The sequence below is a fragment of the Nuphar pumila genome, chromosome 8 (assembly GCF_984573655.1).
Source record: "Nuphar pumila chromosome 8, dmNupPumi1.hap1.1, whole genome shotgun sequence".
NCBI lineage: Eukaryota > Viridiplantae > Streptophyta > Magnoliopsida > Nymphaeales > Nymphaeaceae > Nuphar > Nuphar pumila.
In genome coordinates, this window is record NC_143256.1 from 101,597,719 (window position 1) to 101,669,807 (window position 72,089).

Here is a 72,089-nt window from a genome sequence, read left to right on the forward strand (position 1 = left end):
TGTGTTAATTTATATTAATCTTTGTATCAATTCTTGCAGGTCTAGATATGGGAGTACATATCCATTGGAAGGACCTTAAGATGTGATATTTTTCCTGAATTTTCTCATATTGTAATGTGAAGACAATCACATAACAATGATTGTATGAATGATCGAAGAGGATTGGTTTCTCATATCAGTAGGAAAGCTTGCATTGCAAAATTGCACAAGATGACCATGACACAAGTAAGTATTTTTTAAACAATTTCTTAGATTTTTTGCTATAATACAATATAGGACCAACCATGAATGAATGTTATTGTAGGTAATGTAATGCCCCTATATAGACGTAGTGGATGAGGATAATCAGAATGTGGTTGTGGTAGTGAAGGGATTCACAAGGAGGGATATTTGGTTGCATAACATGAATAAAGTGGAGCACCAACTAGCCAGTCGAGTGGTCCAGCAATTTCATTTTGTTTAACAACTACCTCGTCACCTTGGTATAGTAAGCAAACTGTACATGGCACATTCAAGGATCAAAAGAAGAATTACCTGACGTTATTTGAATTCGAACTTGAATATTGGTATGTCGACGAGGAATGCATTGATAGCTTATCCATGGAGGAGGAAGTTAGGGCAAGGAGTCTGAAGCACGCATGAAAAAGTGCTATCGGAAGACATAGAGGTATCCCTTTTAAGGGAAAAAGTTGGCATGTTAAGGGAGTTGCTTAAAGCAAAAAATGTCATGCTACAAAGTTAAGATGACTTTATCGAAAACATGGATATTGTTAACAAGGAGTTACTATCATGCCTTAAGTAATATAAGTAGTGATTGCATATTTTTGGAATGTTTTGTAAAATAGAACTAACATTAAGCTTTGTTATACATATTATTGTAAATGAAGTTGTAATTTAATTATTGTTTAACATTATTTAACTAGTTTGAATTGTATATGCATGTGTGTTTGTAATGTATTTAAAATATGTTTGGAATAAAGTTTGATATGTGTATATAACATGTGGCATTGTGTTGAATTGAAGTTTGAAATGTATTTGAAATAAAAATTGAATTGTATATATAACATGTGACTATGTTGAAATAAAGTTTAAAATGTATTTAAAATGAAGATTGATTTTTTTTTTATATATATAAACATGTGGCACTATGTTAAAACAAAGTTTAAAATGTGTTTGAATTGAAGACTAAATTATGTATAACAGGTGACACTTTGTTGAAATAAAGTTTGAATTGAAGACTGAATTATGTATATAACAGGTGGTTGTGTTATGTAAAAGTTTGAAATAAAGATTAAATTGTATATATAATAGGTGACTGTGTTGAAATTAAGTTTGAATTTTATATATAACATGTGACACTTTGTTAAAATGTTTAAAATGTGTTTCAATTGTATATGTAACAAGCGACACTTTATTAAATTGAAGTTTGAAATGTGTTTGAATTAAAGATTGAATTGCATATATAACATGTGACTGTTTATGTAGAAGTTTGAAATAAAGATTAAATTGTATATATAATAGGTGATTGTGTTGAAATGAAGTTTGAATTATGTATATAACAAGTGGTAGTTTGTTAAATAGTTTGAAATGTGTTTGAATTGAAGATTGAATTGCATATATAACATGTGACTGTTTATGTAGAAGTTTGAAATAAAGATTAAATTGTATATATAACAGGTGATTGTGTTGAAATGAAGTTTGAATTTTGTATATAATAAGAAAATTCTTAGTTAAAGTTTGAAGTGTGTTTGAATTGTATAATAACAAAAAAATTATCAGTTCAAAATGAAGTTTGAAAAGTGTTTGAATTGAAGATTAAATTGTGTGAATTTTCTCTAAATATATGAAATTTTCATGCAAATTCTCACATATACATGTGAGTTTCCTTTAAAATAAGTGATTTTTTTCCTTATGTGTGAAATTTCGTAAAAGGATGAAAAATTCGCATGTATACAAAATATGTGAATTTCACCTAAATTTATGAATTTCTAACTAAATATGCAGAATTTATATGGAAATTTGCATGTAAGTGAATTTTTTCCTTATCTGCAAAATTTTGCAAAATGATGGAAAATCCGTACGTATACAGAATAGATCACATATATACAAAACATGCAATTTTTTCCTAAATTTGTAAATTTTCAACTAAATATGAGAATTTCTTATGCAAATTCATGTGTGTGTATATATATATATATATATGTGTGTGTGTGTGTGTGTGTGCGAATTTCCTATTTATATGCGAAATTTTATCATATATGCAACAATTTTGCTTTAAATTTCACTATTGCAGAACAGATCTACTTGTTTAACAATTTAACAATATATACAAAAAGAATTAAATTTTACAACTAAAATTCATCTATAAACATAACAGAACAACTACAAATTTTGTCAACTTAACATGCAAAATTACAATCAAGTTTTTAAATACAACTATAAATGAACTTTATATCCAAATGGCATCCAAGTTTTTATTTATTCTGCAAAATTACATTCACATTTTTATTGTCAAAATAGAATATATATAACCACCAATGTATACTTCCCAAGACTGTCCATAGCTCAACTAATTTTTTTCGGCATCTGGAATGTCATAGTCTAATGCCCTCCCTTCCTCTCTTTGGGCCATCTCTTTGGCCCACTACAAACAAACCTTCACGTTTATACAATTTCATCATACGCTTTTCATAAATAGATATATCATTATAAAAAAAAGTTATTAGTAAACAACTAACAATAGATAAACAAATAAAATATATACCTATAATAAAACATGACATACAACATAATACAGACCATTTTTTGCTCAAGGTTTAATCTGCCTTAGTATTGGATCCGTCCAATCCAGGATCCACACTAGAGGAGCCCCCCCCCCAACCCGGAGTCCTACACATGCTGGACTATGGTGAGATGCTCCCCTAAAATCTCATACAGGGTAGGATTGTGCATGTACCCTTACCCTTCTATATTTCTATAAATAAGCATGTATAACTATTTAGTTTTTAATGAAGATTATTGAGTGATTCCTCTTTTTTTGTTCGTGTTCATGTAAGTGTTTGCTTTTGAGAGAACGATTCTTCTCCCTCACTCATCCACCATTGTCGGCTGGTAAGGAACATATTTCTCCCTTTTGGTCATCATCTTCGTTCTTTGCCTCATAACCCGCACCAGCTAGGAGACACACACCTCTCTTACTCAATTGGTTTCCTCTCTGGTTGTGTCCCTGCTCAACAACATGCCTCACCCCCACGCATGCCCGCCACTTCCTCCTTGGACGTGTCTCTGCTCTGTGACATGCCCAGTCTACTGCACGCTTGCCTAAATGTGTTCTCCTCCCTACCACACATGGTTAGTCGGTCCTTGCTCAACTGCAGCATGTCTGACACCTACCCGAACATGCTTTCTCCCCCGTCATCGCAGTTGCAGTTGCCACGCCTCTGTCGTTGTTGCCATGCCTCTGTCGCTATTGCCACACCCCCCTATTATTGCTGCAACAACCCTGCCATGGCCTTAGACCTCGCTCGACCCTTAGCCATCCGGGTGCAACTTCTTCCTGAGCCTTGATCGGCAATCCACGAGCCTGAGCCGCAGGACTGACCCCAGTGGAGAATTAGGTTTTGACATTTGCTATCAAAGCACTGTTCTGAGACCTATGTCAACCAAGTTCACTGCATTTGATGACAGAGCAAGGGCCTGTGCCCTTCTCGATTTTCATACAGGTTCGATTTGATACCCAAATTTATCTTTTAAACTATATTTTATTTAGTTTTTTATTGTGAGTCATATTTGAGTCACATTAGAACTATCTCAACACTAATCTAAGTAAGCCTAGACCACCAAATAGGTTTGTCCGATATGAATATTTTTTTCTAAACTATAAGACATGTCTTTTAACAATTTACTCATATCATAAGTTATCCAACTATAGAGAAGTACAAACTCTTGTTTGCATAGATCTAGCCACCAAATGGTAAATCCAACCATACAGATGTGTTAAGCATGATTTATATGGTAGCAAGTTTTATCCTGTTTAATACACCATAAGATCTCATTTTTAGACTGTAAAAACCAACAGCTCATAATTCATGAGAATAAAAGTGGTTTAAAAATGGTATAAAACATCATATTTGAGTCAACTTTAACACATGAAAATAATAAATAGAATATGAGAAACATGATCCAAGGATTAAATTTTGCTTTTGGAGCTTAAATCTATGTAAATCATCATAAGCTATGGTGTACAATACCACCACAGAAGCACCCTATATTTGGTTCGGGCCAAGCCGGACCGTGTCGGCCCAGTTCAGGCTAGGGTTGGGTCTAAGATCAAAACCAAAGCCCTGCCCATAGCGCATAACCATTGGCTGATGCCCACCATTAGCTAAAATGGACTCCACCAGGTCCCGGTCAACCTGGGTCACATCTCAAGCTGCAGCTTGGAAACATAAGCATCAATGGGAAACATCAGCAAAGGCATGCCAAGGCAATGGCTAACCAGTTTGTCTTTGGCCTGTGATTGTGTCGTGGACGCAGGCTGCATGAAGGAATTATCTCCAGTATGCAAAAGCTGGAACTCCCATCATCCGCCTTTTGCTTCCCATACTTCAGGGATAAAATGCATCAATGGAACGTGTTTTGTCCCTGAAACACTGAGCACCACATTTGAATTAACTCGTGGGCCAGAGTGGACAAGCGCATCCCACCAATCAAACGGCCCCTAAATATCCACCATGAGCGTGTCCTAGATAAGCCACTCACCAACCACTGTCGAGGGCGCGGCATTTAGCTATTTCACAACCATATAAAATCACAAGAAACGGTATATCCTTGCTGTTTTCAAAAAGTCTGGCTTCCTAAATTTAAGCCAGTCTACAACATCCTTTAAACTCTTACACGTTAAAAACTATTTTTCACCAATCTTTTTTTTCAACTTAACCTAGAGACAAGGTTATCATTATTAAAATAAAGAAAAAACGATAAAATCTGTCTCACAGACGAGGTCATCACCGATGGTAACATGCTAGCACCCTGGACTGACATGGTGGGGCAGGTGCCATTGAGAATGAGAACGTAGTTACAAGTAGCTGGTAAGTGAAAAGAATGAATGTAAGCTGAACACGCCCAAGGTCATTGCTTGAACGGAACATGTTGACAATCACATTGTATGTGCATAAAAAAAGCCTATCACCATCCTATTTAGTGGAGGCTACTGAACATGAACATGCTTCACTTAAGAAACGCAGCTCCATAAAAATTGCTTGGATTTCCGAAAATAAAGATAAAAATACATCAGTGTTTTTTTTTGTGTCAACCACTGAGGACCTATGTTGAAGAGGACATCTTTGGGGATGCTGCATGAAGAGGAGATCTTTGGGGATGCTGCATGAAGAGGTGCTTTTACATTTATATCACCTAAGCAAGTGTAAAGGCATGGCTGCATCATGACATTGCGGAACATCTCACAATCTTCTTCAATGGAAGCTAAATGCAGATCCTCAGATGACATTCTCAAGAAGCACGCTCTATATTAAACTGCGCACACCGACAAAAAAAATACATGTAACCTACACAAATCATAAAATAAGTAAACAAGTAAAAAGGATTTTTTCCAAAATTTAATACCCTTTCATATTTTATCTATTCTACCAAAATTGAGAAAAAAAGCTCTGAGATCAATAAGGAACTTTCAAGATCTTAAACAACAAATATCTTCTTAAATTTCACAGAAATCATAGCTTAAGACAACTTTTCCACCAAGTTGCCTTTTATTTACACTTGTTACAAATATGCACACTGCTTGATCAACCTTGATGTCCATCTGCGAGATGTATGGCAGTTATCATCATTATGCAACCAATTGACATAAGAGAAGCCCCTAGATCAAAACAAAAACAGCATTTAAGAGTGATGACTGAAAAAATGAAAAACATGCAACTTTCCATTTGGAAATGAAAGAATCAGAAAACACATCTGCATCTAATATTTACCCCGCTAGTACTAGTTCCATTGAAACGACAATTAGCGATATCCATAACCAACAACCATACATGATTTCATTAATCGACCAAAAAATTCAGCAACTTTCTCTTATAAACTGCAATAAATCCTAAAATACAGGTTTTTTGATCATTTCTGACAGGGGACCACATGGACAAGACCCCCATGCATCACCAAGAGGCCTTGTACTGTCAGGTTTGATAACAGCACCCAGATATACAGTTTGACCAGCTTTTATCAAGATACATGGTTCCAAAAAGGTAATCAGGCATATCAGATGTTACCACCTTGATAGTTCACACTATGGAGGACTCAGAACATTTATATGAACATTGATGCTCCTGCAACTACTGTGTTCCCATCTCAGACAAATTTCTAAAGACTGTTTTCATCATTGGGATGGCTTCAAACCAGAGTTATTGGAAGCTTTTTAGATAAGGGAGAAGTGTTAAAATGTAAAACTGTACATATATGTATATATAATAATATTATATTATTATATATATAAATACATTTTTAATTTCTTTCTTTTCTGTATTTTTTTTCCTTTATTTTTATTTTTTGTCTTTATGCCATCTAGTTCAGTTTGAACTAGAATGACTGTTGCTAGTCAAGTCCTGTCCAGACTTGACTAGCAATAGAGCTGTTGGACTGACACATTCCAACAGCTCTAAATAGAGCTGTTGGACTGTGCCCAACAGCTCTATTGAGTCCTCTTTCAGCTGTGTATATAAAGGGGTGCAGCCCCTCTTGTATTTCACTCCAATGCTTCTTAAGCAATTGGTTTTTCATATCAATAAAGAATACATTTTTATTTTTATTTTGTTTCCAGTTATACCCTTTTTAAGGGTTATGCTTTAGTGTCATTCTTGACACTTGCTCTTGTTAATCAAAGCTCGTGTTTCGAAGATCCCCATTTCATTTCATGGTATCAGAGCCGCGGAAGTACTAAATCTTGAGGAAAAGCTGCCTCGGTTTCCGTGCCCGTTTGCAAAAGTGTTCGCCACTTAAAGAGAAGTGTTTTATCACTTCATTGGAGAAGATTTCACATCTTGTTGTATTGTTTTTTTTTTTCTTTCTTTCTCATTTTCCTTCTTGTTTCTCTTCTATCCCTATTCTTTCTCTCCTTGTAATCGATGGATGACAATGATAAAGTCACCATCATGCCTATGAAACTAAGCGATACGAACTATGTAACATGGGCTTCAATCATGAAGCACCATATATGGGGAAAAGGCTTATGGGGGATTGTGGATGGTTCCGATTCGGAACCTAAGCTATCTCTTACTAAAAAGGAGGGAGATAAAGACGTCCCTCTATCGGAAGAAGAGAAAATCAAGGCTATTGCCTCATACGAGAAGAAATGGAAAGAATGGAGAATATCTCATGCGAAGATAATGTCATGGCTTATCAATAGCGTTGACATTAAAAAATGCTCAAGTCTTGCCAAATTTGATCATGCCGATAAGGCATGGGAATACCTTAAGAATATGTATTCCCTTAAAGATATTGCACACGTGTGCAACCTCCAAGAAAAAGTTCGAATGATGACACAAGGAGACAAAACTATTCGTGAATATTACAATGGGTTGTCCGAACTTTGGGAAGAACTTTCCCTTTTAGAACCAAAGTGGCATTGTGCCGAAGACATCGAGCTTCGTCAGAAACAACTCGATGTTGAACATTTTTACCAGTTTATCACTGGATTAAGGCCGAAATTTGAAACCACTAAATCGGCCCTACTTCACCGGGGAAAAATTCCTTCTATTGTGGAAACTATTGAAGAGTTAACAATGGAAGAAAATCGTCTCCGGAAAGGTTCTTTAAAAATTGAAGATGATTCCGTTTTAGCCGTGTCTAGACCAGGGAATCATGTTCGATCATATAGGCCTCCTCACTTTAACCGACAAAATGGTGACTATGATAAGAAGAAAGTTATTTGTCATCACTGTCATGAACCGGGACACTACAGGCCACAATGTCCCAAACTTAAGGAGCTGAGAGAAAAAAGAGCTGCAATTGCTGGATCGGAGCCTAAAGATCAGGATGCACCAGTTTCCCTGGCCCAACTAATGGAGATCCTTCAGGCTCTCATCAAAGGCGCCTCTTCCTCATCTGAAGCTTCAACCGGCGCAGCAACCTCATCTTTTTCTGATTTAGGTAAAATTTCTTGGCTTCTTGACTCTGGTGCATCTTTTCATATGACCCCAAATAATCAAAGTCTATCCAAATGTGTTAAAAATAAAACAAGTGTGTCAAAGGTCTTTACTGCTGATGGGACTTCTCTTGAAATAGAAGGAATAGGAGATTTTGAAAAAATTTATAAAACAAAATTTTTTTTTATTCCAGAAATTAGACATGTTCCCAAATTAAATTTAAATCTTTTATCTGTATCTCAAATTTCTGATTATGGGTGTAATATTTCTTTTTCTTCTCATGGTTGTTGGGTACAGGATCGCCAGTCAGGCAAGCTGATTGGGGAAGGCCATAGAGAAGGAGGACTCTATTACATGGATTTTTTGGAAATGCCGAAGAAAGCTTTTTGTTATAATATTCAAAAAATAGAGTTGGAACTGTGGCATAAGAGACTTGGTCACCCACATATAGCCAAAATCCAACATTTTCCAAATCTAGGGAAATTTTGTAACTCTGAATCATTTGATTGTAAAGATTGTATTCTCGGCAAAATGAAAAGATTACCATTTCAGAACAGAACCTTTTTCTCTTCAAGACCACTTGAATTAATACACTCGGATGTTTGGGGTCCTGCACCAGTAATTTCTAAAGGAGGATTTGTTTACTATGTTATTTTTGTCGATGATTTCTCCCGACATACGTGGATATACTTTCTCAAACATAAGACTGAAGTATTTCCATACTTTCAAACTTTTCATAATATGGTTAAAAACAAATTTCAAAATGATATTACTATTTTTCGCACAGATTCAGGGGGAGAGTTTTTATCCACAGATTTTCAAAATTATCTTGAATTGCATGGCATCACACATCAAAGATCTTGTCCTTATACACCTCAACAAAATGGACTGGCAGAACGAAAACATCGCCATATTATAGAAACCACTAGAACTTTATTAATAGCAAATCAAGTCCCTAAAAACTTTTGGGCAGAAGCTGCCTTAACTGCCACCTATCTCATTAATAGGATGCCATCTTCTTCGTTACAAAATATCACTCCCATTGAAAAACTTATGAACATTTCTCCAGACTACTCTAGATTAAGAATATTTGGGTGCAAATGTTTCATATTTACTGACAAAAATGATAAACTTTCCCCTCGTGCGATTCCCTGTGCCTTTTTAGGATATGCTGAAAACCAGAAAGGTTATAGATGTTTTGACTTCAAAAATAATAAACTATATGTGTCTAGAAATGTTTCCTTTCTTGAAAAGGAGAGCTTCTTTGATTTTAGAAAATTAAAAGACGTCACTGAGTACTCCTTTTTGCTAGATCTAACATCAACATCTGATGAATATGACCTTGATTGTAACTTTGATGATGATCCAAGAATTATTGATCTAATGTTGAAAATGAAGTTCATAGAGATACTAGTATTCAATATTCCAGGCGACAAGAGTCTAATACTCCATGTGCACTTGAGAAATATTCTAACATTCCAACTAGACAATCATCCTGAATCTCGAGGCCTCCAGAAAAGTTTGTATCATACGAGTCTTTCTCACCCACATATAGGGCAGTTATTGCATTAATTCACTCATATGAAGAACCATCCACATATTTTCAAGCAAAAAATGATATCAAATGGATAGAAGCCATGAAAGTTGAATTAGATGCACTTGAAAAGGCTTCTACATGGAATATTCAAGATCTTCCTCCAGGGAAGAAAACTATAGGATGTCGATGGGTTTATAAAATTAAAACCAAGAGTGATGGTACTCTTGAAAGATATAAAGCCCGTTTAGTAGCCAAAGGTTATGCCCAAGAATATGAGATTGATTATGAAGAAACCTTTGCTCCGGTGGCTCGTATGACTACTGTCCGAACCTTAATTGCCTTAGCTTCTATCAAAAAATGGTCTATTTTTCAAATGGATGTCAAAAATGCTTTTTTAAATGTAAAGCTAGTTGAAGAAGTATATATGGAACCCCCTCCTGGTCTAAGTATTCCTAAGGGTAAAGTCCTTCGCTTAGAAAAAGCTCTTTATGGACTTAAACAAGCACCAAAAGCTTGGTATGATAGGTTTAGTCGTGTTATGATTGATATTGGTTTTCAATTCTGTTTAACTGACACTGCTTTGTTTATTAAGAATTCTGATGCAGGAATCATTGTGCTTCTTCTTTATGTGAATGATATGATCATCACCGGAAGCGATAAACAGGGAGTTGAAACAATCAAAACACTTCTTAAATCTCATTTTGAAATGACTGATTTGGGTTTGTTGAGATATTTTTTAGGCATTGAAGTTGCTTATTCTCCTAAAGGATATTTATTATCTCAGACTAAATTTGCTTTTGATATTGTTTTCAGGTCTGGTATTACTGATGATAAGAAAGTTGACACTCCAGAAGTTGTTAATGTTAAAATGAAGATTGATGATGGAGAACTTCTTGCAGACCCTACTCCTTACAGACAGCTTGTCGGGGCACTTTCCTATCTATCCATTATCAGACCAGATATAGCACATGCTGTTCATACAGCAAGTCAATTTCAACATGCTCCTACTTCTGTTCATATGAGAGCAGTCATGCGTATTATCAGATACATCAAGTCCTCTCTTTCACGAGGACTTTTCTTATCTTCCTCCTCTTCTCTTGATTTAATTGCATATACTGATGCTGATTGGGGAGGTGATCCCAATAACAGACACTCAACCACTGGCTTTTGTGTCTTTTTAGGGGAATCATTAATCTCGTGGAGGTGTAAAAAGCAGCAGAAGGTATCTCTCTCATCCACCGAAGCTGAATACAGAGCCATGGCAACCACGACCATAGAAGTAGTTTGGCTCCGACGACTGCTTGCTGACATGGGAGTTGAAGCAACAAAGGCTTCACAAATGTGTTGTGACAACAAAAGTGCGATCTACATTGCCAGTAACAGAACATTCCACGAACGCACCAAACACATCGAAATGGATTGTCACTACGTCAGAGAGGAATATCTACACGGGATAATTGATCTGCCATATGTCACTTCAGAATATCAGTTAGCAGACCTCTTTACAAAGCCTCTCGCTGCTCCCCGATTTCACTTTCTCTTAGACAAACTTTCGCTCATTGTACTGTAAGTTTGAGGGGGAGTGTTAAAATGTAAAACTGTACATATATGTATATATAATAATATTATATTATTATATATATAAATACATTTTTAATTTCTTTCTTTTCTGTATTTTTTTTCCTTTATTTTTATTTTTTGTCTTTATGTCATCTAGTTCAGTTTGAACTAGAATGACTGTTGCTAGTCAAGTCCTGTCCAGACTTGACTAGCAATAGAGCTGTTGGACTGACACATTCCAACAGCTCTAAATAGAGCTGTTGGACTGTGCCCAACAACTCTATTGAGTCCTCTTTCAGCTGTGTATATAAAGGGGTGCAGCCCCTCTTGTATTTCACTCCAATGCTTCTTAAGCAATTGGTTTTTCATATCAATAAAGAATACATTTTTATTTTTATTTTGTTTCCAGTTATACCCTTTTTAAGGGTTATGCTTTAGTGTCATTCTTGACACTTGCTCTTGTTAATCAAAGCTCGTGTTTCGAAGATCCCCATTTCATTTCAAGAAGCACGCTTCCTTGAAACTCCCTTCAGAAGCACAATATTCCTCGCTTCTAAAATTTGATGAGAATCTTGATTCCCCCATGCTTCTCCTATGCTTTCTACATGCTTCGTCCATGCTTTTATGTTCTCTCACATTTCATTTTTGTGTGCTCTCTCTCATGCTTCCCACTCAATTCTCATATACTTTCTAATTGGTAGTCATCTTTTTTAGATTTCAATAAAAACTTAATTCCTAAATTAAAAAACATGAAATTTAAGAAGTCATTTTTATTTTAGTTATTATTTGTGTTCCATTTTTATTCTCATTTAATTTTCATATCACTTTCTTTTTATTCCTCGCTTATCACTTCTTATAAATTTTAAAATGCCTCGCTTCTCACTTCCGCTTCCTAGTCTAGCAACCTTGCTTCGAACAGCTTTTGAATATTTTAGAGGCCGGAATCAACCAAACATCAAATAAAAAGAAAACACTTACCAGTATTCAACCTTCAATAGAGATCCGATGGCTGAACTTGCAAATTCCACGTCGGTTGTGATGGAAAGAATCCCGAATTGATTGCATCATTGACTTCACAACCTGTATACTATACAATTCTTCATTTTGTTCCTGAAAATTTAAGCAATAGCATTTAGTACACTAGACATCTCTTAATTCGGCTTCCACAAATTTAAGAACAAACACCAAATAGAAAACCAGATGTACTGAATGAACTGCAAAAGATATCTAAGCATACCACATTCAGCATCCGATCTTCAAAGCTGCCTGAATCAACATCTACAGGCATGAATATTTTTTGGTAAGCTCCTCTCAAGCTTTTGATCTTAAATTTCATGGAAATGCAAAATATCAGTAGTTTAAAAAACCATACAAAATAAAATAAATAATACAGTTTTATTTGCAGTTTCAGGATCTCTTTCATTCCATATTTCCTTGAGCACACAAAGGAATAAGGATTTTCAGGCAAGCATCCAAATCATCATTTTGCATGTGATTTTATAATCCAACTTATTGACATGCACCATCCATCGGCAAATTGGTCTGCATAACATTCATAGTATAACATATCAGATCATCATCACTGTGTATCATACCTGCTATGTATGATGTGTTAAGATATCAATTAGAACCCCAAGGAGTTGCAGTCTTGTCATGTTGACAGGTGCAGGAGCAGTTTAGGTATATCATGGGTCTCGTGAATTTTGGAAAGAAGTGTTACTGCACATTAGAAATGCCTCATGTGCATGTTAATGGCACTTCTGAATTTGTGTAATTAAAAGTTCGTGGGTATTTCTGTGAATCAATCTGTGCACCCTAAATATAAGTTTTATATAGAAGAGACATCGTATAGACTGGGTGGTCTCCTTTGTTCGGCTGCCTATGCTGATTCCCCATCTCTAAAATGAATTTCTTCATAATATTCTATCATACACTAGGGAATGTAAATATCCTTCTTTTAATCTTCACATTTGCTCTTAAGTCAAACATAAAGGGTGATCTATAACTACAAGTGGTTTCAGATGGCATTCCAGTAAATGATCGCTAGCATGTGCTGCTCATCAATGGAGAAATTAGTTTTTGACTTCTTAATAACAGAAAAATGTCAAATTTGTCCTCACAAAGCACAAACTCCAGTATATATGTCTATTATCATCCGAGTACCTACTTGAAGTTGTATGTCCTCTGAAGAGTTTAAAATTCTGTGTGATTAGTCACAGAAGTAACTCTCCATTAATAATCTTTGAATTTCTGATTTAAATTTAACAAAAGAAACTACCTTAAGTGAACTGTAACATGTTTCCAGCGTATGTTTATTTCAGTAATAATTAACCACTATAAAAGATCTCCAATGAATTTTCAAAGTATGCAAACCTCAATATTTGAGAACCCATGACGTCGAAGACCCTCCAAATTCAAGCCACGAAGTTCTGCTCTATCTCCAGCTACCATAATGTACCTTGGAACATCTTGGGAAACCTGCAATTGCCAAATGGAACAAATCAAAGATCATATCATGAGAAAATGATAAGGAAATCAAGAACCCCATATATTCACAGGAATCAAAACATCTTGACATACCACAGATCCCCCACTGACAAAAGCAAATGATCCAATGTGGCAAAATTGATGAACAACAGCAGCCCCTGAAGTATGAACAAAGTCCTAGTCCAAAAGCAGGTAGTCAAATCATCTTTTCAGCCGCATCAACATTAAAAGGTAAACTTTAAAACAATTAGGAGGAGAAGAATAAGAGGCATGTTTGCAATGCCCTGTGATACTTGGATCCTGTGATTGTAAATCACAATCACGATACTTTCTCAAGGTTAGTGGAACAAGAAAAAGTACAAGTTGTGATTTTGATTTCCAGCTGTGATTGTTTTTTCTGTTTCTGTTTTTGCCTTGAATCTTGTGAAAGTTGGTCACAAGGTTGACCTTGTGACCCAGCTTTTACTTTCTCAAGCTTCTACTTCTCACCTGTGACCAAAGCAAACATGACAAAAGAGACAAGACTTACTTCCACCACCACATGTCCAGCTAAAAGAGAATTATTGGCAAAGATATTGCCTGCACCCACTTTGCAATCATGAGCAATATGACAACAACCCATGATAAGATTGTTGTCACCAATAACCTGCTTGTGACGATAACTCTTGATTAGAACTTCAATCAAATCAACACCTAATAATGAAAAGGCACCACACATGGGCAATAATGTCACCAATGAAGTATCTAGTGAAAAGCCGCACAGTTTTGTCAGTAGATTTGGAAGATCGATGAATAGATGCAAACTCTCTGACATCATTGTTGTTCCCCATGTAGAGAAAGCATTCATCCCCTTCCTGAAATATCATATTTTCAAAAAGTCACCACCAATTTGACATTTTTTGTAAGTTTCCATAAGGACTGATTCTTAAGTATTACTATTATACTAATACATTAGCAGGCGTCTAATATATGAATATGTATGAAGTAACTATGTTTGATAACCTGATAATTCAACTTGGGCAGCCAATCAGGTGGACAGAACTAGATAAGAACTTGAGTGAGCTTTACCCAAGTAATAGAGACCGTAGAACAGGCTTAGGTAAAACTGGGTGAGTCTTAGCAAAAGCCTTAGCCACTGTATGTTGGAAAACATTGTCAATAGGAAAGCCAACAAAAAGAAAAATATGCATTAGTCTAGTAGTTTATATAAGGCCCAATAAGAGTCTTAGCACAAGTACACTACATTTGAACAATTAGAAGAGTAATCAGACATCATCTCATATACATCATTGGACCAGCACACCTGAATAACAGACTAGAGTCACTAGACGTATTGATTTATAACTCAATATTGGTTTAAATGATTGGAAACCCCATACTCTCTAGTGCAGTCTGTCATGTGTGATGAATACATGCATCCTGTGATATCTTTCATAGGACCTGCACACTAAATTCTACTTGTTGGTTCTGTAATGCATGAGTTTATAGAGAAAGCAGTTTTCTGAAAATAATTCAAACATTGGCTTCAACAATCAAAAGCTCTCTCTCCCCTTTTGCCTCTTCTTCTTGTCCTCTCTCTCCCTCTGCCATTGACCCACCCCACTAGGAGGGGTTAGAAGAGGATGTCAGAAATATTGTGAGGTTGAGTAAGGGGTATGATAACCGAAAGTTTGCCAAGTGAAACCTAGGTGCAGGGAGTGGTTTAGTAAAAAAGTCCGCCAATTGGTACTCAGATGTGACACAGGACAGATCAATGGTTCTTTGAAGATATTCTTCTCGAACATGATGGCAGTCTATCTTGATGTGCTTTGTACTTTCGTGAAAAGTATTGTTTCTGGCAGTGTAGATAGCACTCTTGTTGTTGTAACACATCTTTGAAGCTCTTAGAATCTTGATTCTTATATCAGCCAACAATCTCCTCAGCCATATTACCTTCATTGTGGTAGTAGCCATGGCCCGGTACTCGGCTTCAGTTGAGGAGAGAAAGACTTTTTGTACCTCCACGAAATCAACGATTCACCTAAAAAAACACAAAAATCCGTGGTTGAATGCCTATTATTAGGATCACCTCGCCAATCTGCATCTGTATATGCAAGTAAATCTTATGCAGACGAGGAAGACATAAACAGGCCTCTAAAAATAGAATTTTTTAGATATCTAATAATACGCAAAACAGCTCTCATGTGAACAGACGTGAGAGAGTGCTGAAACTAACTAGCTATGTGTATAACGTGTTATATCAGGTCTAGTAATTGTCAAGAAAGAGCTCTGATAAGCTGTCTAGAAGGAGGTTGATCATTTACAGGCTCTCCCTCATCGATTTTCATTTTGACATTTGTTACTTCAGGGGTGTCAACCTTCTTTTCATCCGATATATCAAACCTGAAAACAATATCATAAGCAAACTTAGACAAAAATAATAAATACCCTCTAGAGGAGTAAGCAACTGCTATTCCTAGAAAATATCGTAGAAACCTAAATCAGTCATTTCAAAACTAGTTTTAAGAATATTTTTAATATGTTGAACTCCCTGTTTGTCTCCTCCAGATATTATCATATCATCAACATAGAGAAGCAGAATGACACTGCATCAAAATTCTTAACAAACAACGTTTTGTTAGTCACACAGGATCTAAAGCCAATAACAAGCATAATATTTTTAAATCTATTATACTAAACTTTGGGAGCTTGTTTCAAACCATATAATGGCCTATGCAGGTGAAGAGCCTTCGCTTGAGGAATACAGACTTGAGAGCGCCTTCATGTACACTTCTTCCATAAGATTGTCATTTAAAAAGACATTTTTAACATTCATTTGATATATGGACAAATTTTTAATTGAAACAACTACAATGAGAGTTTTAATTGCACTCATGCGGGCAACAGGTGCAAAGGTTTCTTCATAATCTATGTCATATTCTTGCGCATATCTCTTGGCACCTAGCCTAACTTTGTATCTCTCAAGGGTCCCATCACTCTTGCTTTTTATCTTATATACCCACCAACAACCTATGGGTTTCTTTTCTTATCGAAGATCTTGAATAGACCAAGTTTGAGCATTTTCTAATACATTTAGTTCTACCCTCATGGCTTTAACCTATTTGGAGTATTTTTTGGCTTGAACATAAGATGAGGGTTCTACATATGAGTGAATTAAGGTCCTGCGTGCTTGATATTTAGACGAAAAAAGTCATATGAAACAATTTTTTATGGAAGCTTTGAAAATCTAGATAATTTCCTAGTTTATAGTTCATCTTCACCTCAATTAGAGAATTTTTAAAGTGCACAAGGAGGTTTTGGATGTCCTCGCCTAGAGTATTGTAAACAAGTTTGATCGTTATGAGGTACTTCATCAAGAGGGTTCTACATATGAGTGAATTAAGGCCATGCATGCTTAATATTTAGACAAAAAAGAGTCATATGAATCAAATTTTGATGGAAGCTTTGAAAATCTAGATGATTCCTAGTTTGCAGTTCTTCTTCACCTAAATTAGAGAATTTTTCAAGTGCACATGGATGTTTTGGATGTCCTTGTCTTGGGTATTATAAACAAGTTTGATCATCACGAGGTACTTCATCAAGAGGCTCATTATCTCTTGATTCAATAACATCTTCAAAATCATAATTATAATCACAATCACAATCACAATCATCAATATCTTGGTTGGAACCAAGATCAAATAAAAACGAGTACTCAGTTACTTCCTTAGCTTGATCTTTATCAAAAAAAAAATCTTTTTACAAAAAAGTTAACATAACTTACATTTCTAGAAATATATAATTTTCTGGTCTTAGGGACATAACATTGATATCCCCTTTGGTTGTCACCATAACCAAAAAAGGCACAAGGAATAGCTCTAGGAGAAAACTTGTTATTTTTTTTAGTTATTACAAAACATTTGCAACTAAAAATTCATAATCTAGTATAGTCAAGAGAGAGTTTAAAAAGTTTTTTAATAGGTGAAATATTTTGTAAAGAAAATGATGACATTCTGTTTATAAAATACACAACTATTAAGACAGTTTCTACCCAAAAAATCTTAGGCACATGACTAGCAATAAGTAGGTTCTTGAAGTTTCAATGATGTTCCTATGCTTTATTTCGGATAAACCATTTTGTTGTAGTGTGTGAGGACAAGATCTTTGATGTATGATGTCATGAAGGTTAAGATAATCTTTAAAGTCATTTGATACAAATTCTCCCCTTGAATCAGTACGAAGTATAAAAATTTTGTTTTCAAACCTATTTTTAACCATCTTATGAAAATTCTAAAAGTGAAAAAAGACTTTAGAATGCACGATTACAATGCCAACAAAGGGCTACCCAAGTGCACAAATATAATATGGTCTCTAATAGACCGATAACAACCTCATAAAAGAGATACAAAAATATGAAATTCACAAGATCACAAAGGCATGTGAGATATAAAAATATGAAATCCAAGATCAAAAAGGCACAAAGCTCACAAGAGCATAACAAAAAAAGGTATTGTATTAATACACATCAAATGCTTTAGAAATGTATGAAAATACATAGAGAGGTGCGGCTCTATTTATAGAGCCTCACATGCTTTAAGGGAGGCAGTCCAACAGTCGTTGGACTGCCTCCAACGGTCATATTTATGACCGTTACTAGTTAGACTGTCCTCCAATAGTCATATTGACTTTACAAAAAAAAAGAAATAAAAATAAAAATAAAAATAAAAATAAAAAAAGACTTTTTAGTCCCTAATGGACTATACTAAAATATATTTTATGAAATAACCAAAATACCCCTAATTGATATATGTATATCAGTCAGGTATATATACATAGTATTTTAACACGTGTGTCTAGTAAAGTCATCTATAAATATGACATAATATGCACTTTCACCTTTAGATAATATTGGTGTTGGACTTGAAACATCCGAATGAACTAACTCAAGTGGTCTAGATGAAACAAAAAATCGATTATCGAATGGTAATCTCTTCATTTTTCCAAGAACACAGTCTTCACAAGAGAAATCATTAAGATTACAAATTTTTTTCAAATTAAAAAATATTGGATTTTTTATACATTTGGATGTCCTAATCTTTCATGTCATATATGTTCAAATCTAATTTTTGGACATTACAACAAAAAATATCTTTTTGAGTATCTCCAAAAAATTCATATAATAGAGTCCTTCTCTATAGCCTTGCCCAATCAGCTTCCCTGAATGACGATCTTGCACCAAACATTTATTTAAAGAGAAGGAAATATTATAACCATAATCAGATATTTAAGAGACAAATAAAAGATTTAGGTTTAATTTAAGGATGTGCTAGATATTTGGAACAAAAAACCTTTTTTATTTTGAAAAACACTTTTCAAAATTTCCTGTTCATTCAATTTGGAGAGGTGTATCATCGACCGTAAAAACATTTGACACACTTGAGTTGTTATGATATTCGGATAAGATATCATGGTTTAGGGTCATGTGAAACGATGCACCGGAATCGAAAAGCCAAAGGAATTTACCGAGGTTGAAAAAAGATGAAACGACATCTCTAATTGAAAAAGACGCTCCCTTGAAAAGAGGTTGAAGAGCTTCAACTAGTTGAGCTAGAGACATGCTCCAAATAGATGATTCCTGAAATGTGAGAATATCACTTGACTCTTGTGGAGAACCAACCGAAGCAACCTTCTTCTCATATGTCCCTCTTAGCTTAGGACATTAGGGTTTGATGTGCCCCGGTTCATGGCAATAATGACAAATAGTTTTACTTCTATCATAGGCATTTTCTTGTCTTCTATAATGAGGTGTCTTATATGCACGAACATAATTTCCCGCTCTAAAGACAACCAAGACCGAGACCGAGTCATCTTCACTTTTTGTCACATGCTTTTTCAACCCATTTTCTTCCATACTCAACTCCTCTAATGGTGTATTCAATAGAGGAAAATTTTTCTCTATAAAGAAGAATCGATATAGTTGCTTTAAATTTCGGTTTCAAACCGTTCATAAATTGATAAAAGCAGTGTTGTAAGTATGGTACTATATCGTACGATACAGTATGATACGTATCGTTACTTTGGGCCTAATCGATACAATACACACCTGTATTACTTTGGGCCTAATCGATACGATACACGTGCATATTGAGATACGGGCATGTATTGTAACCAATTCAGGGTATATCTTACGATACACAATTAGTGCATTTCATGTTGCACTCAAATTTATTTATTTTTTTTAAATATATAGGAAGACTCCTTAAGGTGAGTTTGTGTTCACTCCTAAAGAATTTGAGAGTCATTTAGGGCTTGATTTCTTGCAAGAAGAAGAAGTCTTTATTTTTAACTTACAAAAAAAATGGTTACGTAAAATTTTTACGTATTGAGAAACACTTGGGGATTTTGTTTTTGTTAAACATGCAATGTCATGGATCTTATGACTTGTTAGCTTAGTGTTTATTATTTCACAATTTATATTTTTTTTATGAAATAAACATGTCATTCATAGCAGTTCATGGAGACATAAATGCTTCAGATGTGATTTTATGGTCGTATTTTGTGTAATTCATCATTGTTTCATGTGACATGATTTTTTTAAAATTTTTGCTAATTTTTCATGATCTTTTTGAAATTTTTAGAATTTTTTATTACAAATTTATGATACGTTTACAATACGATACAGTACAGTGTTAGTTTGGGCCCGACCAATACGAGTAACGATACTTAACTCCTCTATGGTGTCTTCAATAGAGGAAAATTTTTCTCTATGAAAAAGAATCGATGTAGTTGCTTTAAATTTCGATCTCAAACCGTTCATAAATTGATAAAAGCAGTGTTATAAGTATTGTACTGTATCGTACGATACGTATCGTTAGTTTGGGCCTAATCGATACAATACACACCCGTATTACTTTGGGCCTAATCGATACGATGCACGCGTGTATTGAGATACAGGCATGTATCGTAACCGATACAGGGTGTATCTTACGATACACAATTGGTGCATTTGATGTTGCACTCAAATTTATTTATTTATTTTTAAATATATAGAAAGACTCCTTAAGGTGAGTTTGTGTTCACTCCTAAAGAATTTGAGAGTGATTTAGGGCTTGATTTCTTGCAAGAAGAAGAAGAAGAAGTCTTCATTTTTTTAACTTAAAAAAAAATTGGTTATGTAAAATTTTCAAGTATTGAGAAACACTTGGGAATTTTGTTTTTGTTAAACATGCATTGTCATAGATCTTATGCCTTGTTAGCTTAGTGTTGTTTATTATTTCACAATTTATATTTTTCTTATGAGATATACATGTCATTCATAGCATCTCATGGAGACATAAATGCTTCAGATGTGATTTTATGGTCGTATTTTGTGTAATTCATCATTGTTTCATGTGACATGATTTTTTTAGAATTTTTGCTAATTTTTCTGATTTTTCATGATCTTTTTGAAATTTTTAGAAATTTTTATTACAAATTTGCGATACATTTACAATACGATACGGTACAGTGTTAGTTTGGGCCCGATCAATACGGGTAACGATACTTATCTTTTTGAAATTTTTAGAATTTTTTATTACAAATTTGTGATACATTTACAATACGATACGGTACAGTGTTAGTTTGGGCCCGACCAATACGGGTAACAATACTTAAGTCCTCTATGGTGTCTTCAATAGAGGAAAATTTTTCTCTATGAAAAAGAATCAATGTAGTTGCTTTAAATTTCGGTCTCAAACCGTTCATAAATTGATAAAAGCAGTGTTGTAAGTATTGTACTGTATCGTACGATACGTATCGTTGGTTTGGGCCTAATCGATACAATACACACCCGTATTACTTTGGGCCTAATCGATACGATACATGCGTGTATTGAGATACGAGCATGTATCGTAACCGATACAGGGTGTATCTTACGATACACAATTAGTGCATTTGATGTTGCACTCAATTTTTTTTTTAATATATAGGAAGACTCCTTAAGGTGAGTTTGTGTTCACTCCTAAAGAATTTGAGAGTGATTTAGGGCTTGATTTCTTGCAAGAAGAAGTCTTCATTTTTTTTAACTTAAAAAAAAATGGTTATGTAAACTTTCTAAGTATTGAGAAACACTTGGGGATTTTGTTTTTGTTAAACATGCATTGTCATGGATCTTATAACTTGTTAGCTTAGTGTTGCTTATTATTTCACAATTTATATTTTTCTTATGAGATATACATGTCATTCATAGCAGCTCATGCAGATATAAATGCTTCATATGTGATTTTATGGTCGTATTTTGTGTAATTCATCATTGTTTCATATGATATGATTTTTTTAGAATTTTTGCTGTTTTTTCTGATTTTTCTTGATCTTTTTGAAATTTTTAGAATATTTTATTACAAATTTACGATACATTTACAATACAATACGATACGATGTTAGTTTGGGCCCGACCAATACAGGTAACGATACTATAATTACAATCGTAGATAAAAGTGCTCAACATCTATTTGTTTTTAGAAGAGTTCAATATCTTTGGGACAATGTCATTTTGGCTCTAAAAGAGCCAATTCTTTCCAAAGTTCGAACAAGTCATTATAGTATTGTCTAATACTTTTTTCACCTTGGGTCATAGTCTAAACTCTATCTTGCACATTACAAATATGTGCAATATCTTTAAGAGAATACATTCTCTTAAGATACTCTCAAGCTTTGTTTACATGTACGAATTTAACAAGACTAGAGCATTTTTTAACATCCACACTACTAATAATTCAAGACATGATCTTGGCATGTCTCATTTTTTATTCTTTCCAATTCTTCTGATAGTTGGTAATGACTTTGGTCTTTTCATTCTCCGCTAGTGGTACCTCTCTCACCTTTTACCTTTGTGAGAACTAGCTTGGGTTTGGGATCGGATCCATCTACTAGCCCCCACAACCTTTTTTTCCCAAATAAGGTGCTTCATAATAGAAGCCCATGTTATATAGTTAAAATCATTGAATTTCGCGGGTTTAATGGTGACATTTTTATTGTCATCCATTTTACAAGAAATAGGTAGAGAGAGGGATAAAGAGAAGAGAAGAGAGGAGAGAAGAGAGAAAACAAAATAGAGAACATGAGCATTCGACCGATACCACGTAAGCACTTTAATCCTCTAATGATGCATGATCACAATCCACAAGCACTTGCATAATCAGGATCTCGCGAACACTCCACCAATGTCTCAATCAAGAACACTTGAATGAGAATAAAAGAGTCAAGCTTTGACACCATGTAAAGATGCAAAGAGTCCTTAATCACGAACCAAAAGTCCACCAACTTGAGTGGATAATCACAAAGTGTTCTCTAAGGAACACACTCACAAATCCGACAAAGGGGACAACACACAAGAAAGCACACAATATAAAAAATATAATTTATTCAATGAATCAAGTGTGCAAAAGCATAACTTTACAAAGGGCAGAACACCCCTATTTATATACAATAGGGAGAAGAGAGAGAGCTAAAAGAGAGAGAGAAAGAGAGCACAAGCAATGAGGGACCTCACACTGGCTGGGAACAAGTCCAACTAGTTGGGCAGAGGAACAGATTTCTATTTAAATTTTATTCTTGGTGGCTGTCTGAACTAGAATGTGTTAAACTTATCTATGATTGTTGGGAGATGCCATAAGCGGGCTGTCCTATGATTCGAGTTCTGAATAAGCTAGACGACAGTATGGAAAAGACAAAGATGGATTTTGAATTAGATTAAAATTCATTCGTGAGAGGCTTGTGCAAGTGTAGCAAAGGATGAATTGCCCATCTCCGGCTTTTGATGATATTGAGCTTGAGATTGCCATGAAGCAAGATCTAGAAAAGACCCTTCTTCAGGAGGATTCCTCACTGGAGACAAAAATCCCAGGTGCAGTGCTTACGAGAAGGTGACAGGAATACTCGGTTCTTCATGGCCTCTGTGAAAGGGAGGAGACAACTGAATAATATCTCTAAGCTTCGTGTTGATGGAGAGTATGTTACAAAGAGACAACATATAAAAGATGAATGTCTTTTCTAGTTCCATGATCTCCTATCGGAGGAAGGGGACAAATATGACACCATGTCGTGTCAAGGGGGACTGCTTGTCTACCAAGAGGAAAATGAGTCACTTTTGACCCCTCTTTCTGACATTGAGGTGAAAATTGTTGTTTTTTAAGCAAACTGGGAGAAGGCCTGATGCAGGAGCAGCAGGATCCATGCCACTCACACGAGGAGCGGGAAGAGGATCCAAATCTAGAAATTTGATCCGGAATGCATACCCAAAATTACCCAATCCAATTTGATCTATTTGGGCCAATTCAGGACCCAAGGGCATTTTGGTTATTTCACTCGCATTAATTTTTTTAGATTGTTGTCACACACATCTCAAAAAATACCTTTTGTATCTGATCTGATCCAAGATACATGCCCAAACATACCCAAATCAAAATTGATTCATTTGGGACCCAAGGGTATTTTGGTCAATTCATTAACAATAATTTTTTGAAAATTTTGCTTTGTATATCTCAAAAAATTCACTTTGATATTTAGTTCTAATTTTGTGAATTTTCGGAACCACAAGAAATTTTTTTGCATTTTTGTTTTATTTTTATTTTTATTTTTGTAAGAGCTAGATTTTATGAATCCGAATAGATCTAATATTCGTTAGGCTTACTTTTGTGGTACTGGAGGGTGTAGTGGGTCATATGGATAGTTTTATTTTTAAATCCAATATCAATATCCAATTTTAGTTGAAAGGGTCCCTATCTACACCAAGTGAACCCAACCTATTGGAGTTTGAGGGAAGTGGCCTCTTGAGAGACCAACCATGGGCTAGCCACCTCACCTCAAGCTCCATTAGGCTGAGATAAAGGTGCCGCCCACCTTGGTCTCCTCTCTCCCCCTTGGTGGCTCCTCATTGGCTAGGCACGAGAAGAATAAGAGGTTTTTGAAAGGTGGCTCTCCATTGGCCTCAAATGAGGTGGCCCCTCATGAGGGCCAATGGGCACCAAAGTAGCTTTCCTCATCCATATAAAAGAATGCAGAAAAAAATGTGAGGCAGCTTTTGTACTACATTTTGAAAATTTCTGAAAATTGAAAAGGATGGGAGAGAAAACATGAACTTGTGAGAGGTGACTGAACTTGTAGCTACCAAATTCATGAACCAATCTTTGAGGAACCAAAGAAACTCTGAAGGCCATTACCTTGGACGACCACCATTGACGTCCTTATTGTTGCTGGCTAGTGTGAGATGTCCACAGCTCGTGACTTGTGTGAACCAAACCTGCTGGTGAACTGTGAACATTGTGGTTGTTGTGATTGTATTCGTTTTGGCCGGGAGTGAACCTTGGAGCTTCCTTGGAGCTTCCATGGAGTTCACAAGTCAAACTTGTGCCTGAGTGTGGAAATAAGCCATTCCTTCACCTATTTCTTGTAATTGCATGCTTAGGACTGATAGGAACCCAATCCAAAGTCATATTTCATTCATTTTCCTGAGTTCTTTCGCGTTTTGTTGTGCATTGTCACTTGTGAGAGCTCTAATCTAAAGAAACACAAGGTTTATGTTGATTAAATGTTAGTATTTGATGTGAGTCGGAATATCTACAATAACTGACTTTGGTGGCACAATACAATCTGATATTTGCGATTTTGTTTAGAGATTCAATATTAGAAACTGTTTGAAGTTTAGATCCAAAATTCTGCAGGACGCATTTGCATAAATATTTAAAATATTTAATACATTGTGCCAATTTTTTAATATCCGGTTCGATTTTCAGAAACACTATTTAGAGCCATTGGCTGTTTTGTAGTACAGTCGGTGACTGTTAATGCTGCACCCAGACTTTGATCGCTCTCGTTTGAGAGTGCTGATGGAGCCCAGGCCATTTGTTGTTACAACAACAACAACAACTACGCCTTCATCCCAAAACAATTGGGGTCAGCGATATGAACCAAAAAAGAAAATCATTCTTTCCCTTCAACCGCAATGGCATTCTACGATCGCACAACACTCCAGTTGCACATTTTCATTTCATCCACCCAACCTTTATTCTATGATTTACATCTCCATCAATTTCTCCATACTTTTGAATGATAGATCCCAAATATTTGAAACAATCATCCACCGGTATTTCTTGCTCACCAAGCTTCACTACACTCCCATCACTACTTCGTTGCTTACTAAACCGACATTGCATATATTCTGTCTTACTCTTACTCAACTTAAAACCTCTTGCTTCCAATGTCTGTCTCCATAATTCTAACTTAGCATTAACCCCAGCTCTAGACTCATCAATCAAAACAATATCATCAGCAAACAACATACACCACGACACATTTTCTTGAATTGATCTCGTAAGCTCATCCATCACTATAACAAATAAGAAAGGGCTTAAAGCAGATCCTTGATGTAACCCAACCGTTATAGGAAAATTGGTTGTCACCCCTCCACAAGTGCAGACATTGGTTACTACTCCTTCATACATATCTTTAATTATACTAATGTACTTGAGAGAAACACCTTTCTTCATCATTGTCCCCATTTGTTGTTGTTGAAGTAAAATCTGCTCTCTTTTTTTGGGACTGTGCAGCGTCAATCGAAACTTGTATGGCTCCCTGTTGACGTCAAGACTGATCAGTGTTAAATCTGGAATGAATTAGCTTCATTCCCTGTTCAGCTGAATCTAAACAATTCATGTGCGAGTGTCGACTTGATTTATGTTCTGTCATGTCTGATTGGAAATCACTATTCAATTGCTGTCATTTCTGCTCATAATCGCTGCTGCCGTAGAGAGTGTTCATTTTTCAAGTGTTGCAATTTCGGGCGTGTGCGCAAAAATTATCAGCTATCAATTAGTCGTTGTCCTCGTTGTGCACCAGTAGTTGTGAAGTCCACAAACTTTTCAAATTTTTGAAATAAATAAAAGAGGAATTTTGTAAACAGTTTTGTTATGTAACTTTGATTGAATACCTTTTTCTGGCAAATTATCGGTCAATTAATCAGCAAATTCATTATCGGTAATATTTTGGCATTTATTCAAGATTATTAGATGTTTAATCGGGGAATTTATGAGGTTTTTATAAGGTATTTTATGCTTCGGATCAACCCAAATATATTTGGGTATTAGACTCATATCAAAACTCCGCCTGGGTATAACTGTTTAGTTATACACTGCTGGTCCCAAGCCCGGATAGAGGAGGAGGGTTGCGGTAGGCCTGTGACAGCCAGCATAAAAACTTAGTCATACCCTATGAAAATGAACCAATATGAGAATTTCGTTGGGGCGTTCCCTACTGAGCGACGCGTTGTACTCTCTAGGGCCGGAGGCAGTGATAAATGGGCAAGGGTTGCTAGGTCGTCGCCCAGAAGCGACGCGTCACACCGGCGCCCGGGTGTGGTGTCAAATAGGCAAGGGTTCCCTCACTTTGTTGGACGGGTGGGGGTAAAGAAGTTAGTCCAAGACCATAAAAGTAAGTTAGCCACTTGGAACATAGGGTCTTTAACTGGTAAGTTGGTAGAGTTAGTAGATGTTATGTGTAGGAGAAAGATTGATATTTTATGTCTACAAGAGACCAAATGGGTAGGTGAGAAAGCAAAAGTGATAGAACCTTGGGGATATAAGATTTGGTATACAGGAATAAATAGGAATAGGAATGGAGTAGGGATTGTTTTGAGTCGTCAGTTTATAGATAATGTAGTTGAGGTCCGTAGGAAGGGTGATAGAATTTTACTTATTAAATTAGTATTAGGTACAGATATTATTAATATTATTAGTGTTTATGCACCTCAAGTAGGTTTAGATGATTCCATTAAGCATCAATTTTGGGAAGATTTAGATGGAGTAGTACAAGGGATATCTTATGGAGAAAAGCTTTTCATCGGCGGTGACCTTAATGGACATGTAGGCATTAGTAGGGATGGATTTGAGAGTATCCATGGAGGCTATGGTATAGGAGAAAGAAATGAAAGTGGAGAAAGGATTTTAGATTTTTGTTTGTCCTATGATATGATCTTAGCAAACACTTGGTTTAGGAAGAGGGAGTCTCACCTAGTAACATTTAAAAGTGGGGTTAATACGAATCAGATAGATTTTTTCCTACTTAGAAAGAGAGATAGGGGTTGTTGCATCGATTGTAAGGTTATACCGGGAGAAAGTATAGCTACACAACATAGAGTCTTAATTTTAGATCTTAGAATTAGACAATGCCGCAAAAAGGATAGACATAGGTTAGATCCTAGAATTAAGTGGTGGGCACTGAAAGGAGCTAAACAAGGAATGTTTGTAGAGCAGGTAGTTAAGGAAGCTGATTGGTGTCTCGAGGAGGATTCAGAATCAATGTGGAATAAGATAGCGGGTGGCATGAGAAAAGTGGCTAAGGAGGTATTGGGTGAGTCTAAAGGCGGTGCACCACTAGGTAAGGATACATCATGGTGGAACGAGGATGTCAAATTAGCTATTAAGGTTAAAAGAGAGTGTTATAGAAATCTAAGAGTCGTGATAATGAGAATTTGGAGATGTATATGATAGAAAAGAAGAAAGCTAAAAAAGTAGTTCGAAACACGAGGGCTAAGATATATAAGGAGGTTTATGACAAGTTGGATACCAAAGAAGGCGAGAAGGATATTTATAGGCTTGCAAAGATGAGAGATAGGAAATCGAGGGATTTGGGTATGGTTAGATGTATCAAAGATGAAACACAAAGGGTTTTAGTCAAAGATGAGGAGATTAAGGAGAGATGGAAATATTATTTTGATAAGCTATTTAATGATAGTCATGCTCAAGATCTTGGAGACTTCTCCATTCCTTTTCATGAGATAAATCGTGACTTCATGCGCAAGATTCAAAAGAAAGAAATTGCAGAGGCTTTGAAGAAAATGAAATCAAGAAGGACAGTTGGCCCAGATGGTATACCTATCGAGGCTTGGAAATGCTTGGGAGAGAAAGGTTTAGAATGGTTGACAAATCTTTTTAACTTGATTTGGCGAACAAATAAGATGCCTAATGAGTGGAGGAAGAGTACTTTGGTGCCTTTATATAAGAATAAGGGTGATATACAAGATTGCACAAACTATCGTGGTATAAAACTCATGAGTCATACTATGAAACTTTGGGAGAGGGTGATTGAGTCTAGGTTGAGGAAGGTTGTCATGATATCGGAGAATCAATTTGGTTTTATGCCTAGAAGATCAACTATGGAAGCTATACATCTTCTTAGACAACTTATTGAAAGATATAGAGAGAGGAACAAAGATTTGCATATGGTTTTTATTGATTTAGAGAAGGCATGCGATAGAGTACCTAGGGACGTTCTCTGGTGGACAATGATGAAGAAAGGTGTTTCTCTCAAGTACATTAGTATAATTAAAGATATGTATGAAGGAGTAGTAACCAATGTCCGCACTTGTGGAGGGGTGACAACCAATTTTCCGATAACGGTTGGGTTACATCAAGGATCTGCTTTAAGTCCTTTCCTATTTGCGATAGTGATGGATGAGCTTACGAGATCAATTCAAGAAAATGTACCGTGGTGTATGTTGTTTGCTGATGATATTGTTTTGATTGATGAGTCTAGAGCTGGGGTTAATGCTAAGTTAGAATTATGGAGACAGAGATTAGAAGCTAGAGGTTTTAAGTTGAGTAAGAGTAAGACTGAATATATGGAATGTCGGTTTAGTAAGCAACGAAGTAGTGATGGGAGTGTAGTGAAGCTTGGTGAGCAAGAAATACCGGTGAATGATTATTTCAGATATTTGGGATCCATCATTCAAAAGTATGGAGAAATTGATGGAGATGTAAATCATAGGATAAAGGTTGGATGGATGAAATGGAAAAGTGCAACTGGAGTGTTGTGCGATCGTAGAATGCCATTGCGGTTGAAGGGAAAGTTTTATAGGACGACTATTAGACCCGCTTTACTATATGGTACGAAATGTTGGGCTGCCAAGAGACATCATATTCAAAAAATAAGTGTAGCTGAGATGCGGATGCTTAGATGGATGTGTGGAAATACAATAAAAGATAAGATTCGGAACGAAGAGATACGTAAGAAGGTAGGTGTTGCACCCATTGAAAATAAGATGCGAGAGAATCGTTTACGGTGGTTTGGACATTCGGCGAAGGCCTAATGATGCTCCAGTTAGAAGGTTGGAGAAATGGGAAAATATATTAGTTAAAAGAGGTCGGGGTAGGCCTAGGAAGACTTGGATGGAGATGATAGGAAAGGATATGAATGCTTTGAACCTCACCGAGGACATGGCGTTGGATAGAAATGATTGGAGGAAAAGGATTCATGTGGAAGACCCAAAATGAATTTCTTTTTTGGTTCATATCGCTGACCCCAATTGTTTTGGGATGAAGGCGTAGTTGTTGTTGTTGTTGTTGTATTAGACTCATATCAAGTTTTAAACCGGACACAGAAGGGATTTGGATCCATTTGGAACCCAAATGGATCACATTCTAATGTAGAAAGTATTTTGGATCCATCTCCAAATGGATCCCACTATGTCAAGTGGGTTTTGGATCCATTTGAAAACCCAAATGGATCCCACTAAGAAAAAGATATTTTAGATCCATTTCAAGACCCAATTAGATCCCTATAAGTAAACAAGGCTTTCATATCCATTTGAGACCCAAATGAATCACATAATGGTAAAATAAATTTGCTTCGATTTGGATCCAATTGAGGACCCAAATAGATCCTACTTAAGAAAATAAGATTTGGATTCACTTAAGATCCAAATGGATCTCCCTAGTGTACTATGAAATTTGTTTGGATTCACCTAAGGCCCAAACGGATCACGCTTGTATGGATAGGATTTAGGTCTACTCGGAATCTAATTGAATCTAATTAAAATAATATATATATATATAATATTAGTAAGATTGATTTGGATTTGATCAAACCCAAATGGGTCTCACCAAAATCCAAATCCAAGTTCATTGGATTTCCCCCTAAAACCAAATACTTACATGGCTTTCAAAATTTCAAACCAAAACGAAAATTTTTGTTTCCCCCTTATTTCCCACCCTCCCCCCCCCCCCCCCAAAAAAAAAAAGGTCATGTTTTTTCCTCTTTTCCTCCTATATAAACCCCTTCTCCCTTCCTCTAAAAACCCATTCACGATCTCCCTTAGCACCCTTACGATCTCCCTTAACACCCTCACGTGAACCCACTCTCTCCCTCTCATTTCACGTAAACACTCTCACCCCTCACTGTGTTCTATCTCTTTCTCATTTCCCTTCCTCAAGATTTGTATTTTGAGTACTAGGTTATACTAATTTTGTACAGACATTATGACTTGTTTTGGAATGAGAAGACTCATTTTGAAACTGAATCATTTATAAGTGTTATTTTGTCTTCCTGTTATCGATCGAATCTTCAACCCGCCCGAGGTTTTCAACCGAAATAAAAAAGGTTGTCTTTTTGCGGCAAAAAAAAATTATGAGTTTTTTCGGGTTTTAAATCTTGAGGCGTTACAACATTGGTATTAGAGTTAAGGCATGATTTAGTAAGAATACTGAACTGTTTTTGGTAAAGTCAGCTTTGGTATTGAAACAGGATCGAAATACTGGTTCGTGACACACCCAGCGGACCAACATCGCTTTATAAGTAATTTTCATTTTGTTAATCAATTGAAATTGTAATGATTAGTACTGCAACTTTGAAAGTTGTAATTGTGAACCTAAATGTTGAAATAAAGACATCACGGGTAATTATGCGAACTTATAAATTTCTAATGTACTAGATGGTCAGACGACAACCTCAAGGTTGGACCGCACAAAAAACCCTTATGTTAGATATGACACTTGATTATTTACGAACTATTATGATATATAACACCTTACAAATCTTTGATTGAAACTTAGATAAAGGGTTTACTTATAATAATAGTTAGCATTCGAGTATTAGTATGGCTTAATAGGAGGCCCTGTAAGGGCGACCTTGCAGATCTCATATTTGTTGGAGTGAAGTTGGTGATCATATGATAGAATCACCGATGGTGCTCCAACACTACACCGATCAGGTACAACTAATTCAGAAGAGACTCTTAAACACTCAAAGTTGTCGGGAAAATTATGCTAACCAGAGACGTTGAGAACTTGCCCTTGCTAGAGGCAATCATGTGTTTGTTAAGTTCTCGCCGATGAAGGGTGTGTTTTGTTTCGGCAAGAAGGGCAAGCTCATCCCGAAATATGTTAGACCCTTTAAAGTCCTCGAGAAAATCAAAGAAGCAACATATCGGATAACACTCCCTTCCCAGTTTTCGAGCATTCATAACATATTTCATGTTTCTATGCTGAGAAAATATGTGACAAACCCGATTCATGTCATTCAGTATGAGGATCCTGAGATTCAGAAAGATCTTACGATCACAGAACGTCCCATGGAGATTCTGGATTGACAAGAGCAAGTTTTGCGAAAGAAGACTATTTTCTTGGTAAAAGTATAGTTGCAACATCACAGAATTGAGGAACGCACTTGAAAACCAGAGGAAGAAATTAAAGCGAAATATCTCGAGTTATTTAGCAAGAGTTATTTAGTGCGTAACTGCAATTGAATTTCATGGACGAAATTTTTTTAAGGAGGGTAGGATGTAAAGTGGGCAAACTTCTCAGAATTTTAAAATAAATAAAAGAGGAATTTTGTGAACGGTTCTCATATGTAACTTTGATTGAATACTTTTTTCTGGCAAATTATTGGTCAATTAATCAACAAATTCATTATCGGTAATATTTCAGAATTTATTCAAGATTATTAGATGTTTAATCGGGGAATTTATGAGGTTTGTACAAGGTATTTTATGCTTTGGATTAACACAAATGGATTTGCATAGGATTTAGACTCATATAAGGGTTTAAACTGTACATAGAAGGGATTTGGATCCATTTGGGATACAAATGGATCCCCATCTAATGTATAAAGTATTTTGGATCCATTTGGAGATCCAAATCGATCTCACTAAGCCAAGTGAGTTTTGGATCCATTTAGAAACTCAAATGGATGTCACTAAGAAAAAGACATTTTGGATCCATTTGGAGACCCAATTGGATTCCAATAAGTAAATAAGGCTTTCAAATCCATTTGAGACCTAAATGGACCCATGAAAGGGAAATTAATTTGTTTAGATCTAGATCTAATTAGGGACCCAAATAGATCCTACTTAAGAAAACAATATTTGGATTCACTTAAGATCCAAATGGATCTCCCTAATGTACTATGAAATTTATTTGGATCCACCTAAGGCTGAAACGGATCCCGCTTTATGGATAGCATTTGGGTCCACTCGGGACCCAAATGAATCTAATTAAAATAATATATATATATATATATATAATATTAGTAGGATTGATTTGGATTTGATGAGATCCAAATGGGTCTCACCAAAATCCAAGTTCATTGGATTTCCCCTTAAAACCAAATACTTACATGGCTTTCAAAATTTAAAACCAAAATAAAAAATTTTGTTTCCCCCTTATTTTTTTCCCTAAAAATCCCATGTTTCCCCTCTCCCTTCCTCTAAAAACCCATTCACAATCGCCCTTAACACCCTCACATGAACCCACTCTCCCCCTCATTTCACGTAAACACTCTCCACCCCCCCCCCCCTCACCGTGTTCTCTTTCTCATTTTCCTTTCTCAAGATTTGAATTTTGAGTACTTGGTTGTACTAATTGTGTATAGACATTATGATTTGTTTTGGAATGAGAACACCCTGATTTTGGAGTTGAGTCATTTATAAGTGTTATTCTGTCTTACTGTTATCGATCGAAACTGTAACCCGCCCAAGGTTTTCATCTGAAGTTAAAAAGGTTGTCTATCCGCTGCGAAAAAACAAAAGTTTTATGCGTTTTTTAGGGTTTTAAATCTTGGGGCGTTACAGTAGTGGACGCAATCCTTCTTTGGACAGTAGGTGTTCGAAAAATCCATATATGCATAGCAAGCTAATTCAGTAACATGCAATATCATTTGCAACTTATCTATAAAGATAATAAAGGCACGTCAATCACCCAGATTAGGGATGAGTGCATAGCAACTAATTTACCCACATTTCCACAGAGGTCTAGAGCACTATAATCCATGTATCATAGTAGTGGCCCATTGTTGTGCCAAGACCTACAATATGACAATGATTATAAAGTCCACTACCATTGTTACAAACCGACCCCGTAGGCACTGTTGGGCACGTAGGTGAAAGATAGCACCTGGTGTTTGGGGCCGATGTGTATACATAGTCTCGATAAAGATGGACGTTGTCTTATGCAATGGGTGTTGCCAAGCAACATCATTGGCACAACCAGTCGTGCAAGTGATAAAAGGCACTCGACGTTCAGGTAGGGACAGGCGCGTTTGGCGGGAGATGTGTGTGCATTGTCTAGTGTTGCAAGGGTCGAAATGTAGCAAGGACAATGTGAAGCACCATTGAGTGAAAAATGTATTGGGCATAGTAGTGGGCAGTATGAGTTAGGCTATCGATAATGTGTTGTGGTAGCATGGCATGCGATGGGCAATGATATCGACGTTGGTGCGATGGTGTGTGGTGGCACAAACGTAGTGTATTCTGTATTGTGTTGGGCCAATAGACTGAAGGATGCCTTTGGAGATTTGGTTAAGTACCTCTCAACTCGAGATAAGACTATCTCACTGTAGCATTTGGTACATGGTTGCCAGTTGAGGAAGCGGGAAGCGATACGGGAAGCGGGAGCGGGAAGCGAGGCACTTTCAAAATTTTAGGAACGGGAAGCGTGGGACCACCTAGGACCGATTCGGGAAGCGTCTCGGAAGCGACCTAGGAAGCGTCTCGGAAGCGAGGAGGAAGCGAAAAAAATAAAAATAAAAATAAAAAATACAAAAAAATTGAAAAAACAGGGGAAGCGTGGGGGAAGCGAAGGGGAAGCGTGATGGGAAGCGCGCTTCCCATTAAAGGGAAGCGCGTCCCCCATTAAAGGGAAACGAGTCCCCCATTAAAGGGAAGCACGCTTCCCAAAAAAGGGGGACGCTTCCCCCCATGCTTCGGAAGCGTGACGTTTCGCGCTTCCGAAGCGCGCTTCCCCTTTTAGCTAGGCGCTTCCGGTAACCCTGATTTGGTACGCACTAGGGTGGGCATGGGTTAAGGCTAATTCTCCAGGGATCACATTAGGTGGTCCCAACCATGCATGATAGCACAGGGCCAGGCAAGTGTGTCTTGGCGTCAGTGAGTGATTTGGGTAGTGTTGCTCACTAAGACATGTAGCTATCAATTGACCGTAAGGTTGGGAGTCAACAACCCCAGTCATGAAGTACTTGCAGGCCTCCTTGGTGATGTTTTCAAGAGGCCACATCACAGCTTGAGTGTCGCGACATTGCTGTTGGATTTGGTTGTTGGTTCAGAGGGGCATAAGTGTTTCCCTCTCTTTGGAACTTGAATAGCAACTTTTTTCGCACATTCAAGAAGAGCACTAAGGTATTGTGCATGGGATGGTGCGCGGAGGCGTGGTTTGGTCTAGGTCGCTACGTATGAGGTATTGCATAGAGCCAAACATTTGTCTAGGCAGTTGTGGATGGGATGATGTGCAGTGTCAATGATCGTTTCAGCAGTCGCACATGGGGTGATCTGCCAGGCCTAGGGCTGTTAGGCTGGCCAGGTTGGGTTCGCTTGGCGCCGAACGAGCTCGCGCCCCTGATAGTTATTATCCTAGGTTATCAAAAAGTCAGTGTGGCCAAGATGGTTGTGTTTATACAAGGTAGCATACAAGTGATTGTTGTGGGTCAAGATAGACTCCAGCAGCTGAAGGCAAGAGTCTGAAAATTCATATCTAGACTATGATATTGGTAGCAAGCTGAAGTTTGTGATTGTAACAGCTAACTCACCACATAAGTGGCTTTAGCCAAATGCCATGAAATGGCATGCACACTAACCATTCACAGAGATCAGAACAGCCATAACTAAGTCCATAAAACTCCCCTAGGAATACTCATCTCCAAGCATGTGCACATACTAACCTTATATTTCATATCTTGGCACTTTACACCAACAACTGCATGGTACCCAATGATGTTATTGCTTCCAATCGTTGTATGACCTGGTAGATCAGAACCAACAATGGCACCACTGCCTGACAAAATTTTAAGATGTACATGTCATCTCAGTAACTTCATAATGAACTAATTCATGTTATGACATATGAAGTAATACAAAATCATGTTACACATTGTAATTCATACTGCAGACAGCCATTTAAAGAGGAAAAAGTATATATGGAACTCTCCCAACTCCTCTAATAGTTGTAGATAACAGTAGATATTGAACAAGTTGGAAAATAGTATGTACTCACGTCAATAGAACACATCTGTCTCCCAACTCGGTACTACCAAAGATGTGGCTCCCCGCATGTAATTGACAAAAGTTCCCAATCCTTGCACCTGATCCAACTGTGCAGAATGGACCAATTGAAACACCCTGCCCACAAACAGCAACCATGTTATCCTCCATCAATAAAAAATGGAAGTGAGACACCATGTCCACAAAGAATAACCCAATTAATCTCCATCCCAGATAAAAAGGAAGTCACCAAATAGGACCTTCCTAATAAGAGGCCTCATGTGGTTGCAGATTTAGGATTAGGAATTATCTTCTTTAATAAACCAAACTTGCTATTTAACCAAATATATCACGTGAAATAAACTTGATGGCAACATAAAAGGCAATTTAGAAAGTCATTGGAGTATCATAGCTGAGTATTTCTTTCAATGGAAGGTTACACTTCCATCTACGAAATAAACAATGAAATCAAGGCCTGCCTGTTAATATATATATATATATATATATATATATATATATATAATACCCGATAGAGGTATCTACGTCTTTTCACATAGTTGTTTAATAAACAACTATTTTAGTAGATTAGGTTTTTTTTTATTTTTATTTTTATTTTTTTATTTTTTATTTTTATTCTACACATGCCATAAAGGGGCCCACCATAGAGTCGTTTGGGCCCCCAACGACACTATGGGAGCCCCCTTTTTGGCCCTCCTTTTGGCTCCTCTTTTGAGGCTTTTCCTTTTGTATAAATAGGGGTGAGTTCCCCTTTGTATCTATCATTCTTGAGAGCTCTCTCTTTCAATAAAGAGTATTTATTTTAAGTTTGTGCCTTTCTCAAGGCTTGTTTATGTTGTCCCATAGTGGACTTGGTTATTATCTCTCATGTATTTGACCATTGTTGGTCATTGTGAATGCTTTTTAGCATCCTTTATTTTCTGCATACTTCATTACATGGTATGAGTCATTCGGTTCTTAGAGGAAGAAGCGTGATATTCATTTTCACATACATTGTCTCTTTCTTTCACACTCTTTGGTGACATCATGGAATCCAAAATCGCCCTATCCTTCAAGCTCAATGGAAAGAACTACATGATGTGAGCATCGGCAATGGAGAACAACCTCAAAGGTAAGAAACTTTGGGGTTATGTTATGGGTTCTATTCCGGAACCCCAATTGGAGCTCACTAAGATGGAAGGAGGCCATGAAAAAGCTCTTGAGGGGATGCTCGCCTCAAAGTCACTGAAGATCACCAAAAGAAAGTTGAAGATTGGGAAAGCAATCACACCAAAATCCTTGCTTGGTTCATGAACAATGTTGAACTCAAGGTATGTGCTAATATAGTCAAATTTCGTCGAGCCAATGAGGCTTGGTTCGTTATGAAGAGTATGTATACCCAAAAAGACCCTGCAAAAGCGTACTTTTTGCAAGAAAAAATTAGAACCACCAAACAAGGTGATTCAAGTATTCAAGATTACTATAGTGCATTAAACCCATGAGTTGGCTCTTTTAGAGCCAAAATGTGTAGCTAAGAAAGATTTTGAATTAAGGCAAAAACAAATGCAAGACCGATTGTTCCAATTTTTGTTTGGTTTACGTCCTGAATTTGAGCAAGTGAGGTCATCACTTCTCCGTAGATCCATTTTTCCTCCAATAGAGGATGTCATTGCCAAAATCACTCAAGAGGAAACTAGGCTTGGCATGAGCAAGAACATTGATGAAGTGTTTGTCGTATCCAAACCCGACAACAATATCAAACCTATAAACCACCCCACTTTGGAAAACAAGAAAAATATAGTGGAGGAAGAAAGATGATTGTATGTCATCACTGCTATGAGCCGGGTCACATTAAGCCTGCTTGCCCAAAGCTCAATGAAACATTCAAGCCTAAGGTGGCCTCTCTTGAAGAATCCACCACCAAAAAAGATGAAGGCAAGAACGGTGACCTCAAGGAGACTCTTGGTCAAATATCTATGGCTCTTCAACAAATTCTTAAAGCTACTTCCTCCACATCAGGTGCGGTCATTGCGTCTACATCATCACCCGGTACGTATTCTTGGATCTTAGACTCCGGAGCATCCTTTCATATGACCCCTCATAAAAATGCTTTAACCGATGTATGCACCAATTCAAAAGGCTCATGTGTTTCTACGGTTGATGGGACTTTTTTAAAAATCACAAGTATTGAAACACTTAACTCTAAAAATTCTCAAAATTTTTTTGTTCCTAAAGTAAGAGTTGTTCCAAAACTAAATTTAAATTCTTTTTCGATTTCCCAAATTGTCGACCATGGATGTGAAGTATCTTTCTCATCTAATGGTTGCTTTGTGCAAGATCTTCAGTCCGGGAAGCGGATTGGGCAAGGCCATAAAAAGGGGGATCTCTACTATATGGATCATCTAAACCTTCCTACAAACTCTTTTTGTACTTATGTCCAAGATAAAAGCATTGAAACTTGGCATAAAAGACTTGGACATCCAAGTTATTCTAAAATGTATCTTTTTCCATTTAGAAACAAATTTTATAAGGAAAAAGACATTAATTGCAAAGATTGCATTTTTTAGAAAATGAAGTTTATTCCATTTTCAACTAGAACTTTTGTTTCTATAAGACCTTTTGAATTGGTGCACTTGGATGTTTGGGATCCATCTCTGGTTATGTCTAAAGGTGGTTATTCTTATTATGTCACTGTCATCGATGACTTCACTAGATATGTTTGGATTTATTTTCTTAGTCATAAATCGAAAGTGTTTTTCTTCTTTAAAGAGTTTCATATGAAAATACAAAATCAATTTCAAAGTAATCTATATATTCTTAGATCCGATTCGGGTGGAGAGTATTTGTCTACCAAATTTCAAAACTATTTAAAACAAAATGGAATTTGTTACATAAAATCGTGTCCTAGAACTCCACAACAAAATGGACTAGCGGAAAGAAAACATAAGCATATTATCGAAACCGCTAAAAATTGCTTATCTCTAAAAATGTTTCAAAAATTTTTTGGGCCAAAGTCGGCTTAACCTCAACATGCTTAATCAATAGAATGCTTTCTTCTAAATTAAAAAATGTCCCTCCTTATGAAAAACTCTTCAAATTTTCACCCGACTTCAATCGCCTTCGCATTTTTGGTTGTAAACGCTTTGTTCTCTGGCATAAGAGAGATAAGTTGTCACCAAAAGCAATTGAATATGTTTTTCTAGGTTATAGGGAAAATAAAAAAGGCTATAGGTGCTTTTATTTTAAAAATAACAAACTTTATGTTTCAAAAGATGTGACCTTCTTAGAAGATGAGAATGGATTTGAAAAACTCGATAAAAAAAATGAAATCAACTATATGTTTTTGCATGATCTTATGGAGGATATATATGATGATTCAATGAATCATCTCGAAAGTATAAAGGATACTTGTGATGTATCAAATATTGATATACCACCACAAAATGATGATATTAGTAATGAAAATATTAATGTTTACACCTGAATAAATCAAGAAAGGCCTATTAGTGCTTTAGAGAAATTCTCTCAAATTACTGAATCTTTAGAAAACACCCCCGTTAGGCGATCTTCTAGAGAATCAATACCACCTAATCGGTTTGTAACCTATGAGTCCCTAGCACCCAATTATGGGGCATGTTTAATAACTTTACATTCATATTATGAACCCGCTCATTACAATCACGCCAAAACTCTACCACATTGGGTTGAAGCAATGAAAATAGAATTAGATGTGTTAAAAAGGCTAACACTTGGTAAATAGTCAAACTCCCTCCACATAAAAAAACTTATTGGATGTCAATGGGTCTTTAAGGTTAAAACCAAAAGCGATGAATCCTTAGAAATATATAAAGTCAGATTAGTGGCTAAAGGATATTCACAAGAATATGGAATTGACTATGAGAAAACATTCGCCCCTGTAGCCCGAATGACTAGTGTCAGAACTTTAATAGTGGTCGCATCAACCAAAAAATGACCTATATATCAACTTGATGTGAAAAATGCATTTCTAAATGGGAATCTAAATGAAGAAGTATATATGAATCCACCACCCAGAGTTAATATTGGACAAGGTCACACCCTTAAATTTTTAAAAGCTTTATATGGTGTTAACCAAGCCCCCAAGGTTTGGTATGATTGATTTAGTGATATCATGATTAAATTGCGATTTCATTCCTGTTATACTGATGTTGCACTCTTTGTTAAAAGTGCAGGTATCAGTATTGTTATCTTATTGCTTTATGTTGATGACATGATTATCACAGGAAATGATCAAAATAGTATTGTTAATGTTAAAAATATGTTAAAAAATAACTTTGACATGTCTGATTTAGGTTTCTTTAGATATTTTCTTGGCATTGAAGTTGCATATTCTCCCCGAGGATATATTTTGTCACAGATGAAGCTTGTTGCAGATATATATACTAAATCTGGTATTTCAGATGATAAAAAGGTATAGACTCCAGAGTTAATTAATGCGAAATTAAGGTTAGAGGATGGGGTTCTTCTAGAAGATCCCACACCCTACAGACAACTCATTGGATCTCTCACATATCTGACTATCATCAGACCAGACATTGCTCATGTTGTTCACTATGCTAGCCAATTTCAGCATGCCCCTACAATTGTGCATATGAGTGTTGTGCTCTGGGTCATCCGCTACATCAAAAACACAATAACTAAAGAGTTATTTCAATCCTCATCTTCTTCGTTAAATTTGCTTGCTTATACTGATGCAGATTGGGGAGGTAACCCTAATGATAGAATCTCAACTACTGGATTTTGTGTATTTTTAGGAGATTCCTTAATTGCTTGGAGATGCAAGAAGCAACAGAAAGTTTCACTATCTTCTACCGAAGCTGAATAACGGGCTATGACGACTACTACAATGAAACTTGTGTGGCTTCGAAGCCTTCTCAAAGATATGGGAGTTGATATTACTCGAGCTTCAAAGTTGTGCTGTGACAACAAAAGTGTCATCTATATTGCCAGCAATCACACCTTTCATGAGCTCACCAAACATATAGAGATGGACTGTCATTATGTTCGTGATGAATACCTACGAGGAACAGTTACTCTACCATACGTCACTTCAGAATATCAATTGGCGGACTTTTTTACTAAAGCCCTTCCCGCTCCTCGCTTCATGTTTCTTCTTGGCAAACTTTCGGTCATCTCCCCATAAAGTTTGAGGGGGGGGGTTAAAATATATATATATATATATAAAATACCCGATAGAGGTATTTATGTCTTTTCACATAGTTGTTTAATAAACAACTATTTTAGTAGATTAGGTTTTTCTTTATTTTCTTTTTTCTTTTTTTTCTTTTTTCTTTTTTCTTTTTATTCTACACATGCCATAAAGGGGCCCACCATAGAGTCGTTTGTGCCCCCAACGACACTATGGGAGCCCCCTTTTTGGCCCTCCTTTTGGCTCCTCTTTTGAGGCTTTTCCTTTTGTATAAATAGGGGTGAGTTCCCCTTTGTATCTATCATTCTTGAGAGCTCTCTCTTTCAATAAAGAGTATTTATTTTAAGTTTGTGCCTTTCTCAAGGCTTGTTTATGTTGTCCCATAGTGGACTTGGTTATTATCTCTCATGTATTTGACCATTGTTGGTCATTGTGAATGCTTTTTAGCATCCTTTATTTTCCGCATACTTCATTACACTGCCTAGTGGAAAGCGACTGCACATATGAAAGCCTCTTATAAAAAAGTAGATATTTCCTCAGTACTTCATTACGTACTCAGCATTTCAGCTACTACCAATAAAGACCCCTTTTCAAATCCCCCAATAAATGGACAATGCAATCAAAATGTCTCAAAGCTAAGAAATCCAGAAACACAAAGCAGCATACAGCAAGCACCATTTTATGTCAAAATAGCATAATAACATACTAAATAAAAAATAAGAATCAATAGTTATTCATAGTATTTTCAACTTAAAGTTCATTCTCTTCAACCAAACTCAATTGCAGCCAAACTACAGTCTCAACTTAAAACTAATACCTTGGCCTACCATTTTCAAACCTTTTAGAATACCATCCTCAGGGTAAAACCCACCATAGTTTCTCGTTCTTAATCTTACTCGTCATAAACATCTTGTGAACTAAAACAACAAAACAATAGGAGCAAAAATAACAAACAGTCGAATAGAACTAATTTATAATTCGTAAAAAATGGAGTTTTGAATTACCTCTCCAATAGCAGCATCTGGGTGAAAAATTGCAGTTGGGTGGATGGAACTTGACTTGGTTTCCAATATGGGTTCTGCTTCATTCTTATCATTAATATCTACAAGAAAAAATGGTAGCATTTTACAAAAGTAGAGAGTGAGAGAGAGAGGCCTTACGAGTATATGATCTGCACAAATGTGTCTCCAACATTCTGTGAATAGCAGAAGGAAAAGAAGAAAGAGCACGAACAACTCTGATGGCCATGGCTACGAAGCCTTCGTCTAGAGAGAGAGAGAAACTACTTTTACTAAATATGTCAATGAACTCTTTGATGAAAATGATTGCTTGAAAGTTGAAAGCTAGAAAAGACTACACAGCCATATTTGAAGTTGTAGCATACATCAGAGGGATGCAAAACACTCCTTTTTGTTTAATTCGCTAGAGGCCGCTATGTAGGGCACAGCTGGACCACTAGGTGGAACATGAATTCAAGGAAAATATGAAAATTTGTTTAACAATTGCTGTTAAAGTATATTAGATATTGGCAGGACTTTGAATTTCTCATGATTATTGGAAATTTCACGCCTAGATTTTTTATGATAAAATCATGAGAAATTCAAAAGGAATTCTGCAGCACAAGGCCAGGTTATAGATTTTGCAAGAAAAGATCTCTTTCAACCCTTTTTTAATGGAAGGAGCTCAGGTTCCACCATTTTACAGAAAAAGCCCCCAACAGCTTATTGAATGGAAAAGTGGCTTTTTACAACCATTAGTGCTATGTAAAATATAAGAGAAAGAGAATACACTAAAATATGAAATATACAAAACAATATAAATATCACGTTGATTACATGATAATATCACAATAAAATCTTACAAGATTTAAAAAAAAAATGACAGATATTTGGAACTATGCAAAAGACCCTTTTTCTCACAAAAATCATCCACCCTAGGAAAAGGACTTGTCCTTCCTCTCACAATTCTCACCCTCCTCATTCTTACACAAATAAAGGGTGATTAGACACATTACTTGAGATGATACTGCAAGGTGGATAGGTTCGTCTTCTCAAAATAGGGGGCAGAGATGTTGCATCTTCAAAGTTTGCACCAAATCTGAACATCAATAGCACCAACTAACCAGCAAAGAGAATTCATCATTTTTAGTTGTTCCAATGGCCAAAACCCCCAGAGACAAAACAAGAACCATGAACCAAAAAGCAGGGAAAGAACATGGATCAATAGCAAAGAGTTATCTATCAATGGAAGTGAATTCTCGTCACAGAGAGAGAGAGAGAATGAGAAATTTTTCATTCAAAGAAAAGAAGGGAAATTTTCATTTAGGAGCCAACCCCTTCCCTCTTTAATCTCAAAAGAGGACTTCATATTTTTAAATTTTCTGCTATAGACTCTGTTATTTCTAAAAACTGACAGAGACCTCAGGTTAACCTCATCATTTTGGGAAACATCTACTCTTTTGAATTTTCTATATTGCCGTTTCATGTTAAAAAATACTTATATTCATATAAAAGAGAAGGGTAAGTATTTTAATCATTCCATGGTATTATCATCATTTGACTCAATTTAATTGAGATTTAACCAAGGTTAGTGGTAGGTCGTTGTTTGGTAGTGCCTAGAAAAAAAAACTTATATCAAAAAATTTAGAAAAATGGGCCTGGCCTTTTGTGACCAAGGGAAAAATTCTGGCCCCTAAATGAAATTTCCTCAAAGACAGTTAGGGAGATAAATGTCTTTTTTATTGGTTATATGGCATTCCTGTCTTATTGTTGTCAATGTGGTTTCCACTATATCTTTTTCCTGTTATGCAAATTCTTTAAAGAGAAAGCCACACATAGGCGACTGACTTATGGAAAAATTACGTTTAAGCGCTTATGTCGTAAAAGTTTTCAAATAGTGCCTATATGTTCAAAATTTGCTCATATTACCACCTTTGTAACCTTTTCTTGCTAAAGTTACTTATTTAGCCTCAACCACATTATAACTACAAAAAGTAACATTCAATTATTTATAGAAAATAAATGGTTAAAGTCAACTGGACTTGATAAAGTTACTTGTTTAGCCTTAACTGCACTACAACTATAAGAAGTGACATTCAGTTATTTGAGAAAAAATGGTTGAAGTGTCACTTTAATGAGTCAATTGAAGTGAAATGATAGAAAATGAAACTTAAGGCGGTCATATGAGCAATTTGCTGAAAAAGTAGGTGCCGCTCCTAAAACTTTTAAAATATAGGCAGTTAAACATAATTTTGCCATAAGTTAGGTGCCTAAATGTAAATACCACCTCTTTAAAACATGTATCAAAAATTCCAAATACATTAAAATGTTAGCAGCATGTCTGATATGCAATTTACCTTAGATACAAGCCTTCTGCTGCAAAGATTCCAATTCAAAATCTAGCCATATAGGACTAATGCAAATGCATCGTGTTCGGGCCGAATTATGCTACATCTGAATCCAAATCCAAAAAATGAATAATATCCGAATCAAAAGAGATTCAATGTGGTACAGTTGGATATGGATCCAAACTATATGTGGTAATAATGAATCTGTTAAAAAAATGAAAAGGACAGTTTCACAAGTAAAAAATGCAAACAAATCAGATTCTGAACTAAATCCAAATTAGATTCAGCTTACAGTATTAATCCAAATTCAAAAACAATTTGATTTGACATATCCAAATCTGATTTGAAAGCACACCCAGATCTTAGTTCAAGAAACTCAATCTGGAAATACTATGTTGGATTCAAGTCGGATATCCAAGCATATCTGATCTGTTAGCACCCCTGGAGTCTATTTAAGGAGATGGAATTGATTCCCAACACTGTTTGTCCTTATTATCGCAATACATGCTACCAGTGGGCTACACACCTATGGCATAGTTATAGTGCCCACCTTCAAAAAATAGGGAAAATAAATAATTGAAACAAAATAATATAGGCAAAATGAAAAAAAAAAGTGTGATACATTTAAAGCAAAACTTGAATGGTTTTTTATTGAAATTATGCATTTTTTTAGTTTTTATCTATGTCACATGGGTGCGGGTGCGGGTGCGGGTGCGGGTGCGGGCGCGGGTGCGGGTGCGGGTGCGGGTGCGGGTGCGGGGATTCGGCACTTCCAAAAAACCCGGGTGCGGGGGTGCGGCAGGGGCAAAAATGTAATATATATATATATATATATATATATATATATATATATATATATATATATATATATATAAAAGGGGGTCGGGGAATAGGGTTTTTTTTTATTTTGCAGCTGTTAGCAGCTGACTCAGCATAAATTTTTTTTAAAAAAAATTCGAGAAGCCCATTTGGGCAATTTTTTTTTTTAAAAAAAATGGACCTTAATGATCCTGGGTGCGGTCAACGCACCCAGGATCGGGTTGACCGCACCCGGTGCGGCACCCGCACCCGCACCCGCGTCGAGTCGCGTCGACGCGGGTGCGGCACCCTCCTAGCCGAATCCCTGTGACATAGGTTTTTATAGATTGAGTAATCAAAGGCAGTTGTTTTCTGAGGATTTAATTGAAAGCTGTAGAAAATTAGGATTCTCGTGAATCCACACTTTTACCTATTTTTATTTCTTTTTTAATTTTATTTTCTTCCTTACCTTTTGAGTTGCCTAAATTTTTCCCCCTTTTTCTTTTCTTTTTATGGTTTTTAGATTTACAATTATTCAAGGGTCTGTTGGTTTGATTTTAAATAGTCTTTAGATGGCATTAAGCTCAGAAATCTTGATATAATTAAATAGGTTTTATATTTCATCTAGTGGGCCTAAACATGGGATTGAGCAGGTCATGTTTGGATCCTGGGTTGGATTCATAAATTTGTGCTCAACTTTAGTTTATGAGTTAATGGGATTTTCCCTAAGTTTGGGTTTTGGTCCAAATAAATATAGGTCTAGGTCTTATCAGGAACCCTGTTTTATTTTATGTAGGATATTAAAGTAGATAAAATCAGTCATACATTGTCGTTCTTCTTGTTTGCAACAAGTAAATTCTTTTTCATGCTCTAATTTTAAATTATAAGCTTTATTATTATGACTAAATTACAGATAACTTGGTGATATGTAGTTTATATAGAGACAAAAACTGATATTCGATATTGAAGGCAAACGATATGTAGTCTATATATTACATCATGGATGCATTTTCCAATAGAGAGTAGTTGGTAAATCATGACCTAGTTCAAATGGCCAGATGGTTGGCATCTCCCATAATAGGGACAGGATCAGCCTTCGGGCTTCCTATTGCCACACATGGTTAAGGCTACCCGCTTCAGTGGATCTTTACCCTAATGGCCATGTCTAGCATGTGATTATTGGATAACATCCCATCTTAGTAAATGAACTCTTCCTGTTCCTTTTTTTTCAATAACTAGAGAAGATCATCTCCATTCCTTCACAAGCTCATTGTTGTAAGTTCCCCTTGACCACTAGGAAGAAAACCCAACTTTGGCCTCGTAGCAAGAGACATGCACCCATGAGTTTTGAAACTCATGACATCCCTTCAGCTTGGTGACATCCACGAGCTGCCCTTATTAAATAAGTAGAGCCCTGGTGAGCTTAGAAAATGCACTCATTACACTATCAAGTTTTGTTGTTTTAAATTCATAGCGTGTTGTTTTTAATCTTTGATAAATCTGCATAGTTTTAAGGGTGTGGGATTTTTTTCTTCAACTATTTTCCCTCTAGTTCATTAGCAAGGTTCATCACAATCTAATGGTGTCACAAGAAGAAAATTTTAAGGAAAAAACAGTAAAGTCAAGGTGATATAAACGTTTGATGGGTAATCATGTATAAAAACCTCTATAGCAGATCATGAAAGCTATTAAGAAAATTCCTTTATGGTAATATCAAAGTAGACAGACCATTTTTTACCCTAAATTGTAATTACAAATCCATCTCAGTTTTTTATGAAATAGCCAAATTAGGTTGCAGTGGATACCAAAAATGGATTTTCTAAAGGTTTTGGATTGCACATACCCAGGAAAAGAGGACATCTAAGGAGAAGCATGCAACCAGTTGTGGGTGGAGTAGAGACTCGTAATCAAGTACTAAATCTAAGATCCAAATCAATTTCTAGACACCTTCACTAAAGCAAATATGAGCAATAAGAATAAGCATTTAGAAAATGTCTTAAAACCCGCTCCTAATGTTCTAATTCTTCTCAACAAGAAATAGGATATGTAACACACTTTAATGGTTTTTTTGTTTTTCTTCGTATTTTTTCATTTGCTCTATCCCTCTCTCTTTGTGTGTTTCATTCTCTCTCTGTTTGCTTTCTTCTGCCTTTCACCATGAATTTTTCATGTAGTGTGCAATAAGGTGCAATAAGAAGTGGACTTTATTCAAGTTGAAAAGAGGAAGAAGTTGATTGAGTTAGATAGGGGTGTCAATGAATGGGATTTCATTATATCCAATATCTGACCGAATTCACCTAGTTGCATTCGGTAAGCCAAAACCATATCTGATTATAATCGGATGCAGATATGGTTTTGATTTTTTGCCACCAAATCCAACAAATATCCGAATTTGACAGATATCTGAATCTGTTTACATGTAAAAAAGTGGATCTCGTATGAGCTTTTCACCATTCAAATCCATTTAGCCAAGCATCACTGATATCGCCAATATTTTGAAAATATCGCTGATTTAAGGTCAGCCGATATTATTGGCAATATATTGCGATATTTCCAAAATATTCAATACTAAGAATATCGTGATAATATCACAATATTTTTGGGAAAAAACTCTTTTTCTTTATATTTTAAGCTTACATTTTCTTTTTCTTTTTTTATATTTAAAACCTTTTAAAACTTGTTTCTTTATATTTTGCAAGAAAAATAATGAAAGACTATTATTTTCTTATCTTTTTTATTATATTTTTCAATGTTTTAAACTCCTGAGATTTTCCCGATATTTCCTCAAGAAAACCAACTTTTGAAAATCTCTCCAAGAAAATACCTTGAATGATATAGGTGACTGGTTTAGCCAACATCCTTTTAGTAGAACATGGTATTGGCGACATCTGACTCGAATCCGAACCATTTACATCTTTTGTCTTTGTTAATTGTTAGCGTTTTGGGCTTTGTCTCTCGCTATTTGTGTTACACATGCTCTCGCTTTCCCTCTCTTATTTCTTTCTCTCTCTTATTTCTTATTACTTGATTTAAAATATGTTTAGCTTTGTGTTTTGGTTCTTTGCAGCTTTTTAGATTTCTTTCTCTTTGGTTTTGTGCAGGGGCAGAGCCAAGAATCTAAACTAGGGTGGGCACAGATGGACAGTAAAAAGGAAACTATGCTAATTGATAAAAAAAAAAACTAATATTCTAACCGAAATCAAGCATTCATCGATTCCTGCCTAATGGTAATTGGGAAAAAAAAACTTAAATCCATGACTAAACATTTATGCCATTTAAAAAAAAAACAAATCAAAACCCTAAATCTTAGCAAACACCATTGATAGATATGCTAATTGAAAAAAAAAACCTTAAAATCCTAACCAAAATCAAGCATGCATTAATGGATTCATGTTTGATGCTGATTGAAAAAAAAAACAAAGAAACTCCTAGAAAGCATAATTAAATATTCATGTCATCTGAAAAACCAAAATCAAAAACTTAAATCCTAACAAAAATCAAAGATTTAGGGGTTTCAAAACCAAAACCAAGCATTCATTAATGCAATCGTGCTTAATGATAATGGAAAAGAACAACAACACAAAAAACCCTAAAACCCTAATTAAACATCCATGTCATTTAGAAAAATTCAAATCAATATCGTAAATTAAAAAAAAAATCAAAGAATTATGCTAATTAAAAAAACAAAACCCTTAATATGCAAACCAAAATCAAGCATTCATTATTCATGAAGTCATGCCTAATTCTAATTGAAAAAAAGAAAACAAAAAAAACTAAAACACTAATTAAACATTCATGCTGTTTAAAAAAAGAACTAACACTAAATCCTAACAAACATCATAAATCCTAACAAACAAAAAAACAAGCCTTAAAATCAAATCCCATGGAAATAAGAACATGAAGAAGAAGACAGGGCAATGGGCAATGGGCATTGGGCACAGTGGCCAGTGGGCACGGACTCACGCCTCACAGCCCATACCCATCTCCTCCGTTCCATAAAGAGAGAGAGAGAGAGAGAGGACCATCACCAAGTCCGGCGCTGGAGAGACCTCAGCTGGTGCTGCTCTGGAGAGACCGCAGCTGGTGCTGCGCTGGAGAGGCCGCCGCTCGTACGCTCTGAGAGAGAGAGAGAGTAATCACGGCGAGGAAGGGGGGATGACGATCGGGGTTTTTTTGGGCATGTGTCGGGTCGGGTCCGAATTTGGGAACTGCCCACCCTGACCCGACTGAATGCGGGGAATCTACGGGTATAACTGGCTACGGGTATAACTGGGTCAGGTATACCCGACATTCTGAATTGATTGTATCCGATCCGACCTGATTTTAGTAGACGCACGGGTTACGGGGTTAGTCGGGTTCAAAAGATAGACCAGTAACGAAAACAGGTGTGGTCTTAGGTATTGCAAACGAAGACCTGAATACGTTTCGATCACCTGACCCAAATGGTTCCACATAATGTAAAACCAAACCAAACTGACCCGAACTTATTTCATTCTTAAACCGACCCACACCGAACCCGCTTTGTACCTGAACGGATTATATACCCAAACCCGTTTTATATGTGTACCGATTCAAACCGGACCCTTTGAAATTCAACCCACTATTAATTAAAGCCCGAACCCTTTTTTAATATGATATGAAATTGCTGTCTTTTTATTTCAACTTAGAAACGAGTGGTTGGTATCGAGATATTGTTTTAATATTTAGATTTTGACATTATTTATAATAGTTAATAAACTTCTCAGTACCATATAATCATATTAACTAATAGCTGTTTTCATTAATTTGCATATTGTTTTGATTGGTGAGTAATTAGGTCAAAAATACAAATCATATTAAGGCCTGAACTAAAACTGAACAAATCATACCCAAACCCATATGGGTCTACATTTTTCAACTATACCCAGACCTGAACTCGAACTTAAATCAAACTGGGTAATCTTAGACTCAATTAAAAAGGGGTCTACTCAAGACCCAACGTAGCTTCGAACCTATTAACCTATATGGGTCCATAATTTTTAGTTGTCTCCAAACCCCAACTCAGACCCAATTATTAGATTGGGTCGGGTTTGGATTTATCTTTTACACCTCCCTAGTTGGGATTTTTGTGTCAGAGCGGCACGTGCCCTCCCTGGCTTGGCCCCTCTATATCTCTGCCTCGGGTTTAAAGACATACGTGGTCACAAAGACACGTAGATAGAGGACACGTGATGTGGGTTCTACTTTCAGATTTGAATGTTTTTTGAAAAATAGGACACGCGGGTGTAATCTTTTTAAAAAATTTAATAAATAAAAAATTATTATTTTTTAACTTTAATGTTAAAAATATATTTTTATTTAAATAAAACTTTAAAATATTAAAATAGTATCCATACGTGTTAGTGTCACTAAGGACATGCCAACAAAAAAGCGTGTTCTTGTGTCCTTCCTTTCAAACTTTTTGTTCATTTGTGTGGCAACGTGCATGCACATTTTATTTGTCTAATTGCTTTGGTTTCTTTATTTTTTCCACAATCCATTTGTTTATTTTTCTATCCAGTGTCCTGTGGGAGTATCTTGGTTGTAACCCATGTTTTCTTGCCTATATTTTGCAGGTTGACTGATCAAGGAATTTCAGCGCGTTTCTAGTTATTTTACTCTTCCTTTGTAATGGTTTCCTACTTTTCTCTAGGGGTGGCAATCGGGTTGGGTTGGCGGGTCAACCCGGCGGGTCGGCGGGTCAGCATACCTCAACCTGAACCCCACCCATTTAGCGGGTTGGGTTGGCGGACGGGTTGGCGGGTTGACCGTCCCGCCTAACCCGTTTATTAAACGGGTCAGCCGGGTTGGCGGGTTGGCATACCCCTAACACGAACCTGACCCGTTTAATAAGTGGGTTAGGCGGGTCGACCCATTTATTAAACGGGTTAGTTTAAGCCCAACCCGAACCCGCCTAACAGGCGGGTTGGCGGGTCGTGTCAGGTTTTGCCACCCCTACTTTTCTCTACAGTTGCATCCCCCTTTTTTCCATGAGTTCTTCAATTTGCAGTCTTTTGCCTTGAAGTTGTTTTTGTGTTGATATTGCAATGCATATGTTCTTCCTATATTTTTTTACACTATGGAATGGGTGATGCACTTGTCAAAATTGTTTGCTTCAGATTTTCAGCTTAAAAGAAAAGTAACTTGTATTGTGAGCAAGATTTCACGCACAAACCAATTCAGCAATATCAATTCATGTGAGACGTTGCAAAGTAAATTGGGGAAGGCCAGCAAACCCAATCCACGTGAAACTTTGGAGAATTAACAGGGAAATATTTCAACGTCGGAAAGTAAACTCAGCCTTGATGAAAAACAAGGAAAGACTCTACAATGAAGGAAAGTTTGTTAGATTGTGGAAGGTGAACCTAAATCGAAGGGCATACTTAATTATGGAATAAGTCATCAAAAGCATTGACTTTGAATCAAATCATCTTTCTTTGACTGTATGTATGATTTCTAATGTTTCTGTTACAGACTTTTTGTATTCATCTGTATATGGAAACCGGCCTCTAGGACCATATCTTTATCCATCAAAGGGTGTTGGATTAGGTGTGCTCAAAGAAGAAATATTCCTTCAACTCAATGGTTGATCCCTTAACATAAAGACTGTTAGATTATTTGGGAGGGTGCAACCGTTGGAGTGTCATTCCCAACGGTTGTCTTATGGCTACAATCTTACATCTTTCACTTGGTCATAAAGAATAATTGCATCATCAAGCTTACTCTCATTTTTGGGTTTTGCTTTAGTAGGCTTTATATGCTAGTCACGCATTCTGCAATTTTTTCATACTTAATTCATAAGCCTTTTATTACACGTATGCTAGTCACAAGTTATGTAGATTTCTCATACATTTCTTGTAAGACTTTTATTCATAATTGAGTCTTTTCTGACTCTCATTCCTTAAAGGTCATTTGCTTTCATTCTTACTCAATCACCTTTCATATCACATGAAGGTAAACAATCCATTTGCAATCTGTTTTTCATTTTTATTTCAATGTACCAAATAAAAAGGTTAATTTTCTAATTGTGAAACATAACTCACATGTCATAAAATTTTGATATTAGTTTTTACATTAATCATAAATGTATCTCTTATGAACATATGAAATTCTCTACTCATCCCAAATTTATCATACTATGCATAAAATAATTTTTTCATAATATTTTGAGAATAACTATCTTCAAGATATATGAATTTTCATATTAACATACAGATTAAGGATTGAGATTTATTCACATAAACTATTGATTTTTTATGATATCATGAGATCTTTTTGCTAGCATTTTACTATCATGATCTAAATTATGTTTATCTCAGATAAATATATAAAATTTTCAATAATCTTTTTATCATAACCCTTAGTGCAAATAATACATCAATCTTACATATCCTAATAAAGCAAACAAGCATATATTCTTATCTAGAGTATCATCATAGTGAAGTTTGTTTAATACGTTAATCTTAGGTTATATTGCTGAAATATAAGTTTTATAAGTTTTGAAAATTCGTTATATGCTTGAATCCATGTTTTTGTATGCAAAAAATCATTTTAAAGAAGGTTTTGGCAAAAATGTTTTTAGGGTTTTGATGTTTTTTTTATAAAGAAAGTTGATCTGAGCATGTATAATGGATTATTTCATGTTTAGCATAATTGAACATGTTATTGCATAAAGAATACATGTTTTCATGATTGTTTATAGTTTCTTATGATTCTTACATAGATGTAATCATATTTAAGATATTTCCTCAAGGTTTTAAGATTCTTGGATGATGTATGTTATTGTTTTAGCAAGATTGGCATGAATCTGAGCAAATACGTATTGTATGATGATGTAAATATGTTTAAAGCATAAAAAATCATGATTGTATAGATTTTTACCTTAAATCTTGTTTTTGCTTAATGGATCTTGCATGAGTTTGAATCTTAGTTTTTTTGTCCTCATTTTTTTATCCCGGTCTGTTTTAAAAAAAATTTGATATCTCCATAAAAATGAAGTTCATAAATTAAAATAAAAATATTGAAATGTTTTATACATCCAAAGTTTGAATTTAAAATCTTATTTCACTTCATTTGGATCCGTTTTAAGGCCAAAACAGCTATTACAACAGAACACAAGTTTTTTGCTGTCTGCAGGACTATTTCAACCAACGATTTTGATGGTTCTAAAGACCCAACCAAAACTGATCAAAATAAATTGAAAACAATTTGGGTGAATGGTAACATGTATAAAAAGATTTTGTAAAAAGAGTTTTCTGTAGATATGGATAAATTTTTTGAACCTAAATAAGTTTCTGTAGTTGACATGATTTGTCTTATATTTTTCCTGAACACGGTTTAGTCCCAATTTTTATTTTATTTTATTACAATAATGTTTTTTAGTGATTACCTACTAAGGATGTAGACTTATGCCTCTAGTTATAATATTTCAGGTAATGAGTAGGCTGGAGGGTGATAATAGTAGGCTCAGGGTGGCGCCAAGAGGGTCACAATTCTTTAAAGCTTTGAGAGGACTTAATATTTTTATTATTTGGTTATTTGATTAAGTCTTATAAATTCTAATAATATTCAAGACTAGTATTTGATTTATTTTAAATGCAAACAATAGTTTTATTTAGTTATTCTATTCTTATGTGTGTGTTGTATTTGTAACTTGCCCAAGGCTTGAACCATATAAAAAAAGAGTTTTCGTTGTGTTTCTTAAAAATCGTGTAAAGGAATTTTAAAAAAAATCCTAAATTTTCAGTCTCAAAAATTGGGACATTACAATCAATGTAAATCATTACATGTCAAACATATGTATTATTTCTTAAGATAAAATATAAGTCCTCTAAACATAATTTGTTATGAATTAGATCCAAACTCGATGGATGATTCTTTTTCTATTTCATCACATTGATTATATCAAAGGTTATAAACCTATTTTTAAAAATCTTGACATATCAAATAAACACATGAACCTTTAGATACATATATAGATCTAAGAGTAAGTTTATTGAATTCAATTCATATTTAAATCCTACTTGAGATATTCTCATTAAACTAAACAAGATAGGCATCAAGTTTATTTCAAAAGCAACAATATATTATACAAAATTTGTCTATTATTTAAATTCATATGATTACCATCTAAGTCGAATGGATATATTATCATATCCAAACATAGAGTATATCCACTTGGTTATGCATTTGATTATGGGTCATGCAGGATTTGACTAAAGTTTAAATCCATATTATTAGAATACTCATTCTAATGTATTCATATGGGTCACAAAATTCACTTGAGATGTTATCGTTAAGTTAAAAATTTGATCTTATTCAAGGTTTGATAACTCAAGCAAAAACATAAGTTATATGGGATTTAACTATAGTCCAAATCTATTATATACATGGATCCAAAAAATATCTAACACCCAACTATTCAGACCCATCACATAATTTTGTAACAAATCACAAATCATTAATAAAGCATAACCTTTAAGATATTTTTGAATCTCATTATGCTATTATGGATTTTACACATCTACATCAACTTGAGATATTATCATCAAGATGTTCAAAATGGGTTTGATACAAGTACATAGTTATGCAATTCTATGAATCTGAATTGATTATATATCAAGTTCATTCATATGCTTAATTATGAGTCGTTGCGATTTGATTGTAGTTTAAATCATAATTTATATATAGGATCAAAACTTATCCAATTTTACATTATCCATATTCATTAAAAATATGAATTAAACTGAATCCATGTATAAATGACATCTAAGCATGAAATACCAATAAATCATATCTAATAAAATATGCAATGTCAACATAAAACAATCTTGGATCTCATACTAGCAATATGGATCCACATACAACATGATGCTTTTTTTATTCAATATAAAATTTTGGCCAAGGTTATCCAAAGTATATAGGAAAGTAAAATATCTCATAATTCCATTTTTCTTATCCAAATCCATCTTTAACATGAATCCTAAAATATATTTGCATGAGTTTGAGCCAAATTTTTAGTTTTCAATTCACATGGACAAACACATGTGATCTATTCATTCAGTCAAGATTAATTATCATTGACTTGAGCTAACTAGTATAATCAAGATTAATTATCATTGATTTTATCCAACCAATATGTATGGTTAAGAGAGATTGACCTGTACTTTGGTCTATCTAGTTTAAGCCAATAAGATATAATATTTAAATACTGGATTCTATTTGGTCCAACTTGACTAAATTGGTTTAACCAAATCGAATTGCCTCAACTAGGTATATTCAAATTCAATCTGATTTGATTATATCTGATCTAGTTAATACAATCTTGAACAATCCATTAAAGCCTATCCATATTGAATTATCATAATAGGTCTAAGTAAACTTGCCCTGATTTTGATTCAATCACAATATGTAAGATCCACAAAATTTTGGAATTTTAAATAGAAAATATTGTAAGCAATGCAAAAAATCTATATTCTCTGAGTTATTAACCTATGTGTTTGATTGTGTTTAAGTGCTATGTTTTCGGCTTAACTTTGATACAATGGCAATTAGGAGTTAACTGATAAATAAACTGAGAAAGTTGATTAGTTAGCAACTAAACTATGATTTTAATTTATTTGATTGAATTAATTAACTTAGTGACTAATTTTCTAGATAAATCATAACTAGCTAAGTGAATTAATAAAACCCTTGTAAGAAAGAATTTTAGCTAAGTATAAAATAAATAAATAAATATTAATTACTCTTTTGGATGGAAAATTAGATTGGTACCTAGCTAACAACATTAACTTAATAATATTTTTGTTAATTAGGATTATTTGTCATATAATTGTTAGACATTAAGCATTTATTCACTAAATTGTGAGTAATTGGTGATGGTTTGATAATTAACAAGTATATAATTTAAAGTATGCTAAGTTATAAGTAGATTTATAATTTTGATTTATTAACATAATTATTTTAGAAATATGACCTAATATGTAGACAATTAACAAATAATAATAATAATAATAATAATAATAAAATATTAATATCCTTGTGGGTTTGGACCCATATCGCTTTTGGTTTTGGACCAAACCGGTTTGAGATCCAAATTTTTGGGTGAAGGAATTTTGATTTTTTTGTGAGGAGTGGGGCCCGCATGATGGGGACAACCCTTCTCTCTCCTTTGCAAGCCTTTGGTCCTATTGAAGGGTCATAAACTTGTCTTTCAAGGAAAGACAAGGTTATGACATGGGGGGTTTACCTCTTTCTTTTTTCGTGAAAGTAGGAAAATGATCTAAAAAGAGGTTGGTGTTGACTCTTGTCAATCCTTCATCTCTCTTAAACATCTCCTAACCCTCCATCCTCATCTACCCTTCTCTCTCTCTAAACACCTATAAGAACATGGTTTGAGGAAGAAACTCAAATCACTATTTACAATTTTTTTGGGGTGTGTCTTCTCCATCTTCCTCATCTTCTCTTCAACCTCCATTTTTGTTTTTGAGGAGCTTCACCTACCAAAATTTGTATAGAGAGAGGTGCATATGAACTCCTTTGTACACGAGTTAAGAAAAGTATCCACTCGACCAACTCATTCATTGTTATTGTTCGAAAGACTAAGGTAAGAAAATACAACATATCTCTTGTACGTTCTAAAGTTTGGTTCACTCCTACATCCATGCATTCTAGTAATACATGGAGGTAATAGCATGGGTACATATGGAAAAAAACCCATACATACGTTTAATGTTATCATTTTTGGTAAGATATATGTTTTTCATGGTTAAACTTCATTCATATACATTTCAAACAATGATTTTTGAATTTCTAGTTCATGTTCATGGTTGTTTCAATCTATATGCATTCTAACGTGTTCTTTGTGTTCTATGTTGGATTTTGGTGTAAATGCATTGTTATTCGTAATAAAATAAATTTTGTGCATGACCAATAGTTAGAAAAAAAATTATATGCAACTTTTGTTTTGTTAAGTGCGTATTTCAGTGAGTAGTATATTCATTGGCTTTCAAAACATATATTTAATGATGAACCTTGCTTAGGTTTTGAACCTAAAACAAAGCAAGGATTCATGAATTAGGTCCATAATTGACTGATTTTTTTATGTTCAATTGATCCATCCAGACCAAGGTCTAAACCCGCGTGAGTTCAGATCATGGCCTTGGCAGAAGTGGCAATGCACATGACAGCTAGTGCCATATGCAGGTTGTGTCTCATACACAGACTGCATAGGCGCACATCTACCCTATAAAAAAATAACTATATCAGTGTGTGCAGTGATTTTCATCGCAAATATGCACCCATTAAAAAATATATATTAGTGTGCGTGTGTGCAACAATTTCTATCGCATGTCTGCACCTATAAAAAAATATGTATAGCTTGTGTGTGTAGTGATTTTCATCGCAGGTATGCAACTACTGAAAAATAAATGTATATAGTTCGTGTGCACACTGATTTTCATCGCAGGTCTGCACCTATTGAAATATATATATTAGTGTGTGTAGCGATTTTTCATCGCAAGACTGCCCTATATATATGCACACTTATACCTCTACAAATTTTACACTTGCAGGTAAATGTGTATAAATCTTTGAAATTTCATATGTGAGCATGTGTTTGGTTTTTCTTGAGCTTGATAATGATGTTATGAATGAAAGTGCATTTGTTGAAAGTCATATGAATGTTATGCATGGTTTTATTATCTTAAGTTTGCGTGAAGGGTTCAAGGGACCTTCATAGTGTGATGCACACATTTATGTGAATGTTCTTAATGTTGAACTTGATGTATGATTCATGTGAGCCATTGTTTACATTTCGTTAGCTCACGAGCGAGCTGGGGTCTATTAAGAATTCGTAAGGCACGTAAGGAAGTACCATAATACATGAATAAATCCACACTTATACTTTTTGACAACCTTCATCGATGCTTTGACAACCTTCATCGATGCATGCTCTTGTGGGCTAAAAGCGCTCGAGCATACATGAAAATGGGTTGGGTTCACATAATGACATTGATGTAAGTGTGCCCTAAGAGGGTACTTGGGCTTCTGGGCCTTGAATGGCCTCAAAAAATTAGGTGCATAATATAATAATAAAGATAATAGACCTAGTAACCCATCTATGATAGATCTGCTTGGAGAATATAGAAGGTATAACCTCGAGTGATGTTGGGCATGTAGGTTCACTTGTGGTGCCACTTTGTTATGGAAGAAAGGCATCCTTTTGATATTCAATCACTCAAAATTAGGGAGGTTGGGGTTTTCTATGAGTCCTAGGTGATTACCTCATCTACTTCAGTAGTATTGAATGCATCCACTTTTAGTTTATGATTGACATTATGGGAATTCTCTTGATCATGGGCTGCTCATTTTGGAACCCCTGGTCAGGTTGACTCTTCTGGTACATCAAATAATACACCTCCAAAGTAGCATTGTTAATGTAATGAAGGCTCAAGTACCATGAGCCAAGTAATTAAGATAATACATAGATTTATTTAGATAGTTTGAGAATTGTTACCATTTGTTGATATTTTATCTCGTGTAAATCATATCATGGATACATAGTTGATAAATTATGAGATTTATGCAAATTGTTGTATTATTATTATATCATGGATATGTTGTTGAATGAATCATGTTGTCTATATATTATGAATTTTTGTTTAAAATTGTGACCAACATATGAAAATGAATACTTTATGTTGTGTTGCATCTTACCAGCTTGAAAGAGACTGACCCCATTTTATGGGAAATATAGGTTTGGAACGTTAGTTGGAGCTATAGCATATTGCAGGAGCAAGGTTGTTGAATCATGACACTATCAGTAGTTATTCCTAGGACTATTTTGGGGTTCCAGTTAGGCAGGAACCATTTTGACAATATGCATTGATGTGATACTCTGATGTTAAATTAATTGCATTTTTATTTTGATGGATGAATATCAAAGTTGAATGTATGAAATCATTGGTTTTAGACTAGGATCCAAGTACTAAGGAGAATTGATTCAGTCCTATGTAGTTTTCTTTTAATTGTAACTTGCCCACAATTGTCTAACTTGTATTCAAACATTTCTATTGTTTGAAAGATTCATATTTATAAAAAAATTTCTCAAATGTTTAAGTTAGTATTTTGGGGTGTTACACAATAAGTATAATTGAGCCTCGTTCAAACCAATTTTACATACAATCCATCGGGTTTGAACCAAAATGTTGAATTCAAATATATTCAGTATGATTTGCATGATTCAAATAAGTTCGATCAGATATTCTAAGTCCAAATACATTCCATAGATCCAACTTGGTGTAAATAGATCTAAACAAGGTTTACAAGATCTGATATGATCTAACCTTGGACTAAAACAATAAAAAAAATTTATCATATTCAAAATTGAGTTATCAGTTTCACATGACTTGATTCAAATAAATCTAATAAAATTCATCATGATATGTGCAATTTGGTTACTAATACAATCCAATGGATCTGATTATGTCTAATTTTGGATCAGTATATACAAAACAATCCAAAATGTATGTTCAAATCCAAATTGACTGAATCATTCCAATCTCAATATGATGATATAAGTTTAATGGATGATTACCCAAATTGTTTATTTTATCCACTCAACTACATATTTGTTATATCCACATTATATTTCATCAATCTACTTTTTTTCAAGATAACATGATAGAAATCATGTCAATGCCAAATGCATTATCATAACATGATATAAGGAAAAACTTTCAACACATAATCATATATAAGAACTCATTCAAAATACTGAACTGACCTATATTGCAGCATATATAATATAATATAAATTTGATTATAACGAATCTCAATCACATATATTAACCCAAAACTAACCCGATCCATAATTATAACCAATTACATTCCAGTTCGATATTGATTACCTTACTAAAACCATGGTTATTTTGTTTGTCACTTGCCTAAACATAGAGAAATATTATGATTAATTAAAATATTTTTGTCAACTAATAATTCTATAACATTTGAGATTTTTTGATAAATTTTTTGAGAAATAAAAATAAATTCATATTTTAATTCTTGTTTGGATTTGGATAATTACAAATTTAGTATCTAGATCCTGAAGTGAACCTTGGATATTGTAATTAGGACCTAGGGATGAAAAACTCATTGGATGTAGATTCACTTGCAATAAGAGTCCAAGATGAGAAGGACTCAAGCCAAGTCAAAGTCCAACCCAAGGTGGGATGTCCCCACCTTCTTTTCTCTCATACTTAGCTTATTAGTCCTAAATTATTTTCTTAATTGATTAGGAGTTCTAATTAGCTTAGTTGTATAAACAGTTTTTTTAATAAATTACAAATCCTAGTGAGTTAGGATTCAATTATTCCTTAATTAATTAGAAATTCAAATTAGCTAGGTTGCTTACTTATTTTCTTATTTAATTAAAAGGCCTCTTGTGGGAATGTTACATACATATAGAAGGAGTCTCAGATCAAATCCTAGATTTGGATGAGCTGTGGATTGAAAAATATGTCATTTGCAAGTCGTTACAAACTCATACACCATGCTCTGACGACGAGCATGCACCATGTTCGCAAACATAGTATTCGATAACATGTACCAATGTACTAAAAGAATGCATCACATGCATAATATTCACAAAATGCATTAAACATGGCATAAACATATACATAACATTGTAATATGCACAAATATACACCATTCATGCACACCACACAATGCAACATAGCATGCATCACACGTGATATAATAGCACGCATTGCATACATATCACACATTCATGAGTGCACGAGCATTTTAACCCATGCATAGGTGTACCTGCAACACACTCCTATATTTTCACTAAGTCATGTCAAGAACTAGCATGGCCCCCAACTTCATCAAGAAAAAACATTTTTATGCACAAACATTCAAATCATAAACTAGCATGATCTCCAACTTAAACAAGGAAAAACACTTTTATTCCCATATATTCAAATAATGCATTGCATTATCTCTAGCTTCTTTCAAGATTTGTATGATGCATTGCATCATACACACTTATAAAGGGAAATTTGCCCAATTTCATAAGCATTGCATTTCATTCAATGTGCATTGGCTTATAGTCACTTTGATACTTAGCATAAATATCACATATTTGCCTTGTCCATTTCATGCAGACAAATAGTGCAATCATTAATGCATTATCTACATATAAAAAATGAAACTTAAATGTGCATGTATCCCTATTAAAAATATAGATACTAGCTATGCAGTGGCACTACCAAAAACTAAAATTATGGTGTGCATGTTAACACATTAACTATGCACAACTGCACATGCACATAAGCATTTAAAAATGGGTATAATAGCACAATCAAAACCATTTCAAAACTGAGTTTTAGACACACTTAAACATCACTAAATAATTGGTTTTCAAATTTTGTTCTCTTGGACATTTCACCGAGCACTTAGTGTGTGGGCACAATTTTCAAGGCAAAAACTAAATTTTTAGATTATGTAAAGCATAAAATAAAATTTATTACGCTAACTAAATAATTCTAAATGTGTATTAAAAATGCTAATGAATCCATAATTAATAAACTCTAACTAATAGGCATGCACACAACCTATTTACGCATGATTGGAAATTATGATACATGCATAACCTAAATACGCAATAAAGAATACATGCTTGCAACAAAACAAACTATATAATTTTTTAAAAATTTAGTTAAGGGTTCCTACCCGCGTAGACGATGACAATAATGTAGCAAAACCCAAAAAGCCAAGGGGTTTCACAATTCCATGAAATTCACAATGTAGGCAAACTATCGAGCGCTTGGTGTGCAAATGCTAACACCAAGAAGGACTCCAAAATTGTTAGGGCTGATGGCTGGGCATTTTAATACGCTGATGGAGATTGCTACAATGCAGCATGTAGATCGAGGAGAAAGGGTGGGTCGATTCCCACAAAAATCGGCAAGAGAGGGGTGATTTTGATGGCCCAACACCAAAATCGAGCTATGCTCCTTCAAAAATGGTAGGAGAGCAAAGAACAAGGGTTGGTCAGCCTCCACATTGTAGTAAGGGGTTCTCCACAAAAATGGCCCTCCAAGCTGATGGTGAAGATGAGTAGGAGAGGGTTCCTCTCAAAAACAAAAAACAAAATGGTTAGAAAGATGGACGGTTGATGGTGGTTGGCCTCCCAAAATATAACGAAGGCTAGTTGCAATGACTCTTTCAAGCTAGGCACCCTCCAAGGTGCGCATCCTCCACAAGGATGAAGGTGAGGTCAATTTTCGCCCACCTGGCTGCAAAGAAAGAAGAGGGAGACAAGAGAAGGTGGTTTCAGCTAGCCTTGAAGAAGCAAGAGGGGAGGATTGTGGGTGCTAGTTGAGGCTGGGCTGACATGAGAAAAGAAAGAGAAGAGAAGGGGAGTCGGGTGCCTTAGTAAGCCCCACTCGTTCCTCCTTTTGTCCTTTGTATGCCCAAGCATATCTGGGTCCCGACCCAAGTGGGTCGGTTCCCATGCAAACCACAACAAAACTTAACAAAAAACTAAAATAAAAATAATAAAAAGGAAAAGAACAATGAAATAAAAAAGGTGTAAAACAAAATAAAATTCTCGAAGATAAAAATACAAATCCAATAAAATTAAACCTCTCAATTAAATTGGGTCAACCCATTAGGTCCAAACCCATTTGGACTCAAGGCCCATAATGAAAAATCATTTTGTTTTAAAAAAAATCCAAATATATGATAAAACCTAAAATTTCTATTTTTAAAATGTTTTTTATCACAACCAATCACAAAATCAAACATTTAACTCATGTTGGTGTTTGCATACTTAAAGATGCATATTTGTAAAATTTTAAATTCCTTAAAATTTTGCAGGTTTTACATTTGTAAAGTTCGATAATTGAGAATGTCTAATGCATGCAAGCAAAAAATCTCGCACACGTGCCTTTTGAAAAGAACAATAAAGCACTTGTATGTATGTTAACGTGTGTGTACGTAAGTAAATGACACATAATTTAATAAAGTAAAAATATGCAAAACTGTGTATGTACATAAATACACATGTAATTTAAAGAAAGCAACATCTGCATAAATGCCATTGTAAATAAATACATGAGTAATTTAAATAAGGCAAGCACATGCAAAACTACATACATAAACAAATGCACACATAAATTAAGAAAGCAATATCTGCATAAATGTCATCATAAATAAATAAATGCATAATTTAAAATGCAAGTATATGCAAAACTATGCACATAAACTAATGCACACATAAATTAAGAAAGCAACGTCTATATAAATGCTAACATAAATAAATTTGCACATAATTTAAATAAAGCAGGAGTATGCAAAATGGCATACTAAAATAAATCATACATATACATATACATATATATATATATATATATATATAATAATAATAATAATAATACTAATAATAATATATAGATATATATCTATTTGATGTAAATCAAAAACATTTATATTAGCATTGCACAACCATGATTATCACATGTACTTTTCGTGTAAGCATTAAAAAAAGTGTGACCTTTTGACAAATTTATGCGTAAGTAACAACTTGCCCATGCCTTGGTATTCATGTTGAAGGTACAAAAATTCTTAGATTGTGCAAGTTCAAATCACTCAAAAGATTCTTGTGAAGCTATGGCCAGAGTGATGATTAAAAATATATTTTTTGGCAGAGGTGGCGACTACAGCGGTACCAGGGTCAAACTCGAACCAATTTATAGTTGACTGGACTAAACCAGACTCAGTTAGGCAAAACCAAGTTGGGCTTAGTTGGGTTGACCCGAGCAAGGCTCAAATTTGGTCAAACCGAGCCAAGCATTGGTTAAACTGAGTTGGTTTAGTTAAGAATGATTCGAGTTGGCTCAGTTGCAAAGTGAACCCAGCTAGGCTTTGCTTGGTTGAGTCAAGCTAGGCTCGTTCAAACCTTGAACTGAGCTAGCTTGGTTACCATCAAATGGAGTTGGCTCGATGGGGGCTCGAACCGAGTCAGGCTCAGTTTGAGCTCACTAATAGGGTTCAGTTAGGGGGCTTGTAAACACCCCAAATTTTCACTCACCTCCCCAACATTTTCACTAAACATCATCATTCATCCTTTGAAATCGCCAGAGGGCAAAATGGTCATTTTCTGAGCCCGGACCTTACAGAAGTCTAAATTTCATCTGGAACTTTCAAAATTTCTCTATTTTTAGCTCAGATGTTCAAAATTTTATTCCTGACAGGAGACAGGCATCTCCAAGTCTTGGTTCAAGATTCCATTGCATAAGACATGGCATTGCATATCATTGCATGAGCATTTCATATCACTGCACTGCACAACATGTCATTTCGAGGTCCAGAACTCTCGATTTCAAAATTTTCAATCCAGATTCGAATTTCAACTACTTTCAAAATTGATTTCAAAACCTTGGGCCTTTAAAATTATCAATTCTTCCTATTTTACCCCCAGGACTCTGAATTTCAAAATATTTCCTCAGGAAAACGATCTGGATAGTTTTCAATATAGATTTCAGCCATTTCAACTCAGATTTTGCCTTTTTGTCAACAATTTCAATACCTTCCTTTTACAAAAATGCCCTACAGGGGCCAACTCTTTCCAAAATTTCCTGTTTTACCAATTAGTCCAGATTTTATGAAAATTCCAAAAAGAGGCTTATTGTCTTGTCTTTATTTCAATAAAGAAGCAATGTGGGACCCACACTGAGGTGGTGTCACACAGACTTTTCTTTTGAAAATTTGAATTTTGAAAAACCCAAAAATATAGGAGCCTTGTCCCCTGGATTGGCGCCACTTATCCTTTCTCTCTCCTCCCATTTACCGGCCATGTGTCAGCATAGGGTTCACCTAGAGTTGGCGCCACATGTCACCTTCTCTCTTCTGCCATCCTTTGACACGTGTCAGTGTGGAGCCACCTTAAGATGCCGCCACATGTCATTAGTCATCCTCTTCATTTTATGCCACGTGTCAATGTCTACCATCTTTACCCTGTGCCATGTGTCATTCCAAGGTCACTATGAGATGCCACGTGTCATGTGTTGTCCTGTTCAGAAAAACTAGAACTTGTCTCCCCTGAGGTGGCACCATTTGAATTATGTCTCCTGCAAGTGACACATGTCACTCTCTCCTTTCCTCAGGAAAAGCAAGCGACACGTGTCAATCTCTGCTCCTTTCAGAAAAAGCAGATGACACATGTCTCCCTCCTATTTTTCTCAGAAAAGTAGATGACACATGTCATCTCCAGCTTCCTTTAGAAAAAGTAGAAGACACATGTCACTCCCTGCTTTTCTCAGAAAAAGCAAGTGACACATGTCACCCTCTGCTCTTCTCAGAAAAAGCAAGGGACACGTGTCTCTCTCTGCTTTCTTTAGAAAAAGCAAGTGACACATGTCACTTTCTGCCTCCTTCAAAGAAAGCTAGAATTCAAATATTCAAACTCCAGGCTGAGGTGGCGCAAATCCTGAACTTCACCTTTTCTATTTTGTGTGAGATGGTGCCACGTGTTCCTTTCCCTCCTTTTCCTCCCTCTTGCCACATGGCATTGTAGGAGCCACCCTGAGGTGGCGCCACATGTCCACCCTCCATTCCTCCAGGGCCAACCTCCATTTAAAATTCAAATCCCCCTCTGAGGTGGCGCCATCTGAAGAACCTCCTCCAGCAAGCTGACACTTGTCAGGTATGGAACCATCCTGGACTGCCACATGTCCAGATCTCCTTTCATCAAAAAAAGTAGAATTCAAACTCCTCTGAGGTGGCACCTTCTGAGCCCACTGCTCTGTTCTTCTGACATGTGTCAAACACCTTTTGAGGTGGCGCCAATCCAGAGTCCCACTTGGCTTCAAATTTTATTTTTATTTTATTTTTAATAAAAGTAGCCCACCATGAGGTGGCGCCACCTGAGGACTCCATACAAAAAGCAAGTTTGAATTTCAAATTCCAAGAGAGCACCCTCTGAGGTGGCGCCATCTGGGAGCTTCCTGCAGAGAAAATCAAGCAAACCAAATTTTGAAAAATTTCAAATCCTGCTGAGGTGTCTCACCCACAAAATTCTCATTTTTTATTTTCTCAAAAATCAAAATAGCACCTCTGAGATGGCACCACATGGAGGGCTCAGATTGAGCCTGTTTGAAATTTAATTTTTTTTTAGAAAATCTATAAAAACAAGGCTCCACGCCCAGCATAGGGAGACCACTTTTTTTTAGCTCTTGTGAACTTGGAAATTCGACCTAGCCTTCCTGAAAATCCGATTTTTGCACTTTGGAATTCACGCCCCCTTTGGCTCAGTGAAGAAGGCATGGTGAATCGATCTTGGTGAATCATTCGAAGCCCGAAGTGAAGGACGAACGAAGCTCGTGATAGCTGTCCCTCTCAAGAGCTTCAACGCTGCCTAATGAAGCAAGGTGCACCCCTTTTTCTCTTGATTTGATTTCATAATTTGATTCGGGAGTCGTTTGAAGAAAGAGCTCATCCGAGGGATGGATTGAGCTATTCTTATGAAACGACATATATAAAAATATTCAATCATGCCTCCTTGATGATTTTTAGCATTCATGCATTTAGCTAGGTTTAATTTGCATTTTATTTCATTAATTTAGCACGTTTCATGAATTAATTAGGATTAATTTAGCATTTATTTTAATTCTGTTCATTTTCAGTAGTTCTCTGTTTTTGTCAGTCAGTCCACACGTCATTTCATGCATTTATTTTTTACTAAAAATCTCAAAAAAATCACAGAATGCGACCTTAGGTGTCTTTAAAATTTTGCCAAAAATTCGGAAGCATTTGAATTTGTTTACTGTGGTAAACATTCAAAATGGCAAGTCGGGTTTTGTTACTCGGGATGCATTTTGAAAATCATTTTCCGATTTGTAAAATCGAGATCTCCCTCATGGGAGATTCGATGTTCGATACGAAAGATGTTATGAACTTGTGAGAATGTTTAGTTTTTAACCTGATTTTTTTAGATTTTTCTGATTTTTTTTTATGCCTGAAAAAAATCCGAGAGTTCAGGACACGTGTCAGAGCCTGATTTGGGCCTCTGAGATTTTGGATCGACTTAGGGCTTTGGTTTCTCTTTGTGTGTGGCTCCAAATCCAAAACTGTAAAAAGTGAAAGTGATGTCCGAGGTGTCCTCTGTTTTCATATGAAAGCCTGTGATTTTTAAAATAGCCGTGATACCTGTTTCAGATTTTTCTTGTCAGTCCTCTGTTTTGTCACATTTGTCTGTCTTGTTGATTTAGGTAGCAAAAGTTATATTTTTATCTGTGTTTCTGTTGATCTAAAACCAACGTCATGAACATAAAAATTGTTCATGTAGGTGTCGTGAGTAGCTCTGTTAAATATCATAAATTTCCATGGCTGTTTTTTATTTTGTTAGCATTTTACATCAGATTAGGGTGATTTTTACCTCTGTCAGAACTAAATCTCTGTTATTGAACTCACCATGGCTCAAATCCTGAGACTGTAAAAACCAAAAATGTTTTATTTCGGGTCCTTTAATAGTCTGCAAAATATCAGAAGTTTTCATGGTGTAAATCTTGCATTATCATATTAAGCATTGCATTTGGTTCGAATCCATAAGCAAAATCCACCATTTTAGGATTTCCTTTAAATTTTAGCATTTAAATCATATCATTTCGTGATTTTTAGCATTCTAGGCTGTTTATCAGAGTAAGTAGATGCTTTATACCGAATTTGGTGTAATTTGGAATCCATTTGAGGTTCGAATTAGCCATAATATCAAAACAGGGTCCCGTAGGACCCAGATCCAAGCGAAAAACAAGAGAAATTCATTATTTTGGATAAATTGCAAAATGTCAAATTCTCATTTTACAGTCTTAATGTGTTTAGCAGCATGTCATCATGCTTCATACTGCATTTCATCATCATTTTATTCAATTTGAATTTCGAAATCTCAATTTTACCAAGTTTTCCTTAAAAAAAAACCCTGATTTTAAAGGTATAACTTTATAATTAGGGGTATTTTGGTCATTTTGACCACCATTCCGAATTTCAAACTATTTTCTACTGGATTTCCTGCATTTACATCATTTCAAATATCAAGAAAGCATGAGAATAGGGTTTATATCCAATTAAATCCAATAATTTCATAATATTATTGGAAAATCTTGGAAAAACCCACATATTTGAGTTAACCTTATTTCAAGCTTGGCAGGGATATTCAAAAGAAGGAGCTGAAGTCTGCAATTTCCTTTTATTTTATTTATTTAGTGATGTAATAATGTAAATTTTGGAATAAGATATTTAATTTCCTGCTTAGATTAGGATGCATATCATATAGTTTGAATTTATGCAATATCCTGCTTATATGATTCATGCATTTTATTTCAAAAGCACTATGGATGTTCACGAATGGCATGTGCACCAACTCTTAGGGAGTTGATGGACTCGGTAGGATCCATATTTACGGCCCTAGTCGGAATATGGACGAGACCCAGATCCATCATCTTTCTACTAGTCACATTGAGCCTACACTCTTAGGCTATCTTGAAAATGCACATCATATTTCTAAATTTTTCAAAATCTTGTGTATTGAATCAATTAAACTCTGAACATATTCATGGCCACAGTCAGGATATGTGAAGGATTTATTTTGACTTAATGCACATTTTTCCAACAAATTTCTTAGAAAACCTTTCAAAGTGCATTCTTTCATTCATATCATTTGCATCATGAAATCATTGGTTTTCTTATGATTTTCTTAAGAAAATTTCATTCTCAAAGAAATCGATTTCTCAAGAAACTCTGAGTATTTTCCAAAATCGGTTTTCCCAAGTCAAGTTTTCACAGTTTTCCATGGAAACTAGTCTCTCAAGAAATTTCTAAATTGGATTTCCAAAATCAAAGTTTTCCCTCGATTTTCCTTGGAAAATGTTATTTTCTTAAGATTTCCAAAAGGAGTTCCAACCTTTCTTGAGAATAAAAGATCAATTTTCAAAGGGTTTTAAGGCTAAGATTCTCAGGTTTTCAACTTCCCAAGTTTCAATTTTCCTTTTCCACAAGGGCTTTCCAATGAATTTCCATCATTTTCCTAAGAAAACTCTCAAAGTCCAAGTTTTCCTAAGAAGTGTTTCTCTTTTCAAATGTTCCCCCTTTTCTCAAGAATCACTTCTATTTTCCTAGGATTTTCAACCATTCATGATTTTCCACAACTTTATGAACTTTCTCATGATTTCAAAAACCCTTTTTCATCTGAGTTTCCTGAGAAATTGACTTTCATCTTTTTCCTGAGAGATTCTTTTCAACTCCAAATACTATCCAAGCATACATCATGTTTCTCAAGCTGCATTTTACAAAGTCTCATAGCACATGCCTGAATTCTCTGTGCATATAGGATAGAACATAATTTCGATGATTTAATTAAGTCAAGCACAATTTTGGTCCTTGGTTCGATTACCCCTGTTAAAGGCGGCAGGAACGGTCGAACCTCGTACCGACAGGTCGAGCCCCATCCCATGGATTTTCCCGCAAATTTTCAAAAACGGAGGCGAGTATTTCAAAACAATTTCCAAAATCTGGTCAAGTTTGAATCGCGAAAGCGTTTCTCTCTCTCTCTCTCTTCCGCAAGAAAGGGAAGACGGGGGAAAATTTCGCGACGAAAACAGGGCTTAACCCTAACTGAGCTTGACTTAGTTTTAGCAGAGCTAAGCCCATAATACAAACAAACCCTAAGGAAGAGCTCAAATCAGTTGGGGCTTAACCGAGCTGAGCTCCAAAACTAAGGGGGTTAATCTTAACCGAGTTGGGCTCAGCTGGATCTAACAAAGTTGAGGTTTGGTTAGAGGGAACATAAGCCAAGCTCGTTTGAGACAAACCAAATAAGGTTCTCTTTCATGGAAATTGAGCTTGACTTGGTTGGGTCGACTCGAGGAGCAGCAGGCACAACGGGTCACTAGCATTGTTAGCTCACTAGAAAGGAAGCAGAGGGAAGAAGAGGGTGGCAAATGCACCCCAAACTCGAGTGGCCTCTCACCAGCCCCCTCTGGCTAGAACCACCAGCAACAGCAGCAGTTGCTGCTGGTTTCTTTGGGAACCCAAGGAAAATGACAAGGGAAGAAGAAGGTGGGAGAGGGCGACAGAGGCACCCCAAACTCGGGTGGCCACCATCCAAACCAATAGCAGCAACAATAGTTGCTATTGGTTCCTTTGGGAACCCAAGGAAGATGGTAGGAGAGGTGGCAGAGGCATCCCAAACTCAGGTGGCCTCCGACCAACTACAGTAGCAGCAGCTGCTGCTACTGCTCCCGTCGGTTCCCAAGGAGATAGAGGAAGACAAAGAAGAAAAAGAAGAATGTAGGAGAGGAGGAAGGAAACTTTACCTGGGTCCGACGGAAAGCAGATCAGGTCATGTTGAACATGAGCATTTTTTCTCATGCCGACATCGTGGTCTTTTGTTTGCATTTTGGATGAATGCCACATGGTTTTGTTGATTTTTGAGCTTTTTAAAATGCAAATTGGATGGCCATGATGTTAGCATAAGCAAAAACGCTCATGTTCAGCATGACCTGATCTGCTTTTGGTCCGACAGGGGTTCAACAACCTGCCTCCTGCAGAGGAAGCAGATCAGGTCATGCTAAACATGAGCGTTTTTTGTCATGCCGACATTGTGGCCATCCAATTTGCATTTTAAAAAGCTCAAAAGTCAACAAATCCACATGGCATTCATCTAAAATGCAAATAAACGACCACGATGTTGACATGAGCAAAAATGCTCATGTTCAACATGACCTGATCTGCTTCCCTGCAAAGGGTGGTGTACACAAGGAGAGAGAAGAATGACAAGTGAGAGGGGATAGTGAAGACAAAGAGAGGTGGGGGACAGGTTTTTGAAAAAAAAAACTAAGAGAGAGAAGGTGGTTTTATAACCCCCTTCATGGCGGTGGGGTATCAATAATATTTTGGGTTTGGGTTGGTTCCGGTTGGATCAAACCCCAACCCAAAACACTTTAAAAGTGTGGGAGTTTTATATATGATGGATGGAGTTGGATCCAACTCAATCCATTACCCCACTCAATATGTATATTATATCTATATTTTTTAAAAATAGTGGACTTTATTTTGGATTGAGTTTTGTCCATTTAGATCCAACTCAATCCATCATATATTATATATATTATGTGATTTGAATTTAGATTTTAAATCCAAACCTCATTCTCAAGTCTAAATCCAAGGCACATGGATTTGAATTGAGATTGGATTGGGTTCATTTTGGATCCAATCCCAAATCAATGAGTTTAAAACATTATAATAATTTGGTTTTATTGTGTTGGGTCCGAATGGATCCGATCCTTATGTTATTTAAAATAAGACCCACCTTGGGTCTTATTTGGATATTGGATCCAAAATGATATTCATTCATAAATATATTATGTATATATATATATATATATATATACATTTGTTTAATTGTTTTAAAGTTAGTTCCTCTATTTGGATCCGATTCTAGACTCGTTGGGTTTAACAATTTGGATCACTCTTGGACCCAACTTGTTTTGAGATTGGATTCATCTAATGGATCCAAACCTAAGTCTTAAGGTTTTGAGAAGTTTGTATCTCTTCCAATATCAAACTCAAAATTATTTTAAACTTGAATATGGTCCAGTGAATGGATCTGAGCTCTCCTTATAGTGTTTTAAAATTTCAGATCTCTCTCTAGATCCAAACTCATTTAACTA

General features: G+C 35.5%; 1 protein-coding gene and 1 non-coding gene across 4 annotated transcripts; one reads left to right on the top strand and one right to left on the bottom strand.

Annotated features, from left to right (window-relative positions):
• Positions 1 to 5,746: 5,746 nt before the first annotated feature.
• On the bottom strand, positions 5,747 to 49,470 carry LPXA (bacterial transferase hexapeptide repeat-containing protein). Of its 3 annotated transcripts, none has more exons than XM_090016303.1 (14): positions 49,371 to 49,470; positions 44,554 to 44,650; positions 43,213 to 43,315; positions 42,359 to 42,463; positions 42,203 to 42,276; positions 36,027 to 36,151; positions 35,695 to 35,803; positions 14,502 to 14,594; positions 14,270 to 14,386; positions 13,834 to 13,917; positions 13,627 to 13,731; positions 12,491 to 12,577; positions 12,232 to 12,363; positions 5,747 to 5,878 (listed from the first exon to the last, which is right to left on the bottom strand). In XM_090016303.1, the coding sequence occupies exons 3-13, from the start codon at positions 43,301 to 43,303 to the stop codon at positions 12,238 to 12,240; spliced, it is 1,116 nt and encodes a 371-aa protein (XP_089872429.1). In that variant the 5' UTR covers positions 43,304 to 43,315; positions 44,554 to 44,650; positions 49,371 to 49,470; the 3' UTR covers positions 5,747 to 5,878; positions 12,232 to 12,237. The 3 variants fall into 3 exon arrangements, with proteins under 3 accessions (XP_089872429.1, XP_089872428.1, XP_089872430.1); XM_090016302.1 differs by having other exon boundaries at positions 49,365 to 49,418; XM_090016304.1 differs by lacking the exon at positions 5,747 to 5,878 and having other exon boundaries at positions 12,491 to 12,531; positions 49,365 to 49,418.
• Positions 46,382 to 46,499, top strand: LOC149830075 (U6atac minor spliceosomal RNA). Its single transcript, XR_016433948.1, has one exon. It is a non-coding gene; the product is annotated as a U6atac minor spliceosomal RNA (small nuclear RNA).
• Positions 49,471 to 72,089: the final 22,619 nt, after the last annotated feature.

Coding starts and splice junctions, on each gene's coding strand:
- LPXA (XM_090016303.1), bottom strand. CDS start 43,303: ATGTTCAGATTTGGTGCAAACTTTGAAGATGCAACATCTCTGCCCCCT. Junction 42,464..43,212: donor ACCTTGCAGTATCATCTCAA/GTAATGTGTCTA, acceptor CTCTCTCTCTAG/ACGAAGGCTTCGTAGCCATG. Junction 14,595..35,694: donor GCCAAGATATGAAATATAAG/GTTAGTATGTGC, acceptor ATGATATTTCAG/GAAGGGGATGAATGCTTTCT.